This window comes from Hibiscus syriacus, unplaced genomic scaffold (assembly GCF_006381635.1).
Source record: "Hibiscus syriacus cultivar Baekdansim isolate YM2019G1 unplaced genomic scaffold, ASM638163v2 tig00113722_pilon, whole genome shotgun sequence".
NCBI classification, from domain to species: domain Eukaryota; kingdom Viridiplantae; phylum Streptophyta; class Magnoliopsida; order Malvales; family Malvaceae; genus Hibiscus; species Hibiscus syriacus.
The window spans coordinates 1,614,119-1,686,207 of NW_024063469.1; the positions used below are offsets into that span (position 1 = coordinate 1,614,119).

At 33.1% G+C, this 72,089-nt stretch overlaps 2 protein-coding genes and 1 pseudogene across 5 annotated transcripts in view; all 3 read left to right on the forward strand.

Moving 5' to 3' along the window:
• Positions 1-3,535, forward strand: part of LOC120187170 (lysine-specific demethylase JMJ706-like) — a 5,044-nt gene extending 1,509 nt beyond the window's left edge. The window contains exons 4-12 of one of the 4 annotated variants that reach the window (XM_039190952.1): positions 279-332; positions 426-505; positions 594-871; positions 939-1,334; positions 1,422-1,822; positions 1,936-2,038; positions 2,075-2,214; positions 2,900-3,234; positions 3,268-3,535. In XM_039190952.1, coding sequence (XP_039046883.1) covers positions 279-332; positions 426-505; positions 594-871; positions 939-1,334; positions 1,422-1,822; positions 1,936-2,038; positions 2,075-2,214; positions 2,900-3,234; positions 3,268-3,322 — 1,842 coding nt within the window. In that variant the 3' untranslated portion in view covers positions 3,323-3,535. Of the gene's footprint in view, positions 1-278; positions 333-425; positions 506-593; positions 872-938; positions 1,335-1,421; positions 1,823-1,935; positions 2,215-2,899 lie in introns of all 4 variants that reach the window. The other 3 variants (XM_039190949.1, XM_039190950.1, XM_039190951.1) reach the window with 3 other exon arrangements.
• Positions 3,536-35,247: 31,712 nt separating this feature from the next.
• Positions 35,248-38,438, forward strand: LOC120187069 (probable transcription factor KAN2). The gene is made up of 6 exons (XM_039190864.1): positions 35,248-36,058; positions 36,196-36,272; positions 36,929-36,974; positions 37,387-37,555; positions 38,116-38,173; positions 38,304-38,438. Exons 1-6 carry the CDS (start codon positions 35,476-35,478, stop codon positions 38,424-38,426), a joined length of 1,056 nt encoding a protein of 351 aa, XP_039046795.1. The 5' UTR covers positions 35,248-35,475; the 3' UTR covers positions 38,427-38,438.
• A 1,171-nt stretch (positions 38,439-39,609) lies between these two features.
• On the forward strand, positions 39,610-50,146 carry LOC120187135 (annotated as a pseudogene).
• The last annotated feature ends 21,943 nt before the right edge of the window (positions 50,147-72,089 follow it).

The following is a 72,089-nucleotide window of genomic DNA, read 5'->3' on the forward strand; positions in this document are numbered from 1 at the left end:
CCTTAAGAACTACTATGTTAGTTTGATAAATCTTCCCATCAGTATCTATTTGATGATATCTTAGATGTGTCCTTTTGCAAAAATGATTCTGTGAGGGTTCAACAGAGTTGATACCTCTCTATTTCATAACTGGTTGCCATGGTCTGTTTCAAGTGGGGAAGTTGTTTGTATTATTTATCAGTATCATTAAGACAAAGTAATGTTATGTAGTTCCCAGAATTCTGTCTCTGTTCTTACTTCGGGTTCAATTTTTTTTATGTACTTTTGTTTGATTTCAGCGGTTCTCACGGCTACCAAAGTCCACGTTGCGTCTTCTTGAAACAGCAATCCCGGTATCGAAATGATCCTAATCTTAATTTGGCACTATATCCATACAAATAATTGATCTGCTCACATTTATTTGATTGAACTGGTCTTTGTTTCAGGGAGTAACTGATCCTATGCTTTACATAGGAATGCTATTTAGTATGTTTGCCTGGCATGTAGAAGATCATTATTTGTATAGGTAAACGTTATCAAACATTAAATTCCTTTTCCGTTTTTTCTTTTCTAGTATTCTATAAATAATCCTTTTCTTATAAACTTTTTGGCAGCATTAACTATCATCACTGTGGGGCTTCAAAAACTTGGTACGGCGTACCTGGTCATGCTGCTTTAAAATTTGAGAAGGTTGTCAAAGAATATGTGTACACTAATGATATCCTATCTGTGGATGGCGAAGATGGAGCTTTTGATGCACTTTTGGGGAAAACAACGCTATTTCCTCCAAGTATTTTGTTGAAACATGATGTCCCTGTCTACAAGGCTGTGCAGAAGCCTGGAGAGTTCGTAATTACTTTTCCAAGGGCATATCATGCTGGATTCAGTCATGGTAAGTCATATTTACTTATTTTCTTGTTCAGAGTTAATGAATGTGTTTCTAACTAATAATCATTTAGGTTTCAACTGTGGTGAGGCTGTAAACTTTGCTATTGGTAATTGGTTTCCTTTGGGGGCTGTAGCTAGTTTGCGTTATGCACATCTCAGCAGGGTTCCTCTCCTTCCTCATGAGGAACTTCTCTGCAAAGAAGCTATGCTTCTCTATACAGGTTCAGAACTGGAAGATTTGGATTATTCACCGGCAGAATTGGCCTCTCATCATTGCATCAAGATTTCATTCGTAAAGCTGATGCGTTTCCTGCACCGGGCACGTTGGTCTGTCATGAAATCAAGGGCATGCGCCAGTATATCGCCAAATTATTATGGAACAATCGTCTGCACTTTATGCAAACGTGATTGTTATGTTGCTTTCATTAACTGCAGCTGTTACGCTCATCCTGTTTGCCTGCGACATGGTAGTGTATCCCGGATCCTGCTTTGTTTTGGTAGTTTCCCTTCGATGGATAATTTTGTCTTCTTATGAGCCTGTTTTTCTTCCGCAGATATCGAGTCACTAGACTTCCTCTGTGGGAGCTATTATGGTCTTTTCTTGAGGGATGATGTTGGAGAGATGGAAGCTGCTGCCAAGAAGTTTGAGCAAGATGATGCCATATCAAAAGAAATTGAGCAACAACCTGAAAATGGTGATGACTTGTATTTTTATCCAATGTCAACTAAGTTACAGACTGATGTAGAGGATTTATACTTCCCATACTGTGAGATTAATGTTGCATTGAGTCCTGCGATTGCTGCAATAAATACAAAGGGTGAACCACTAGGACATATATCTTCTATGAACCACGACTCCGGAGAAATTCGAACTGAGCTGACTGATGCTTTCTCTTCTTTTGCCACATCAACTCCTTGTACCATTTTGGAGCAAATTGGATCCTTACCAAAAAATGTAAGATCCATCTCTCTTCCTGCTGAGTCTCTTAGTCTGACACATGAATTATATGTTGGTCTCTGCTTGAGCTCCTGCTCCTGCATTAAGTGACAATAGGTATATGTTCAAAGCAGGTACAAAGGGTAGCTAACCAAGTAAGCGCTATTGGTAAAAGATTCCCAGAAAAATTCTCAGAAAATACACATGAATCGTCTGCTTCTTGTTTGTCTTGTGAAGATCGTCCAAGTATCCTTCTGGATAATGTTCATAAACCAGTTAATAGGTGTATAATGGACGAAGACAGTGATAGTTCTGATTCACCGATATTTAGGGTTAAACGGCCTTCCTTTTTGAAGTTTGAGAAAAGATTTTTGAATGACTCCATGTCATCAAAGAACTCAGAACAACAGGTATGAACCTTATTTTAGCTTTGACTTTTGACTTATCATTGGGCCCATGGACAATCTAGGTGCGATTTTAAGATGTTAGGGAAGTCAAGGGGTAATGCCATCCCTTTCATAGAAGAGATTTCACTTGCATTTTAAAGAACCTTTTGCTCCCTTGCTAAAAGGTGCACAAACTGATTCGTGCCACTGATAAACTGCTTATGTTCAATTCAAACCGCTGATAAGCTGCTTAATTTCTGACAAACCACCAACTGCTTGACAATAGTTTCAGGAATGGGAGAGTTGGACTTATATTGGATTTTGACAATGATTATCATTACTTCTATCTTTTTTGTTTTAGAGATAAATTGAAAGAGCAATTAAGCAAATTTCACATCATGTTGCTGTGCCTAAATTTCCCCTTTTTGTTGAATGGAAGACTGTATTCTTTACTTTTCCATTGGCCAGTTATCATTACGGGCGGTTGTTGTTCGTCAGTTGGCCCCTAGTATAGGTTTACTTTGCAATAAGCATAAACAAGCTTCTGATTGAGCATTAAATTAGTTACAGCCGTTGGTTATGTTTCCACATTTTTATATTGATCGTCTTCAATTTGATTATCGTGTTGTATTTTGCTTAGTCTGTTCATGGCGTCCTTCTCCACTTGCAATTTTTCATGGGATCCTGACTCCATCTATTCATATGGCAGGGGCTCAAACGATTAAAGAAGCTCCAACATGAAGGAAGATGTGAGCAGGCAGTGCCGTCTGAATCCGAATGCTGTAGAAATGACAAACCAAATCGCAATATGAATCACACTTCTAATTGTAAAGAAGCTCTAAATATTGATGTGAAAGACAGATTTGGAAGAGACACCCTTCCCATTCCTATTTCTATCAGGTATAAGAAGCTGGATGGTGAGGCAGAAATGAGCAGGCAGCAAGAGCACTACCGAAACGATGGGGTGCGGCAGGAGATAGGAAAAAGCAAGAGGGAACCTCCTTCAGAGATTGGTCCAAAGCGCCTTAAAGTGAGAGGCCCAGTTTATCTAGGTTCAGAAAGCAGACTGGTTTGAAGTTATAGATGTGCAGAAACCGACGGTTTGGGACCCTGTAACTCCCATTCCCTCTAAATGGAGTTCTAACAACACTGAAATTCCAGATTGATCAATTCAGCCCAGGGAGCAGCAGCGGAAGATTAACCAAGCTTAGGACATTAATATTTTTATTCTTAGTGCAGGCCTCCAAAACTGGGGCGAATTGAACGTCGTTGTAGCGATTCTTGCGTCTCTAACTCACGCAGGAGGTGTTTTCCGAGTATGGCAGGAGAACCAACCTTACGAAAATGTAGAATTTGGGTTAGTGAAATTTACTTTTTGTAAATTTATTCTTTTTAGACTTGTGCTGCTTCCTCTGCCAGCTTCTTTATTCTTTTCATGTAGCAAATGTTGTACACTGTTTAAATAAAATGCAGAGTAATGATTCCACTGACATTTTTCTTTCCGGCGAAGTCTTTTGTACCCAACCCAAAGGCAAAGAGTCTCATCATTGTTTACCTTGTGGAATCTGTACACATAATTTCATTTTCATTTCCAAGACCCCATTGTCTGAGAGTCAACAACGACGGAACATTACAAGAAATCACCTTTACATTTTTCTCTATTTTGTTTGTTTCTTGTATCATAGATGATACTGGACAGCAACCTTTAACCACAATGGGCCCTGCTGGCTACAATTTTGATATGAAAAAAAAAACTAATAATAACGTAGTCTCTTTGGGATCTCAAAACAGGTTAAAAAGACACTGCTTTAAATTTTTTCCATGGCTATTTAGTTGATCGTATTTATTGTCTAATAAATATGTCGTTAAAAAGTTGAATTTTCCTATGGATCAACTCATACCAATATCGTTATATCAACTAAATCTAAAAAAATCAAAATAAAGTTTATATATATCGTTTTTGTGTAAGCTCGCGTCCATCATCTTAAAATTTTAGGGATGCTCTAACACAAGTTTAATTTTATTGGAAATATATTGAAAGAATGATGGTAGAATCAAATGGCAATTTGTAATATCTCGAATTCCAGGATAGAAGTTTTGGTCAACCTGAAACCTGTCAGTAGAGCCCATTAGATTTTCCAAACCAATTTTAAAACAATTCTTGAGAGTATTGGGCTTAAGGTAGGCCCCAGAGTTCAATTAAGTGACAGTTTTAATTGAAGGTAAAAAGGAGAAAGACCAAGTTAGCAATTTAACCATAATTATTTCAAGGGCTATAAACCCCTTCTTCTCCAGAGAATTCCACGAAAACAATCACCATAACAATATCTCCTATTCTCTTGTTCCTTTCCTCTCCCACGGTTAAAAAAAGAGGTGAGAGCCCTTGAGATTTCAAGCCTAGATTGAAGAAACCAAGGTAAGAAACCTATTCTTCATCTCCTTAGCTTCCATTAGAGCCTTTAATCTTAATATTTGGTTTAGATTTTCAAAAATGAGTTTTTATGGGTTTTAAGAAATTAAGTGATTCAAGCAATTTTATGAAAGGATTTGAGTTATAGGGAATGTATTTAAGTTTTATTCAGCCTCTACTTGAGTAAATAACTCATTTTTCATATATTGATAGTTAAAGAGGTGGAAGAGAGTTCAAAGGCTAAGGGTAAAAGAAAGGTGGATTCCTAATTGTTTGAGAGATATTCTAGCATCCAAAGAATCCATGTAACACACTCATAACTTTCCCATACCAATTATAGGATCATTAGAAAGCAGTTTAGCTTGAAAGTTGAGTATAAGCATGTTTATTAGATTTCTATGGTATATTCATGGTTCTATATTTTTAGTATGTATTAAAGCCTTATGCTTCCTTAATATCACATAAGACTTTAAGAATGTTTGGGGATCTCACTAGGGTCTTTGGGATTGAAAAATAGAGTTTCTCGTGCTTGTTTTATGACTTATGTAGGTATAGTATCGATACTATAGGGTTAGTATCGATACTTGTTCTTCGTTTCTAGGTAAAATCGTGTTTTCCGGGCAAAAGAATTGAAACTCTTACAAGAGTATCAAAACTTTGGGTCATAGTTCCGAAACTCTCAGAAAGTATCGAAACTAGGCAAAACAAAATGTTTAAAAGAGTCGGTACTTATATAAAGTATCCAAACCTTTGCAGGAGTATCGATACTTTTGGCTAGTATCTATACTTTCAGTCTGTTTTGGGTCAAAAAGTCCATTTTGGAGAGATTTAAACTTGAGGTACCCCAACACGTCTTTATATCACCAAATAAGACTACAAGTGAGAAAATAACTGATGTTTAATTCAAATTTAGAGACTAAATAATTAGGGACAAATAAGACTAGCCTTGTTTAATGCTTTAGAAATGATTCAGACACCCGAATTCCTTTATAAGCTAGTGGAGTTGAAAGTATAGATGCAATCAGATATATATTTAGGGAAGATGCGAGGCCCTTAAAACCGACTAACTAAGGTTGATGCCTAACACTTACAAGGGGTGGGTTAGTCAGGGATATGGTGTTTGATGAGAATTATGGGGGCCATATCCCAATAGACTAGAGGGGTGTGTAAGCTCCGAGATGCAGTAATCCCTAAGTCGCACCACGATGTCTACAATAGCATAGAGAGTGAATATCTCAAGGATATTCACTAAGCAAATCAAATCAGTAGACTTGATAGCCAACCTTTCAGTTGTATGCAATTAGTATGTTTTAGCTATTAGTGTATCACTGAGCTAGTTAACTCATCCTTCAGATTGTTTTCGTGGGCAAGTTAGTAGAGCCAGTAGGAGAGGAGTAATAGATAGACCAAAACCCAGACCAGTTCAAATTCAGAGTACGTCTCATCATTTTTGAAGGGGCATGTATATTTGTAAACTTTATTGTCCAGTTGAGTCTAGTTTCAGTAGATCGGTATGTATTATTTTTGTAAAGTGTACATATTTTAATTTGGAGCTTCTCAGTGTAAAGATTTTGTTTATTCTTCAGTTTATTTTATAATTGTTTTATATTTAAAGAAAGTAAGAAAAAGTTGGTTAGCCACTTTGGTGGTTCTGTGTAGCACATTAAATCGGTTGTCTGTGAGTCGTACTGGTCTAGGGTGTTACATTTAGTGGTATCAGATCGTCAGGATTGACATTTATAGGACCCGTGGGTCAGTGGTGGTCAGCGATAGTCGATGTCAGTCAATGTCGATCAGTGTCAGTAAAGAGTTTATAAGTATACATACCCTTAAAGAGTTATGTTGTACTTCTGTAGCAGAGAGGGTATATATGAGAGTAAAGCTTCCCTATCATAAGATTCAGGAGATGAATTCATTTCAGACTCCAAGCATGGAGAGCCTAGAGACGCAGGAGTTGATGAGGCTGCATTCTTTAGGAATCTAACCTCTACCTTAGAGCGGATTGTTAGAGCTATTCCTCAGCCACCTACTACTCCATCTGTCCAACCAGTCCAACTTGTTCCTCCAGTTGTAGCACATCAGGAAACCACATTAGAGAGGCTCTAGATGTATGAGACCACTGAATTCTTTAGGTCTGGGGACGCTGATCCAATCGTAGCCGACCAATGGTTAAAGAAAACCCTTAGAACCCTTCGTCACCTGCATCTTATTCTCGAGGCAATGTTGGAGCCCAAGCAACCCACATGGGATCGATTTTTAGAGGAGTTTCACCAGAAGTATATAGAGGAAGCCTACATGGATGTAATGAGGGATCGGTTTGCTCAGTTGACTCAAGGGGATATATCAGTATTTGAGTACGAGGTGGAGTTCCTCATGCTAAGTAGATATGCCCCATAATTGGTTTCGTCTAAGTATCATCATTGTCGAAAGTTCAGAGAAGGTCTTCGTCTGGATATCTTGACTCACTTAGCTGCCAATCCACCACGAGTCTTTACCTAGCTAGTTCGTCAGGCAAAGGCAGTAGAATGAGTTCTGACCATGAGAGTAGCAGAAGAAGATACCACCTCAGGTCAAGGTAGAGAAGTGGCAGAGTCAATGGAACCAGTCCAGCTATCCAAGAGGCCGAGAGAATCTCAAGAGCCCAAGAGAGTCTTGGTAGGTCAGTCTAGTCGACCAACGCAGAGTGCTAGCAGAGGAGAGATTATGACCAATCAGCACATGAGACCATTGTTTACTGCACTAGTAGGAAGTGTTGAATGATCATCAAGAGTGCATTCTCATCCTATCTGTTCTCGCTGTGGTAGAAGACACCTATGAGTTTATAGGTTTGGGGCTCAAGATTGTTACCACTATGGGTCTTTAGATAATTTTCTCAGAGATTACCCAGAGGCTCAGAGTGTAGTTCCAACTTCGTCAGCTCCAATAGTTCAGAGGGGTAGAGGATTTTAGAGAGGAGGTAATTCACCTGGTCAGGCTGGTAGATATGCAGTTCAGTTCGAAGCTGGTGGAGAACCGAGAGTAATAACCCATCAGTTTGTGATTAGAGCTCAGGAGGAGGAAGAGGTAGATGAGAAAGCAACTGATGAGATCTTAGGTAACCTTACCCTATTTCATATTTCAGTAACAACCATAGTTGACTTAGTGACCAACCCTTAGAATTAAATGTTCTAGTAGTTGAGATTAGTAGTAGATGTCTGTCGGAATTTTGGGGATGAAATTTCCTATTAGGAGGGGAGAGCTGTAATACCCCAAATCCCGAGATAGAAGTTTCGGTCAACCTGAAACTCATCAGTAGAGCACATTAAGTTTTCCTATACAATTTTAGACCAATTATTAAGAGTATTATGCTTAATGTAGGCCCATGAGTTCAATTAAGTGGTAGTTTTAATTTGAGGTAAAAAGGGGAAAGACCAAGTTAAAATTTTACCCATAGTTGTTTCAAGGGTTATAAACCCATTCTTCTCCAGAAAATTCCATGAAAATAATTAGCCTAAAAATATCTCATATTCTCTTCTTCCTTTCCTCTCCCACGGTTAAACAAAGAGGTGAGAGCCCTTAAGATGTCAAGCCTAAATTGAAGAAACCAAGGTAAGAAACCTATTCTTCATCTCCTAATCTTCCATTAAAGCCTTTAATCTTAAGATTTGGTTTAGATTTTAAAAAATGGGTTTTTATGGGTTTTAAGAAACTAAGTGATTCTGACCATTTTAAGAAAGGATTTGAGTTATAGGGAATGTTTTTTAAGTTTTATTCATCCTCTAGTTGAGTAAATAACTCATTTTTCATACCTTGATAGTTAAAGAGGTTGAAGAGAGTTCAAAGGCTAAGGGTAAAAGAAAAGTGGATTACTAGTTGTTTGAGAGAGATTCTAGCACCAAAGAATCCAGGTAACATACTCATAGCTTTCCTATACCAATTGTAGTATCATTAGAAAGAAGTTTAGCTTGAAAATTGAGTATAAGCATGTTTATTAGATTTCCATGGTAGATTTATCGTTCTATGTTTTTAGTATGCATTAAAGCCTTATTTATGTCCCCTTAATATCACATAAGACTATAAGAATGTTTGAGGACCTCACTAGGGTCTTTCGGATTGAAAAATAGAGTTTTTCGTGATTGTTTTATGACTTCTGCAGGTAGAGTATCGATACTATATAGTTATTATTGATAATTATTCTTCGTTTCTGGGTAAAATCGTGTTTTCTGTGCAAGAGTATTGAAACTTTGGGTCATAGTTTCGAAACTCCCAAAAAATATCGAAACCAGGCATAACAAAATGTTTAAAGGTATCGATACTTATATAAACTATCGAAACCTTTGCAAGAGTATCGATGCTCTTGGCTAGCATCGATACTTTCAGTCTGTTTTGGGTCAAAAAGAACATTTTCGAGGGATTTAGACTCGAGGTAACCCAACGCGTCTTTATATCACCAAATAAGACTACAAGTGAGATCATAATTGATGTTTAATTCAAACGTAGAAACCAAATAATTAGGGACAAATAAAACTAGCCTTGTTTGATGCTCGAGAAATGATTTGGACACCTGAGTTCCTTAAGCTAATGAAGTCAAAAGTATAAATGCAATCCAAATATATCCTTAGGGAGGGCGCAATGCCCTTAAAAACTTCTAACTAAGGCCGAGGCCTGGCACTCGCAAGGGGTGGGTTAGTCAAGGATATGATGTCCAATGTAGAATTTTGGGGCTCATATCCCTGTAGACTAGAGGGGTGCGTGAGCTCTGAGATGCAAACCACGATGTCTACAGTAGTGTAGAGAATGAATATCGCAAGGATATTCACTAAGAATATCAAATTAGTAGACTTGATAGCTACCATTTCATTGATATGAAGTTAGTATGTTTTAGCTAATAGTGTGTCGCTGAGCCGGATTGTTTCCGTGGGCAGGTTAGAAGAGCCAGCAGGTGAGGAGCAATAAATACCAAAACCCAGTTCAGACTAGTGCGGGTTCAGAGTACGTCTCAACATTTTTGAAAGGGCATGTATATTTGTAAACTTTATTGTCCAGTTGAGTTGTAGTTTAATTAGAGCAATCTGTATTATTTTTGTAAAGTGTAAATATTTTAATTTGGAGCTCCTCAGTGTAAAGATTTTATTTATTATTCAATTTATTTTACAGTTGTTTTATATTTAAAGAAAGTAAGAAAAAATTGGTCAGCCACTTCGGTAGTTCCGTATAGCACCTTAAATTAGTTGATTGTGTGTCTTATTGGTCTAGGGTGTTACACAATTAATTCTAGAGTGATTGGATTTGAGGTTGGTGGGACCAATGCCCATATTAATCATTCCCACCTTTATTTGAAGAGAATAAAAGTTGTGGAGTGCAAGGCGAAACCAAGGAAACTTTCATATGGAATGAGAATGAAAAGAAAAGGAACAAAATCAAAACAAATAAGATTATGTTAATAAATAAGTTGTCAAAATCAACAAATTTCACATTGGGTTTGTACACTTTTGCTCCAAGTCGTTGGAAAAGATTCAAAATGCTTCCACTTTTCCTTTAAATTATTATGTTGATTTGCAAATATGATCCTTCTAACTCATTCAGAAAAAAAGAGTCCCTTACTACTTTTAAGTGGGTTTGATTGAAGGGATAGTCATCTTTTTAAAGTGTGGTCAAGTTCCTTAAGAGTATTGGTGTGTTTCTCATGATGGAAAAAGAATCCACCATCATGTCTCTCCTTCAAAAGTCATTTTTATTAGGATAGGCTATATTAATTATTCAAGTCTCCCACTAATTATACTTTCAAATGTATATTATCCCATACCTTTCTCAAAAAAAATTGCCACCTACACTTCATTATTTTCTATAACATATTAAGGGAATTAATACAAAATCATTTACTCCTATATATATCAGGATATGTAAACAAAAATTATATACATATCTATATGGAGAAATTGGATTCAAACTCCCTTCTTTCATTGTTCAGCGCAGATTGATAATGCCCTCGCACGCGTCGTTGTCGATTCCAAGCTGTACGAATTCTTAAAGCAATTGTACTAATCTTAGGAGTATTATTCAATGCAATTACATTAACCAGAATGAATTTACTTCTAAGACAATGATTTGTTATAATGTCAATGTTAATACCACATTTTGCAGTAATTTTACCAACAATCTCTACTGTATATATGCAAGAAGCCGGCCATGATTCTTCATGGGAACACTAGTGGTCTCTTCTTTCTATGAATCATGGTGAGTTGTATCGGCCTTCCTTAAACTCTTTGGAATTATGCAACTTTGTAGCCTTAATCTTTGGTGATGATAACATTCTTCAAACTTCGGTTCGTTTTCCACTTCTATACTTGGCAATGATCGAATGACAAATCGCGTAATAAACTTGGAACATCATGGGTTTATCATAGGCATAAAGATCCACATATACATGAAATGTGAACACCAAAGAGATCAAATAACCATATTTAGCATGGAGGGCAGTGAAAAAAAATCTTAAAAAAATAATAGAGGTATTAATGTAAGATTCCATGGCCTTGACCTCAATGTCCTTGGAAAACTAAGATCAAAGATAGATGCTTCCAGATTTTTTTAAAAAATATTCCTCAAAACACGTATGTACTTTTTTAAAACCCTATTTCTCATTCCCAAGGAATAGGTTTGACATTCACCCCATTACTTTAATCCCGTCCTTAATGATTTCTTTATCATGATTTCATCTGCTACAGAAACAAACAAAAACTGTCAGTCTTCCATTTCTGTTCTCGGTGTCGGTAGCTGTAACATACATGTAAAATATGTGTGTTTAGAACATTGTTTCCAATGCTGTCGGGAACCCCTAGGGTTTAATTTTACATGCAAGAAAATTTAAGTTAACCACGAATCTGTTCGATCCAGTTGCACTGCCAGTGTTATTTCTCGAGTTTCAATGGATAAGGATTTTAATACAGAAATGTCATTTTCCATGGAAATCCAATATGGTATCTTGTTGATCTCAAGGTCGGATTTTAATGAGAATGCATGGCTTGAGACAAGGAGATGCCTCAATAAAGACACCAACCCAATTCCTCACATTATTTATGTAATCATTTCAAATATTTTAGTTTTGTTTGTGACCATTGAAATTAAATATTCAATGTTTATGTGTGTAAGTACAAAATTTATATGATTAACAAATACTTTGTATGAGAATCTACAACAAAAAAAGGATTAAAATTTATGATAATTGAATGTAGTGTTGTAAACCCCAAAGACTGTTCGATAGACTTGAGCTTCGTGGTGGGATGTGATAACAACATAATGGCAAGAGTAAGATGTACTCACATTTTTGAAGCAATTTAAAGGAGTTTTTTTGACAATCCTGTGATTGTGCTTTGAGTATTACGTGGAATCAAGATTGAATCGAGGGATAAATTCTAAGTTATTTGAGTTAATGAATTTTATTTTTCAATCTTAATTTAATTTGAATCGATTCAAATAAAATATCTTCGAAAAAATTTATAAAAAATATACTTGTATACGTGAACCCCAAAGACATATATGCATATCTTATACACTACATTTGGTTGATGTTAGTTCAATATTAGGGTTTGATTTTTAGAAAGGGGATTTGATTTTTTCCCCATAATTTTGCAATTTTTTTTAAAAAACATAGAAACTCAATGATGAACAAAACAAAAGAGGGAAGATGAAATTAAAACATAAAAACGAAGACTTTTCATTTAATGAAAGATAATAAAATAAAATATAATATACAAACTGATGTTCTGGGAATGTGAAAGGGAGCGTTAATCTACGTAGAGATTCTCTTGAAATAGTTGTGGATGAGTGTATTGTTACGGTTAACAAAAATTCTGAACATATATTATATTATAATTATTTTATATTATTTAAAAAAAATTAAAATTTTAATTTGATTTAAACTTTAAAAATTAATTATTAGTTTGAATTGAATTGAATCAAATAATTCAAAACTAAAAGAAAAATCAAAATTTCAAATGGGATGAAATATTACTCCCCTATAGTTTTTGTTGATTGAATGTTTCTTACCGTGTCCGTATGTAATATAATGAATACCTTTGAGTTTCCAGGGAGCCGAGTTTGTTTCACAATTACCCGTATTAGTACCTTTAGTTAGAAAATTGAAGTTTTGAATGAGTAATTGGGTGGATTTTTCTAACAATGAAAATTAGATTTCATTAATAAAAATAATTAAAAAAATTCAGAATTATTAATTCATCAAAGAGAAAAATGAGGATAATAGTTATTAAAAATTCTTACATAAAATAAAAGTATTATCCCTAAAGATACGAAGAAAAACGAAACATTCTATTGAGAATGACGTCCAACGTAAAAAAAAACCCAATAACCTTCATAAAACTCATTGTCGTGAGCTAACTAAATAATTTGACAGACTACTTTCATTACGCAATTCTGATTATATCGGTAAATAACCTTTTATCAAAGAGAAAATCTAACAATACGAGACCACCGACAAACTAAACAAAAAATAAATGTCGTGAGGATATTTGTGCGAGCACCAACACGACCACAAAGGTATGCGGAAAACATACCAAAAGGCATAAGAAACGTGCAACAAGAGTAGAGAAAAAGCGTGCAACAAGAGAAGAAAAAACGTGTAACAATGATAGATATTCTTATTTAAAATTTAAAAACTCAAGAAAAAGAAAAACAAATGGCACAGTATGAAAAATGACAATAAAAATAACAATTTTCTATAGTCGACAATCAATATTAAAATTGGAGTTGTTGTTGGCTAAACAAAAATTAAGAGAAAATATAAAGACAACACAAAAATATTACAAGAAAATTTAAGTAGGAGAAAAAGAAAGAAAACCTTATATGCCTAAAGGTCTTTGGGATATAAATTATAAAGATTTTCAAAATAAAGTGAAAAGTTAATATCTACAAGTCACAATGCAAAAATTAACCTCTAATATTTTTAAAATAATAATTTTGGCTCTTATTTTATTTTTAGAGTATTTTGTCCCATAATATTTTAATTTAGAGCAAAAAAGTCTCTATCATTTGACAAAATAATAATTTTGTCTCTTATTCTTATTTTGGGGTATTTTAACCCCCAACATTTCATTTTATATTAAAAAAAATCCCTTTTTAGAGCGTTAATAGTGTGTTAATAGAAAGTTTTTTGCTCCAAATTGAAACATTTGAGGTTAAAATGCTCTAAAAGAAAGAATAAAAGCTAAAATAATCATTGTAATAAACGTTGGGGGTAATTTTCGACGTTGTCTATTTAAAATTCGAAAGCATATGAACCTAATTAATGTTATTCACTTTTCTAAAAGACAAAAGGGTAACTTTTACCCTTGTGGTAGACCCAATTTATCACTTTTGACTCTATTATATTTCACATCAACTTAACCCTCGAAATTGCACGATTGCATCATTTTATATCACACCCTAACTTAAAATCCTAAACCTAAACCACAATCTCATATCTTTTAAATCCTAAATCCTAAACCCTAAACCCTAAACCCTAAACCTTAAACCAAACTTAAGATTTATAATTTAAGGTTTTAAGTTAGAGGTAGAATATAAAACAATACAATTAAACAACTTTAAGAATTAAATCGATGAAAAAATATAATGAAAATGAAAATAAAAATGATAAATTAGATCTAATACGAAGATGATAATGACCTTTACTTTCTTAAAACATTTTACTTTACTGGATTAAAAATTGACAGTCGATTTTGGCGTAATCAAAAGTATAACATAAAAATTGGTGAAACTCGATAAATTTTTTTAAAAAAAACCAACAACCAGTTGGTTTAGTGGGATGATGCACTAGATTCCTTAAGCAAGGTCAGGGGTTCGAATACTAGCATTTGTGAATGGAGCAAATTGGGTTGGGAGGGTCGCCCTCGCCTCTGTAGTATCCGATCTGGATTAGACGGTTAATAGATCGGATACAAGTGATTAATTCAAAAAAAAAATTGAAACTTTGGAAATAACGGTTCAATCTATTATGATCTTTTACTTTTTATTTATTTATTTATTTACTTTTAAATGTTATATCTATTGTGAATCTTCTCCTTAAATATCTATATTTTCATTTTTTAGTCTATCAAATTTTAAAGTATTAAAAATTCTTTGAAAGTCTCGGAATTTCATATATTTTAAATAGTTATAACTTCTTGACATGATTGTTGATAAGCCCACGTAATTTATCATTTAAATATAATATAATATATTTTATTTAATATAATAAATTAATCCTCATTTTGAATTTTATAATATTTATAGAGATTAATAAATTGAGATGGCAAGGTAAGTAATTTACCGATAAAGAGGACCAACTAATAGCCATTGCCTCAAATCAAATCAACTCATTATGAATTACTTAACAAATTATATACCACTCTTTTCAGCTTCATTCAACTTGCACTCTTAATTTGCCTAATTATATACCTCTCTGTAAGCATATAGTTGATATATATATTCCCCTAATTGAATAATGTTATACTATTAATGTTGAATTCAAGAAGTGATTTTAATGGTAAAAGATATTATTTTTCTTAAAGGTACACTACAAGAAAATATACCTTTAATGACACACGAACGATGACACACGCTAATTTATAATTTGCAAAACATGTGTGTCATAAAAAAATGTCATGTTTTTTAAAATCTGAACGATTTATGACTTACAATGATGTGTGTCATATTTAATAGTCATAATCCAAAAAAATTACAAAAACATGGAGTATAGATAATTTTGTGTGTCATCTTTAGGAGTCGTATTCTAATTCCCCCCTTATTTTTCATCATTTTCCGCGCGCTTGATCTTCCCCCCTAGTTAACAAAAGTTCACGCCGTGCTTCCCCCTTTTTTCTCTATTTTCCCTTTTTATCTTTGCATCCTCCCACAGGTTTGGCCATTCACCACAACGCAGTCGAGGGAGTCAAAAATCAAGGGTTTCCACATGTAATCCTCGTTCTCTATTCCAACATTTGTGGGTTTGTTGATTTCTATTTTGTCTGATTTAATGGGTTTGATGCTTTTACTTCATATATGTTTTTTGAATCGAGATTTGTTGCATGCATGCTGGTTTTATTTTCTATTATTTGTTTAATCACTACTGATTTGTTCATTTCATTCTTCGTTTAAGTGGGTTATTTCAGTTTTTTTACTTCAGTGGACTCTTATGCTAGTTCTTGATCTCTTTTTGATTTTTGGGTTTTGATGGATTATGTATTTTGGTTCAAAAATGTTGAACTTTGATTGTCTTGTGATATATGTTTTGTTATGCTTGTTGAAATGTTTACAAACATATCTTGTTTCACTTGACTTGAAGTATCGTTGTCCGACATAAGGAGGGTATGGTGATATGACTCTCCAAGTATATGGACAAACCTCAAAAAAAATCCTGTATCCGTTACTCACTTCCGAGTTCAAGCGATATATGTCTGAATGACCCTATAATAGTATATATTTTGAGGATTTTTGGAAGGTTATATTATGTTTGGGATTCTTTTGTTTAAAAAAAAATGAGTGAGGGAGGTGCCTCTGCTTCCCAGTTCCCATATATGTATTTCATTCGCTAACTAGAATGGTTCCAAGTTTTTACCTAATTGTCATGTTTCAGATAGATTTACTTTTGGTTGCTTATGGCTGCTGGTTGTTGACTTTTCATTAGTGAAGAGGCTTTAAATATCTGGTTCTGTCCTTTGCATTGGTACTTAATGTTTCACTAACACAACTTTTCCTGCCTTTTTCTGCTTTCTATGTTGTTTGGATTCTTCTTTTCATTTGAAGTATCAGTATCTGACATTTTGTGTCGAACATATAGATATGTGGATATGACCTCCAAAGATCTTTTAAATGCATAGAAATAACTTTAAAATATCTAATAATACATGTATTCGACACTCATACTTACGTTCGAGTAGCATAGTTTCCTTTTTATTGTTTTGCTAGTTTAACTAAACACTCCCTCTTGAAATTTAATTTTTGTTTTTGATAAATGTAGGTTGGCATAACTTTGGCACGGATGCTATCATTGGATGGAACATGACATTCCTTTGCTGAGTCTCTCTCAAGAAATGCCCTATACATAATATCCACAGTTCTCTGGGTATATTGGTTAGTGGCATCTTATCTTATTATTTATTTTAGTCGAATTTTGTAATTATATGTTGCTCTGACTTTTCATTCTTTTCTTGAAGTGTTTATTTCTAACATTTTTGTCTTTCATATGGGTACTAGCATATGACTTTTAAGAATCTTATGTCTAATATAATCGTTTCAGACATGTACTCATATATATCGTAAAATAAGATTATTAACTTAGATTTAGGCAACATTCTTTGAATGATGATTACAAATATAGGCAATGAGGCTTTCTCATGTTACAACCATGTGCTTCAACTTAAATTACAACAAGCACAAGACGGAGATTTTGAGGCTAACACCAAGAACGTTAGAAGATATCGAATAGGCTAACACCAATAATTTATCTAATATTGTTAGGGTTTGTTCCAGTTTCAAATGGGTTTTTTAGATTTTATGAATGGGTCATAACCCTTGAACATTGTTCTATAGCATAATACAAAATGAATTTGTTAGGGTTACTTTGTACTCGGTAATTTGGGGTAAACATTTTGTTCTTCATATCTTACATAAATAATTCATCAATCATCAGTTATAAAGTTGTAGTTTTGCTAATACTTTATAATTATTTAGGTTGGTAAGTAATGGTCGATGGATAAAGCATGGATTTCGTCTGATAGGTTATCTGATGCATATGAAGTGGGTGTAAACATCTTTCTAGACTTTGCACAAAGTAATGATCCAAATTCAGATCTTATTCGATGTCCTTGTATACATTGTATTAATTTGTGGCACCACTCAATTCAGACCGTGCGCTATCATCTGCTTGCCTATGGATTCAATAAAAGTTATAAGGTTTGGTCTTTCCATGGAGAAAGACAGCCCAAGCTTGATTCTAGATGCCGTAACAAATCTATTTCTCCCGACTTTGATTATACAAGAGATATGCTACATGATGCCTTCAGAGATGTAGAAAAAGAACCCGATTCATTGAAGTCACTTCTTGAAGAATGTGAGAAGCCACTTTACGTAGGGTCAAAGTATAATGTACTTAGTGGATTATTGAAATTCCAACATATCAAGGGTTAATTTGGGTTGTCTGAGGCTAGTTTTGAAGTATTGTTAGGTGCCCTAAAAGATGTCTTACCATTAAACAATAGAATACCTAACTCCCTATATGATGCCAAGAATTACTAAAAGGAGTAGGTCTACAATATGAAAATATTCATGCATGTGAAAACAATTGTGTTCTATTCTGGAAAGAACATAAGGATGCTTCTCAATGTCCAACTTGTGGCACATCTCGTTGGAAGAAGAATACAAAAAACATACATTCGAAAGTTTGTGGTATTTTCCTCCCATCCCCAGATTTAGGAGAATGTTTTCGTCACCAGAAATGGCACAAAACGTAACTTGGCATGCACAAGGTCGGGCTAATAACGGTATGCTAAGTCACCTCATGATTCCCCCTCTTAGAAGCTTGTTGATAGAACGTGGAAAGAATTCGGAGAAGAAAAATGAAATCTTAGATTAGCCTTGTCCGCTGATGGTATCAATCCTCACAAGTCATTAAGTTCCAAGCATAGTTGTTGGTCGGTTATCTTAATAACTTATAGTCTACCCTCTTATTTGTGCATGATAAGAAAATTCATGATGTTGACTCTATTGATATCAGGTCCAAAACAACATGGTAACAATATTGATGTCTACTTGGCACCATTGATAGCAGATCTAAAACTCTTTTGGGAAACTGGCGTGAAGACATATGATGCTTATAAGAAAGAATACTGCAATCTAAGAGCAATATTACTTTGGACTATAAATTACTTTCATGCATATGGTAATCTTTCGGGGTGTGTTACCAAAGGTTATTATATGTGTCCAATATGTTCAGAGAATACTTGTTCACAGTGGTTGCCAAATTCGAAAAAAGTATGCTTTCTTGGTCATAGAATATTCCTACCACTTCAACATCCTCTTCGTAAAAGAAAAAAAGATTTCAATAATCAACAAGAGGATGGTGTTATAAAACAACCATTATCAGGTGAAGAGATTTACGACTATCTGACGGGGTTTGAGACTTCATGGGGTAAGAAGACAACGTCTAAGAAGAAAACGTCAAAGAAGAAAACGTCAAAGAAGGAAAAAGAAAGCATCGATGAGAGAGCTAAATTTTGGCACAATAAATCGATTTTTTTTGAACTTGAATATTGGAAGAAGTTGCTCGTTCGTCATCAGTTAGATGTTATGCACATAGAGAAAAATGTGTGAGAGTGTTTATGGGACATTGTTGAATTTGCATGGCAAGACAAAGGATGGGTTAAGAGCATGACAAGATCTTGAGGCGATGGACATTAAGCCTGAATTACAAACTCAACCAAGAGGGAATCGTACTTGGCTTCCGCCTGCGTGCTACACATTGAATACAAAAAAAAAACAACGATTTTATGAGACCCTGTCTACCATAAAAGTGCCTGATGGGTACTGTTCAAATTTCAAGAATCTCGTGTCTGATGATGTATCAAAGATGAATGGTTTGAAGTCTAATGATTATCATGTACTGATGCAACAACTTCTCCCTTTTGCAATAAAGGGGTGTTACATGTGAAAGTGAGGAAAACAATAATAGGTTTGTGTCATTTTTTTCAACGTGTTGTGTAGTAAAGTCGTTGATGTTAATAAGCTAGGCAAGTTGCAAAGTGATATCGTATTAACTTTGTGTTTGTTAGAGAAGTATTTTCCTCCTTCGTTTTTCGATGTCATGATCCACTTGATGGTGCATTTAGTTAGAGATGTGAGGTTATGTGGCCCGGTTCATTTTAGGTGGATGTATCCATTTGAGAGATACATGAAAACACTCAAAGGCTATGTAGGAATCATCATCGAACCAAATGATGTATTGCAGAATGTTATTTGGCAGAGGAAGCCTTGGAATTTTGCTCAGACTACTTAAAAATATGAAATCAATTGGCAATCCTCATGAACGTGTTGATGAAAGAATTCGCACCGGCAAACCTTTATCACGGGGTACAATCAAGGTTGTAGATGCTAAGCTACTTGATGAAGCTCATCTTTATGTATTACGAAATACTGCTGATGTGGACCCGTATATAAAGTAAGAACCATTGTGTCTTCTTTGTACTCTATGTAATGCATTAAACTTTTTCTAACTTCTAATATGATTCTATCTTCAAATATTATTTAGGCAACATATGTTGAAATTGAAGGATCATAACCCCCGTGCCTCTCGAAATAGTAAATGGTTGCAGACTCAGCACAGTCGAACATTTATTAGTTGGCTTAAGACCAAGGTTGATACACATTTCGCTAACGAGGAAGACATTTGTGAGAGTGTTCGTTGGTTAGCTAAAGGGCCAAGTTTTGCTGTGAAGAAATATATCAGTTTTGCCATAAATGAGTATCAGTTCCATACAACATCTCGAGATGAATCAAGAACAACTCAATGTAGTGGAGTATCTCTAGTTGCACATGCTATGCAGATTGCTAGTGCAAAAGACTCCAATCCCGTGTATGGAGTTATTACTTACTATGGTCGTATACAGGAGATATGAGATCTTGATTATCGCATATTCACTATTCCTGTTTTCCTGTGTGATTGGGTTGATAGTTGTGGAATAAAAAAAGATGACTTTGGATTTACAGTGGTTAACTTTGCTAGGCTTGATCACTAATCTGAACGCTTCATATTAGCTAGTCAAGCCAAAAAAGTTTTTTATGTTCAAGATCAACAAGATGTGAATTTGTCTGTTGTCGGCTTCACACCATATAAGATGTACAAGTATGGAGCAAATGGTGAAACTGATGATATGTTGGAATACCATGTTACTTTTGATTTTTCACAAGACTCCCCTTTAGTAGAACTTGATGATGATTTTTTGTGTACACGCCCGGATGGCGAGGGTATATTAGTTTAAAATATTTTTTGCAAAATAAAATCTTTACTTTTTGGTATGTTTTTATTTCAACATCTGTATGTTATTAATTCTGTCCCAACTGCAAGAAATAGCAGTGTACTAACTTTTTTTATTTCAATCATGTTGAAACAGGTTGTACTTGGTACCATGGAATCGGATCAGTCTTCGAGTCATGATGAAGACTCTAAACAAAGAGGTCTGACAATAAAGGGAAAAACTACTAAAGGAAAAGTTATCGTTACTTACAATAAAAAGGGTGTTCCGATTGGCATTGAAGTAACAAAACTTGCTTCCTTTGAGGGCATGGTAGCAAGATCAATGGTGCCTATCACTTATGCCACTTGGCGAGATGTTGAACAGGAACAAAAAGAAGACTTATGGCAAAACATTTTGGTAAGTCTAACATCTGATCTTAACTTCCAATTAATCTTTTTTTTGTTAAAAATGATATTTTTTTTAATTAATACTTTTTGTTTCAAATTAATTTTGAACTTGATCCAAGGAGTCGAAAGAACACCCTTCAATCCATTGGGACAAAGTGGAAGAACTTTAAGCATTATCTGTATAAGAAATTCATTGAGAAGTTTAAGAATGAACCTAATGCAAATATGCTCAACCCTCCAGAGATGTATCCTTATTTGAAGATAGATGAGTGAAAGGTTTTTGTATCGCAAAGACTTTCAAAGAAGTGGGAGGTTAGAAACCAATATGTATTTGTTATATATATTAGTTTTAGAAACCAGTCTTGACTGTTTTAATGTTTCTAATGCAGGAAATAAGTCAGAAAGCTAAAAAAATGCGTGGACAACATAGATACAATCATCGGTTGAGTAGAAAAGGATATGCTGGACTAACTCTTTAGATTGTATGTAGTAAATTAATTGAATAGTTTAGATATGCATTTGTTTATGTTAATTCATTGTTGTTATTATTTTTAATTTAGTTGCAAGAAACGGGAAAGGAGGAAGACGAGATTGATAGAGCATTGTTGTGGAAAAAGGCAATATAAATGAAAAAAAGAGGTTATGACCCGAATGTCCAGATTGTTGTTGATAAAATGGTAAGTTCCTGTAAACATTCCTACTTTATTTATTTTCATCTTATTGTTATAACACCATATGATCTTTAATCCTTTGAATATTTTGAATATGAATATTTGCTTTCACTACAAGAAGAGATGCATAAGTCAGAAACTTTAGGAGAGGTCAGTTGTGGAACAAATGACATGCTTACCCAAGCCCTAGGTACCTAGGAACAACGTGGGCGTGTACGAGGGATGGGCAAATTTGTAAGGCCACACCAATACTTTGTCTTACCCAATACCGTGAAGAACTACTTAGATGGTGAGAAGAAAAATATTGAAAACAGGTTCAACCAAATTGAAGGTGCAATAGAGAAACCACAAAAAGGGATGAATCATGCTTATGAAGGCGCAAGTTGCCAAGGGTGGGGCAAAGCAGATTTTGAAGACAACCCACCCGAGGAATTACTTGTAAGTCTTATTAAATTATAGTATGAATTAAATGTAAGTCTTGACTACAACTAATATATATAATTTGTAGATACTTCCTGTTATCTGCGATTGATATTGCCTCCAATATAGTTGCCAAAGGAACAATAGTGAAGCACAATGATCTATCATGTATTACAAAAAATATCAGTTTTCTTTTTGACTTTTTAGAATATTGTATCTTAGTAATAACTTTATATAACAGGTGAAAACATTGAAGTAATGATGGAAATGAGTGTGCAATGAGACATTTTACTACCGGTTCCACTAGATGAGGAGTTGATTTACAAGGTTAAAGATGCAGTAGGGTTCCTAGTGAAGTGGCCTAGACATCTAGTCATTCGATGCTCTGATTTGGTAATATTTTCATTTATTTAAAGAAATTATATATGTCTAATTTAAATGATATCTTTATAGTTTTTTGTAGGAAAAAGTGTTGGCGTTTATGGGAAAAAACGTGTGAACGGAGATGAAGTAAAAAGTAATAAAGGAAAAAAAGACAAAGATAACTTGTTGAAAAAGAAGAGGAGAAAGGAGAAGAGACACCAAAGACGGAAAAAGAGAAAGAAAAGGAAGAGGGTAAAGGAGAAGGGACACTGCAAAGGAAAAAGGAAAAGGAGAAAGAAGAAGGGACACCGAAGAGGGAAAGAAAGAAAGAAAAGGAGGAATGAACACCGCAAAGGAGGAGGACGAGAGCACAAATGAGGACAAGGCTAAGAGTTGAAAGCAACCGTGTTTTGAAAGTGTTTTCACGTATGGTTGATATACAACTTAAAAATGCGGAGTCCGTGAAAGTGCAATGTGAGGACAATATGTTTGGGTACGAGAGTTTCACGTATATAACTTGGGAAGATTTTGAAGTGGTTTTTACTGTGGATGAGATGATTCTGGGATTACTTGTTATATGATGTAAGTGCATAATTTTAATTTTATTAAAACATAATATATTTAATCATCGTACTTGTCTAATGTTAATATATAGGTACTTGTTTGAGGAAATCAAGAATGGGCCAAAAAGAGATCATGGAATTTATTTTATGAGCCCGTCTGCAATCTCGCCATCAGGACTTAAGGCAAAATTCAAAACTAGCTATGAGGCAATTCGAAGCATTGCAGATCGATTGTCTCTAAGAAAGGACAATGACATCATCCTAGTGCCATTTAATCTCGGGTTTGTTTTTTCATTTGATTATCAATATATTTTAGTAACTTAATTTGGTTTTTCGTTTTTATAGAAGACATTGGGTGTTGGCGGTGATAGATATGAAAGCAACAAGTTGTTATTATCTTGATTCCTTAGGGCCCACCAATGTCCATCAGCAGTTGAAACAAGTTATTGATGCGTAAGTAACATAAATTATCGAAACATTATAGTATATTCTTTGATATATTTCATCAATTTTTATGGGGCAATGAAATTGTACAATGCTTAAAGTGGATCTAACAAAAGGGTTAGCCTCAATTGGATCAATGTTTTGGTGAGGACTTCGAACGATCATTCCTTGTTTAAATTACAGCTTTCATTTTGACTAATCGTTTATTGTAAACTGTTTGTAGTTTCCCCGTCAGTCGGGAGGTACCGAGTGTGGATATTATGTTTGTAAGTTCATGAAAGAGATAGTCGAGAACGGACTTCAAGTGCTGGTCAATAAGAATGTAAGCAAACTTTTCCGATATACATCTGTCATATCATACATACACATTAGTCATACAACTATCATATGGACTTGAAGTATGATGAAATTATTGGAAATTCATCTACGATAACATCTGTCTATTCATATTAATAGAATTGTCATGCTATTTTATTTCTGTATGAAAGGAGGTTATCGTTTAATTTGAAACAACTTAAAAATCTTGAATTTAACTTAGTGAAGATTACATTGATGGTAAACTTCTGTTATTTGCTTCTATATATTGATAGATTTTGTTGTAAGTAATGAGTGAATTCTGAATCTAATACACGTTTTAAGCATGTGGCAATCGATATATTTTCGATATATGAATCAATGTCTAAGGAACAATTTGAAATGTTCGGTGGAGTTGTGAAAGCATTTGACACGTACTAGAACTTAAAATCCAAATTTGATTTGTCAAGTACTATAGACGTAACAGGGACTCTCTTGTGGGTATTATTTGTGTGATATTGTTGTGAACAAAGTTGGAATTTTTTATAATGCTATAGATTTTATGACTTTGCATAATGTTATTGCTTCAAAGAATGCATATGTAAAATTGGTCATTTTAGTACTCTTTAATAGTTCATTATATACTTCACTTTAAATAGTATAAATTATATACTTATTTCATATTTTTTATTTAGGTTGGCGATGAGAAAGAAGAACACGGATGATGCATTGATGATATTCGCAAAGAATGAGTATCTTATGTGGAAAACTTATTATGCCTTGATATTTTGTATCGACATATGATTAATACAATATTTTTGATAACTTAATGTGAATATTTATGCAAATGGATTGCTTATATATAATATGGTACATAGATTTAGTATTATGAGGCATTCAATGTGATTTAGTTTGATTATTTGTCAATCTACAATATAATATATATATATAATATATATATATATATATATATTATATATATATATATATATATATAAAAATTTCCGAAATACAATCATGACACAAGAACGTTTGTGGTCTTTTTAAATGACGTGTGCATCAATGACATGCAATGTAAGTCATATATGCGTGTCATAAATTTATGACACGCATATATGTATGTCAAGCAGATTTATGACGGGGGCTTTAATGACGCGCAATGTAAGTCATACATACGTGTCATAAATTTATGACGCACAAATATGTGTCATCTTAATTTATGACGGGGGCTTCAATGACGCGCAATGTAAGTCATACATGCGTGTCATCTTAATTTATGATGGGGGCTTCAATGACACTCAAAGAACGTCATTAATGCGCGTCATAAATTTATGACACACAATTGCACGTCATCAAAAATGGTTTCAACGACAGGCATTTGTGTGTCATCCGCACCCATAGATAACGCGCAATGCGCGTCATTAAAGGGTATTTTTCTTGTAGTGGTATTAGATTCAAGTAACTATGTCTGTAAGGTATGCATAGGTTGTCAATTGACAACAACGAAACTTAATATTATCCGTTGACGAGGCTATTTAATTTTTTTTGTATATAATAATTAAAACGTTTTAGTACTTTTATCCATGTAAATTTTATATCAAAATATCATATTAATATATTAATATGATTTTATGAAAATTTCCATAATATAAAATTTTAATAGATAAATTTTAAACTTTATATAATACTTTAATTTTATATTAAATTCACACAATATCAAATTTAATCAATGCATTTTAAAATTTATATTTACATGATCAAGATATTTTGATACATACATACATGCATACATACATGCATGCATACATACATGCATACACACGCGCACACACACACGTACACGCACGCGTACGCGCACACACGCACACACGCGCACACACACACATACAACTAGTCTTTATTTTTAGAGTTAAAAATTCTTGAACTGACATATTAAATATGGATATTTGATAATAGTTAAAAAAATTACCTTCTACCGAAATAAAATATTTGATAATTTGATTGAAGTCTTTATCTCAAAAAAGATAAATAATCAAATTGAGGAAAATACAAGAAACGTTTTTGTATCTTAAAATCATGACTAACAAAAAAATGATTTTTCATTTATTTAAAAATAAAATAATAATATCAAAATTAGATGTTAACTCTTTTTAATAAATGATATTAAAGTGATTTCTAAATTTTTAAGTAGTATACAGTTTTTTTAGAATAATCAAATTTAGTAATTTATTACACACATTTTTTTGAAGGGGTTAAACTTAATAATTTAAGGGTAAACTATAGGTTTAGTACCCAACCTAAAATATTTTATTTCGTTTTAACGACGAGTATCAAATTAAAACTTAAACTAAATGTTAAGTATAGTTAAAACAAATTAAGTACTGAAACAAAACAAAAGTGATAGTTTATGCACTATATGTGTAATTTACACATAATATAATATTATATATATATATATATATATATATATATATATATATAATTTTACGGGGCCATGACCTTTACTAGTATTCATTAGTTTCCGTCATTATCAATTGGTTAAAAAAATCTACACTACACCTATTTTATAATTACTTAAAACTTTGTTGGTTGTACTTAAGAACACTTATCCCACATTGGAATGGTACATCCCTTGTGAAAGGTATTTCAAGAGACTCATTCTCCCTTCTTTGTCGAATGTGGTTAAGATATTCCCTCGCACGCACGTGTCGTCATGGGTCGATTCGTGGTCGTGTTCGCGTTCTATCATTTTGGGGAACGATTTCTTTGAAATCGAAAAGAGAATTTTCAAACTGGTGGAATTAACTGGTTGATTGCTAAAAATACAAAATTAATCTATTGTCCTTAACAATTGTGCTAGCTGTTAATTCTGATTTTGACTTTCATACATTGAACCTAGACGCTTTTGGGGCTAGGTTCGAGTCTTTATTACAATAAACAAATTATAATTTTTAGAGTTTGATTTCAGCGATATGTCTGTTGAATTAATAATTGTCTCAACAACTATTTTTACGATTTTACTGCTTGTGTAAGCCTATAAATAGATATGGTTTTTCTTATTTCCAAATCATTCAACAATTCAAGGTGTACGAATTTTCTGAGAGCCATGTTAACCTCGGGGGACGACTGCCTATAGCAACGATTACATACATTATCGGAGATAATCCCAGAGGATAATCATTTTCTTCGAACAACACGACCTTGACTACGTATTGCTAAAGTCAATACTTTGGCCCATTTTATCCTTAGACGCTGCATTTAATATTGTCGGAGGTGACTCAACTCTTTCTCCTTCAAGTAAAGTTCTTACATTCGTTGTTGTTGTTGTTCCTTCCCAGATATCATTGGAGAAATACGAGAAGGATAATAAGAAAGTTTGTGGTTTTCTTCTAAGTCACATGTCGAACAAACTCTTTGACATGTTTCTTGAGGAGAAAAGTGTCAAGACGATATGAGACACATTGGAGAAGAAGTACAGAGCTGACGATGTTGGGATAAAAAAGTACGTGGTAGGAGAATGACTCAAGTTCCACATGTCTGATGACAAGCCAATCATGGATAAAGTCCATGACTATGAGAAGCTTGTTTCTAACATTTTAACCGAGGGCATAAAGATGTGGGAAGTCTTACAAGCAAATATCCTCATCAAAAGTTGTCTAAGTCCTGGTTAGACTACTGAAACTCTCTAAGGAATAGGAAGAGGGTTTTCACTATTGAAGAGTTAGTGAGCCACATAAATATAGAAGAAGCTAACCGACTTAAAGATAAGTTGACTACTTCTAATCATCTTTCTTTTAAGGCTAATCTGGTTGAATTTGGGTCTGCCTCAGGGTCTAGGTTAATAAACCCAAAAGACAAAGTGACTAAAAGAATAAGGTCAAAGCCCAGAAAGCTGTCAACTTTAAGAAGCCCCACCAAAACCCTTCAACTGCTACATGTACGGATGGGCCAAACACAAAGTCTACCAATACCAACAACGATCAGATCGTCATAAAGAGAACAAACTACAATTGAACATTGTTGAGAACGCTGATGAAGTCATAGCAACAGTGGTTTCTGAAGTCAACATAGTGGAGATCAATGTCAAATAGATCGTTGACATCGACGCTTCCATACATTTCTATGCTAAATGGAAACTTTTCATCAAGTTTAAAGATATGAAGAATGGTGAACAAGTGTACATGGGGAACTCTAGCAGCTTTGAAGTGCTAGGCAAAGGGAAGGTTTACTAAAACTGACTTTTGGTAAAACTTTAGCCTTAAATAATGTTTTGTGTGTACCTGCCCTGCGTATAAATCTGATCAGTGGTGGATTACTGAATAAGAGAGGCATTAAACTAGTTTTCGAAGTAGATAAACTCATACTTACACGGAATGGTGATTATGTAGAGAAAGGTAATTTGAATAGATGATTATTTGTAATCGAAACCCAGTTTAATGAAAGTAATAAAACCACCACTTCTGTTTATACTGTTGAGACACTTGATATGTGGCATACTAGATTATGACATGTGAACATTCACTCTCTAAAGAAACTCATTAAAATGAATTTACTTCTTAATCTAGAAGAGAATAGATTTAACAAATGTGAAATTTGTGTAGAAGCCAAGCATGCTAGACCTTGTAAAACTGTTCATAGTAAAAAGACTGAAATGTTAGAATCTATTCATAATAATATAGAAGGCTTTAGAAACTATGAAAGTAAAGGAGGTAAACACTATTATATAACTTTTTTAGATGACTTTTCAAGATATACAAAGGTATATATCCTTAGAATTAAATATGAAACTCAGAACTTCTTTTTTATTTATAAGGCAGAAGTTGAAAACCAACTTGATAGGAGAATAAAACGGCTTAGGTTTAATTGTTGTGAATACGAATCTAATTTTCTTAAGAAGATGTGTGAAAAGAATGACATTATCCATGAAAACTCTACCCCATACTTCCTTCAACAAAATGGGATAGTTGAGAGGAAAAATAGAACTTTAGAGGAGATGATGAACTCTTTACTTTTAAGTTCAAGGTTATCTGATAATATGTGGGGGTAAGCCATTATGTTTGTAAATCATATTTTAATTCGAGTACCTCATAAAAAATATATTGTACCTCACACGAGTTGTGAAAAAGGTTATGCACCTAATTTGCAATACCTAAAAGTGTGGGGGTGTTTGGTAAAAGTTAGATTGCCTGACTTCATAAAATCCACCATCAGTCCTAAAACCGTTGATGTATTGTTTATCAGGTAGACTTCAAACAATGTCACATACAGATTTATGTATATGCATGATTTCTCTATTTGTGAATTTAGGGATTGTGTGTTCTTTGAAGATACATTCTTTTTTAAGAAACCTAGATTAGGTGTTGAAACTTAAATAGGAAATCGTGCATGAACTTCTTCTATTCCTATTGAGGATACTCTAGAGAAAGAATTAGAGCTTAGAAGAAGTAAAAGAAAAAGAGTAACCACTACCTTTGGCCCAAATTTCTTAACTTCTTTTATTTCTAAATTAAGTGATGTAGACATTATTTCTATTCCTATAGCTTAGGTTTTCCTATTATATGAGGACCCAAAATCGTATGATGAAGTTATAAGTTCTATTGATACTAGTTTCTGGAGAACTGCAATAAATGAAGAACTCAAGTCAATAATGTTTAATCACACATGAGACTTGGTAGATTTTTCTAGAGGGTTTAGACCGATAAACTCTAAGTGGGTTTTCAGAAATAAACTTAGGTCAGATAGGTAAATCCAGAGATATAAGGTAAGACTCGTAGTTAAAGGATTCACTTAGAAATTTGGTATAAATATATTCTATACGTACTTTCCTATCACGAAAATCTCAACGATCCGTTTCTTGTTTTCAATAGCGTCTATTCATAAGTTGTATGTACATCAGATGGATGTAAATAATGTATTTTTAAATGGATATCTAGATAAGGAGATCTATATGGAGCAACCATCAGGTTTCGAAGCACCTGGCTCAGAAGGCAAAGTGTGTAGACTTAAAAAGTCACTTTATGGCCTTAAACAAGCTCCAAAGCAGTAGTACGAGAAATTTCACAAACCATCTTGAGCTTTTGTTTATTATTAATGAAGCGAATGCATGCGTGTATTTGAAAATGTTCGAGACTGATTGTATCTTGATAACATGTTGCTATTCACTACTAATATTGAATGCATTAACAAAACTAAAAGTTTCTTGTCTACTAAATTTGAAATGACAAACTTATGAGAGGTTGATATCATCTTAGGAGTTAAGGTTACCAAAAATAATAAGGGATTTTCTTTAAAATTAAAAGAAGTAGTGTTTCCCAACAAAAGTATACTAAAATCATCTGGAGCCTTATCTTTTTAATGAAATATACTCAGTCAAATATTGCTTATGTTGTGAGTAGGTTGAGTAGATATACTCATAATTGTAATGGTGAACATCAAACTACACTATGACACTTACTTAAGTATCTTAAAAGTATTATGGATTGAAAACTCAATTTTTTTGGCTATCCTTCGGTACTAGAAGGATATTGTGATGCCAACTGGGTAGCTAATAATGATGAAGTAAGTTCTACGAGGGGGTATGTTTTCACCTTAGGTGGTACAACGATATGTGTTGTAAGATGAGACATATTCACATTAGACATGAATTAGAGAGACATTTAATAAGGAACAAAGTACTCTCCTTATAATATGTGAAGTCGAAGAGGAACCTAGCTAATCCGCTTACTAAAGGGTTAAGTCAGAAATTGGTTTTGGATTCGTCGAGGGGGATGGGTTTAAAGCCCATTAGTTGAGAAATTAATGGTAGATACCCAAATTAGTTATCTAAGTTCAATGTGGTCAAATGAACCATGAAAAGACTCATAATGTGCATTCTCTTATCTATCCCTATGATGAATAATGTACATGTACATGATGAGCTTAATTGCTCTTAATAAATTCATAGTCCATGTTTTGGGTGGTCTTAGTAAGAAAGACTTGATGAATTTACCAATTTTTTGGCTGAATATATATTCTTAATAAGTTCACAACCCAGTGTTGAGTGGGTAGTCTTAATCGTGAAAGACTATGTGAACTTTCCGCTTGTAAGGTTGAAGTTCTTTAAAAACTCTTAATGAATTCACCAATTATTGATGTTGAATATTTATTCTTAATGATTTCTTATCCCTGAGTTTGGGTGGTTCATTTAAATGAACCTGAAGAAATTCACCTTACTTATATGTGAGGATGAGTTGTCGTAAAAGCTCTTAATTATTTGATAGCTCGATTTTGGGTGGTTTATGTAGAGATAAACTTAATGAAATAACCTACGTAAGTGAGAAGGATTAGTCATATTCTATGAAAAACGTTGGGTTGTTTTTCTAATATGCTTATCATAATTCTAAGGAAATAAGGCTACTTGTATATTCATTTGTATATAATCTTTGTTGACACATCGAGGACTTTTGTGGATGAAGAGGTTAATTGTGTGGTATGAGTTAACCTTAATCTTAGAAAGTTCAAGATTCATTCACTTATATAAGAGAAGAATTACTAACCATCACTATGTACTAGTTCCAGATACGTTTACTAGTGCTTTTCTCTCATTTTATAAATTTAAAACATTTTTTTCTTTTAAAAAGAATTCTTTCATATTTTGTGGGGGAATGTTGGTTGTACTTAAGAACACTTATCCCACATTGGAATGGTATATCCCTTGTGAAGGGTATTTAAAGAGACCTATTCTCCCCTCCTTGTTGAATGTAGTTAAGATACTCCCTCGCACCCGCCCGCCACCCTCGCTGCTGTTCGGTCGGGCTGGGTCGGGTCGTGGTTAGGTCGTGTCGTGGTCATGGTCGGGCCAAGCCGAGTCGTGATTGTGGTCGTGGTAACACGTGTCTTCGACACGTCTGCGCGCGTTCTATCTTTTTGAAGAAAACACGAAAAATTTCTTTGAAACTAAAATTGAAATGAGAATTTTCAAAATATATTTATAGGCAAAGTAAATTTCAAACCGGTCAAATTATTTGTTAGAATTAACTGGTTGATTGTTGAAAATTTGAAACTAATTTGTTGTGTTAGTTGTTAATTTTGATTTTGACTTTCACATATTGAACTAGATTCGAGTCTTTATTACAACAAACAAATTATAATTTTTTGAGCTTGATTTCAGCAGTTTGTCTATTGAATTAATAGTTGTCTCAACAACTATTTTTATGAATGAACCTGGACGGTTTTGAGGCCATGTTTATCATGTTATAGAATTTTTACAACATTTAATTTCTGGAATTAAATCAATAATTTATTACTTGATTCAATTTTTACTATTTTACCCCTTGTGCAAGCCTATAAATAGATATGATTTTTCTCACTTTCAGATCATCCAACAACTCAAGCTTTTCCTCTCTTTTACAAACTCTCTCAAAAGCTTACATATTTTCCGGTGAGAATAGCAATTCCACCATTGTCCACTCTGAAAATTTGGGTGTACGAATTTTTTGAGAGTCGTGTTAACCTCGGGGGACTACCACCTATAGCAACAATTACACACATCGAGGAAAAATTCATTTTCTTATTTTATTTATTTCCGGTCAATACTAACAATCTTGTTTTGCAGTTTCTATTTCCAACATTTTTTTTCAAAAAAAAAACTATTAATGTTGGTCCATAAGAAAAGAATATTAAACTTGAAAGTATATTGGGTAACAGTGAATTTTGAATGTTGCATGGCATGCATTTTTCATTAAATAATCACACGGCATTTGGGGCATCACACATTCAAATTTCAAAGCACATCAATTCTGACATAAATAAAATCCATAAATTAAATCACCATTATGTTCCCATCTTTTATGTCCATGCAAAAGGTTTGTAAATTAACTTTGTTAGAATTTAGGGCCTTTTTTGTATTATTTATTTATTTATTTGCTGTTGTAAACGGGTCGGGTAATATATTTATTACTGAAATTCAACTTTTTACAGTATTAATCTAAGATTTTCAGTTTCATTAATGAAAATAAGTGCAACTCAAGGGTGCCTTTCATTAAAAAGTTAGGCACCGTCAATGGTGTCAATGGAATACAAATGCTGCAATACAACAACAACAATAAAACCTTATTCTCATATGCAATGGAGTAAGGGGAGGTAGGTTAGTAGGCTGCCCCCAACACCAGGTTGAGAGTAGATTCCGTGGAAGACCTCCGGCAGTCAGAAAATTAAAAAAAAGATAAAATACAATACATGTATAAATAAATACATAGTTGAACAGTCTTCATATGCAGTCATTCATATGTGGGTCTGTAATGGGAAGTAATCTCTGTAAATAAATCCATGCCTAAAAATCTCTGCATGAATTGAATTCAATCCACACCATTTCAATCTTTTAAAAGAACTAAACATGTAATTTGCTTGTTAATTAAATTGATTAAACGCTTGGGACAAGTTGGGAAGCAATTAAATCTTGCACATGAAAAGATCAAGAATCCAGGTGTCCTTATAATATGATATACATATATGTTAGGACTAAAGTAGACTTGTCCTTAATTTGAAGATTATCTAATCCACTAAACTAACATTTTGTCCAAAGAACATTTGGGCAGCGACACCCTACTTTGTTTTTATAGGGAAAGGGATTAATTTGACTTTTCAGTCCTTGCATCTGCCCTCAATTTGGAGGGCCATATAATATATGTGTGACTATCAAGTATTTAAGATTATAGGCATGTCCTATTAAAATATCACGAGATCATATATGATAAGATATAAAGGAAAGAGAAAATGATTGAAAATTTTGATACATATTAGAAAAGAGAACTGTGGGGATTAGGGTTTCATTTTGTCCAAATGAGTGGTTGGAATCTGGGTATTGGTTTTGGACAATAGTGTGCAATATCATGTTTACGTGTAGTACATTCATAAAATTATAGGAAAGGGGTACAATATATACATATTAATTTTATTTTCTATTACTAATAATTCATCCAATTTTATTATATATTTTGAAATATCATTAAAAAAAAATTAGTTGACCCTATTCTCATATATAATAGAGTGAGGGGAGGTAAGGTAGTAGGTTGCCCTTAACACCAGGTTGAGAGGAACTTCCGTGGAAGACCTCCGACAGTCAGAATTATGAATTGCCCACCGTGGGACTCGATCCCACGACCACAAGGTTAAGAGCCTTGCGCTCTACCATTAAATATCATTAAAAACATTATATATAAAGCAACGAAAGTCACCTTTAAATTCAATCTAAATTTAATTTAGACAAAAAAAATATTGATTCAAATCTTATTATATTTAAAACTAATGATCAAAATATTGATTATATTTTATCAAAATTTGAGGTTTAATATATGTAATTAAAAAATTATTTAAAATTTTCATTTTCTATTTTAAACTAATCATGATCACTATTAACATTTAAAAATTTATTCCAAAGCGACGAGCATCCGAAACTAACAAATACATATTATATCTCTACAATCATTAATTGACATAACTATTTTTTTTTGAATTAATCACTGACATCCGATCTATTGACCAACTAATCCAGATCGGATAATGCAGAGGCGAGGGCGACCCTCCCAACCCAGTTTGCTCCATTCACGAACGCCAGGATTCAAACCCCTTGACCTTGCTTAAGGGACCTAGTGCCTCATCCCACTAGACCAACTAATCCAGTTTACTTAAGGGGATAACTATTAACATACAAGATAACTTGACAAAAATAATAATTTCATCATTAAACGACTACTAGACTAATAAAACAAGCCCATTATAAACTGAATTATGCTAGTTAAAGGAGAACAATTTTCTCTTATCTCGTTCCACCACATGACATATAGGATAAAATGTGTAAAAATGATCTTTTCTCTTCAGTTCAGGAAACTCACTCTCTTCTTCTCTCTTCCTTTTTCACAACATTCTTTCAACATTAGTGAGGGTAAAAATGAAGAATTCAAGGTTGACCGCTCTTCGTTCAAATTAAAATGAATAAATCACAAACGATCATACCAAATCCTTCGTCCCGACCCATTAAATATGCATAAGTGATCATCTCATCCGTTGTAAAAAAAGAATGTATTTATTTGTTATATTGTATATTACAAGTAGCATCAACAATATCGATAGAACTAATCTATAATTACAACTTTTAATTAGTAAAATAAAAAACTAATAGAATGTTAATTTATTGAGATTTAGGAATAAGCAAATAGCTAGAAGAATGGCAGGGCTTATAGGAAAGGGTTGGGAAGGCAAGTATGAATTATTGAGTTGATGGGCAAATTGAGAGGTTAAAGTATTATATATCATAAAAGAGAAGGAAAAGAAAGAAAGGAAAAAGAGTAGCAGTAAAAAGGAATCGATCAAAGTTGTTTAGTTCTTTGTCACCCAAAATGACATTTTAACATCACATCCACAAAAGCAAAGCAAAGAGAAAAACTAGGAGTAGGCCTTCTTTTCTATATATTACTTTTGTTTATTAATTTTCCTGTAATGTATGTTTAGTAATCATCAAGTGTCATTTTCAACACCTTCCATCTCTCTTTCTCCTCCTCCCCCTCAAAACCCTTTGATCAAACACCAAATCTGAAGAAAAAGAGAAAACCCCAGGATTTTTCACCTGCAAAAACTGTCTGCAACCCCTTTTTTAACCTCTTCTTCTTCTTCTTCTTCTTCACATATAAACATAAAACCTAATCCTTTATCTGATATATAAACTTACTGTGAAGAGTAGGAGGAGGAAGGAGTAATATGGAGCTTTTCCCAGATTTATCCTTGCAAATCAGCCCACCGAACAGCAAACCGACATCGACCTGTCGGACGACAACGGAGGAAGACATGGATTTGGGTTTTTGGAAGAGATCCCTCGACTCGAGGAACTCCATAGCTTCTTCAATGGCGAAACCTGATAACTTTTTCGACCTATCTTTGTCCAGTAAGAGGATTTCAGAGCCCAACTTCAATGGTAATCTTTTCCATGCTTATAATCAAAACCAGTTCACAGCTTACCCTAACAAGCATCTGCAACACCCGCTACTGTATCAGCAGCAGCAGCAGCAAGAGCTTGGTTTCTTGAGACCCATAAGGGGAATTCCCGTCTACCAAAACCCTCCTTTTCCATTTGCTCAAAAGCCTTTGGATTCATCGTTAGTTAGTAATAACATTAACACTAGTAGCACGAGCTTCAACCCCTTCCAGTCTCAAGGGTTGATGAGATCGAGATTCGTGTCGAGGTTTCCGGCCAAACGAAGCATAAGAGCTCCGAGGATGCGGTGGACTAGTACACTCCATGCTCGCTTTGTTCATGCTGTCGAGTTATTGGGTGGTCACGAAAGTATGTTCCATTTATCTCTCTTTTAATCTTCTTCTTTTTCTTCCTCTACTGTTCACTTTTCAGCCCACCTTTTTCCCTTCTTCTTTCACCATTGCTTCGTTTGATTTTATTCTGTATTCTTTGTGGGGGTGTCTTAGGAGCTACACCCAAGTCAGTTCTTGAGCTAATGGATGTCAAAGATCTTACCTTAGCACATGTTAAATCCCATCTTCAGGTAAATAATTTTATTAACCCTTTATCCTCATATAATCTCACCGGGGTTTCTGGTTTTTCACTTGCAGGCTTTCATCTATTCATAATATTCAAATCTTCACTTTTAAGTTATCTTCAACCGTGGGTTTCTCCTTTTCTTACTAACTTCGAGACCAATTTCCATTTCAATTTTTTTCTCTAAATACTCAGAGAAAGAGGAGAGAGAGAGAGAGAAAAGGAAATATAAAGAAACCCAAGTACAACAGCACAATCATTTCACAATGATAAAATTTCTTCTAGCCTCTATATATCTTCTTAAGCACAGTTAAACCCTCATTTTTGACATTTCTCATCTCCAAAGTTTATGTAAAATTAAACTTCATAAAAAAAATTAAAAAGAATTTTAAGCCTTTGGAGAAAACTATATATATACATATGTAAGTATATCCCTTTAGTTTTAACAATCAGTGCTTGCATGTACTGTGTTGCACACAAAGAAAAGTTTTTTATTGGTCTACTTTCTGTTTTTTTTTTACTTATTAATCCTTTTAATATATAAGCTACAAAAAAGGGATATAAATGATGCTAATCTTATTTTGTTTGATTACCTTACTCTTCTTCAGCCTACTCTAATGGATTAATCTTGTTTACTCCTTAACAAAGTTAACTATCTTGCAGATGTATCGAACTGTGAAGACTACAGACAGAGCAGCTGCAACTTCTGGTAAGTATGCAATGTTTCTTCATCATGTTGATTATATAGATATAACCGATAATCATTATCTATTCTGAAAACAACTAATTACCACTCATTTCCCCTCTAACTAAATTTTTGTAATTGCACTTCGCCAGTTTCTTTCATCTTCAAGAAGCATACAATTTCCATTCTCGACACCGGTTGATTAATGCAACTTTTTTTGGCCATATTCAATGAACAAAAAACCATTGACACTTTGGCTTTTTATTTCCTGACACACTTCCAAAGCTGTTCTAATAGCCATCATTTTTCAGCAGCCTTTTTGGAGTCCATTGTTCCCACTGGTCTCGAGAATAATGCTTAAACTTCTCTCTTTTTTGAATCTCATTAACTCAATCTAGGGGGTTTAAAATAAAGTTGATTCTTTTAATTTAAACAGGACAATCAGATGCATTTGAGAATGGATCCTCTGGGGATACTTCCGAAGATTTGATGATCGATATTCAAAACCCAAGGAGATCGGAGATATCAGTTCAGCAAGGAAGATCATCATCATCGAGTGCTCACCAAGACAAGGAATACCATGGTCTGTGGAGCAACTCATCAAGGTTAGTCTTTATATGTGTATTATTTCCCTTCCTATATATTGGTTAAGCATTCCACTGTTTGGTTAGTCAGAAAATTTTCTCTTTTCCCCCCCTGAGATCGTAGTTCGAGTTTAGTTTAGCATATTGTTTCCCTTTGTCAACAGAGTTGGTTTTTGCTTTGTGTTGTTTTGATTCGATAAATCTTAGAAACATGTCAGTCCCTTTGTTTGACAAGAAGAGACAAACAGCTTATCTCTCTTTCCTTGGACCTTTTGTTTGTAGTTCATGAATGTTAATAATATTTGTAATAAAAATCAATACTAGAAATAACCTACTAATATTCTTTCCCTCTCTCAGTCCACCATCACATGCATGCAAATACAAACATGGTTACATTACATGCAAGCTTTTTTTAAGTTGTTCACACGATTCGATCAATTCGGTCGAATTGTGTGGAGCAACAATATCGTTACTATTAACATAACCAAGACAGTAAAAGATAGACTCACTGCCTCAGTTTGCTTTTATGTTCTCTCAGTGTATTAGTCTTTAAAGTTTTCCTTTTTGTTTTCTGTCTGCAGGGAAGCATGGCTGCATGGGAAACATAAGGATTCTGCAGGAAACGTACCATCTCTCCAGGTACTAATCCCAAACCCTTTCTTCTTTCTTATATATATATATATATAGCAATGAACCAAATAACTTTCTTTTGCTCTCCTTTCTTCATTCAGTGATATCCATTGCTTTTCTTCATGTTTTTTTGTTTCAGAATGAAATGGATCTAAAGTGCTTAAGCCATGAGAGACTATCAGATGGAAGCTCATCAAGCCTACCAGGGACAAGCCCCAAGAAGCCTAATTTGGAATTCACCTTGGGGGTACTTCCACATTGATATAAAAAAAAAGTGGGGAGAAAAATGGATTTATATTAAAAAAAAGATATTTTTTATATCTTTGTGTGTGTACACTACTACTCATTTTGAAATGATTATAATCTCTGACGCTGGTGAACAGAATCTGGTACCCTTTCAGGAAGAAAAAAATTCCGAGAGCAAAAGCTAGAGGAGACAAGAAAATGACAGAAAGCAACAAAAGGAGAAATGGGGGACTGGGGTGAAAATTATCCCTAAAATTATGTTACTAAGTAAATATGAAGAGAAGGAAACTAGAAGGGAAAAGTAAGTGACTGACCCTTTAAATATCTTTTCAATTATGAAGTGATCCCTTGGTAATTGTAATGGACCACTTTACATTCTTTTTTTTCCTCATAATTCCTAGGCATCACATGCTTTACACTTTGGGATTAAAAGGGAAAACAAAGGAGAACACTAAAAAGCTTTGAAGAAGATGAGCTATGAAATCTTTGTATATAGTTATTACTCCCCATTAAAATTATTGGGGATAAAATACAAAAAGAAAAGAGTGTTTTAAAAGTTAAAGCTTTCAATTGCCTTTCTCAAAAGAACACATATCCATCAAAGCTTATAAAAAGTTGAGTCAAAAGCAAAACGTAAAGAAATCAATTTTCAATTAGTTCTTCTATATCGCATGATAGGAGTGATTAGCCCTCTTTAATTTGGTTTTTGTTAGCTTCCATGCGTTCTCCATGAAGAAGGGAATTTTCAATTTGTGAACATTGCATTTTGCGTGGCTCATGTTTCTAATGTTAGCTAGGTTTATCAAGTCATGATTACCAGGTAGGAGACGAATGGGTCCAAATATTTGTTGTTTGGTCAAAATCGTGGATCAGGGACCTCAAATTCGAAACATTAAGAAAAGACTAAAATACCCCTGATCGTTCTTTGTTAAGTTAGTCTTATAGTGAGGAATAAAGGGTTTTCCTTTCTTCTTTTGTCTCTCTTCGGGAAGGAGAAATTATTTGATTGACTCGATTCACCATGTTATCCATGGGCTCAGTGAATGAGAAAACTAATTTTTGTCTCCCTACTTTTTATTTAGGCTTAAATATACAAAAGGTGCCTAATGTATGTTCGTTTTTCTAGTTCAGTGCCAAATGTTTTTTCGTTTCAGTTTGGTGGCTAACGTTTCATTACATAACTCAAAATGGATCACGCCATGACGGACCGTTAAGTTTGACCGTTAATCCATTAAAAATGCCACGTGGCATATTTTTTAATATTAAAAAAACAATTTTTGCAAATAAAAAATAAATTAAAATGAAAAAATAAATGGTCCGTAACTCAGCTTGTTTACATTGTTCAAGGTATATTATATTCAAACTACAAACTTAAATAACGTTGCTAAAAATAAGATAATCCGTCACTATTGTTCTGGAATTTGTTTTCAGGAAGTGATATTCAGGGCACTGTAATGCCTGGATGTGCAGAAACATTCCAGGAATCACAGCAAGGGAAAAGGCAACAAAGCCAGAGAAGGTTCCAGGACCAGCATCAAAAGATCTGGAGGTTCCGTAAAGGTGATATCATCGCATTGCTGGCGGGCGTCGTTCACTGGTTCTACAACGATGGCAATGAGCGCCTTGTTACTGTCAACCTCCTTCACATTGCCAACATTGCTAATCAACTCGATAACAATAAGTGTATATGTCTACTTTTACTCATTCTTAGTAGCAAAATAGAAAATTTTCAATTTTCTAACATTTTTTATGATTGATTTCTGTTGTGTTGTAGAAATTCAATCTTGCTGGTAACCCAGAAGAGGAACAGGGAAGACTAAGGAGATTTGCACAACAGAACTTCAGGGAAGCGGAAGTGAACGCGAGGAGGAGGAAGAAGAAGAGAAAGAGAAAGTCTATAACCGCAGCCGTCGCCACGAGCAGCAAAGCTCTTCATGCTGCAACCTTCTCTGCACCTTCGAAAGTGAGTTCCTGGCTCAAGCTTTCAACGTCGACACCAACATTATTAGGAAGCTGCAAGAGGTCCGAGGACACATATACAACATCATTAGAGTCAAGAACAGACTCAACGTAGTATCACCCCACAGAATGGAGGAGGAAGAACGCGAAGAACTCCAGTAGGAGGAAAGACGTCGGGAACATCGCCGCGAAGGAAGAGATAACGACCTCGAGGAAATATTATGTGCCATGAGAATCAAGGAGAACATTTTCGGCCCTGAGCGAGTCGATATATTCAACGTTCAAGTCGGTCGTCTTTCCACTCTTAATAGGTTTAACCTCCCCATCCTCAACGCACTCGGCCTCAACGTCGAAATGGGTGTTATCCACAGCGTAAGCTCCACAAAATCTCTTCACATTTCATCAAATATCGAATCACGTAACATTAAAACTGATGAGTTAATCGATCGACGAATCGACCAAGAGGGGGGTGAATTGATAATAAAAATTTTTGTGGAAGCTTTTGCAGAAAATTAAAAATAATTGCATAACGACTTAGAGTGGTTCGACTTTCTCAACCAAAGTCTACGTTCACTACCTTAGCTATCCACACTAAGCATTTTCTAACAAATTCACTAATTTGTTCTTTCTTTTGATGACAAAGAGTAACCTTAAAACTCCCTCAAGAATTATACCCCAAATTCTTGAGAACACTCTCTCCCAAAGAGAACTACACAAATTTACAAACTTACAAGAAAACCTCACAAGGTAAGATGTTTGAACAATTCTAGAACAAAGGAATAACACTAAAAAATAAATACAATTGAGCACAATAAGTGTTCTTGAAAGCAAAATGAATATTGAATGAAAAATAGGCTTGAAATGCTCAAACTTGAGGTTTGATGCTTTCTCTTTGATTCTCTAGCTTCTCTTCTTGATTGTTTTTGATCAATGGCTCCTAAGCTTGTTTAAATACACATTAGATCACTTCTGAACGTTGGGGGATCATTGGTGAAGTCAATAGAGTCGTTATTGTGTAATTATCATTTAAAAATCTAGTGGGAGTGTGGGGTGCATCGATGCATAGCCAAGGTGCATCGGTACACTATGTGTAAAATTCAAATATTTCAACCGTTATAAGACTTAGTGCATCGATACACTAGGGATGAATCAGTGCACTAATTACATTCAATGTTTCAAACAAGCCTGGAGTGCATCGATGTATGGTCTGTGCGTCGGTACACAAAATACATTCGATGTTTCAATAAACCCTGAGTGTATCGATGCATGGTGTGTGCGTCGGTACACTAAATGCATTAGAAATGGGGTGTGCATCGATGCATCAAATGAGTGCATCGGTACATCCCTTTATAAAATTGATTTTTAGCTTGTTTTTTGTTCGAAATACTTTGTGAAAATTGTTTCAAAAATATTTTAATTTTAAAACACAATTTTATACTTTAGTAAGGATTGAAATTGAACTTTGAAAAACTTGGAGTAATATTTTGATATTCGAATAATTGAATCGAATATACTTTGAAAATGATGTAAAATCTTAAAATCCAATAACACTTAATTTGTTATATCGAAACATCAAAATGTTTTCAACAATCTCTCCCTTTTTGATATAACAAAACATTTGAGTAATTTTAAGATTTTCTTTGAAGAAAATATTTTGAAATCAATTTTGTAAAATTACTTCCCTTAATTTGTAAAATTACTCCCCCTTACTAAAACACATCTTTCTCCCATTTTTGTTAAATCAAAAAGACTCTATAACGTTCTAAACAAGGTTTTGAAAATTTTGCCAATTGATAATAAATAAATATAGCTTAAGCTGCTAAGATCAAAATCAAGAGAAAGGTTAGCCATTAGTTTCATAATTTAATATTCATAAACAAATGTGCAATGGTAATTGGTCATAATGCAACTAATATGTAAATGATGCAAAACTAATAAACATTAAGCTCAAAATGAAAATTCAAACCACACCAAATATATATAAGCATTAAAGTTTAAGCATCCATAACATCCACATCATCAAATTCAAACATAACAATCCAAAAAAATATCAATCCAACAACATCAAAGTGGTTTAACCTAAGTTCAATCTATGCAAAACAAAACAGAGCAAGGCAAGGTTTAATCCATATAAGGATCAGGAGGATGAGAAGGATAACGTGCTCGCATCTCGAGTGTGAGTGCATCTAAACGTTCTTTCATCTCCCGTTGTTAAGCCCCCATAGCAGTTAAATGAGACTCAATGGATGCAAACCTCAGATCAAATGACTCTAAGAATGGTCGAAAATATGGAGGCGTTTGATCCTTTTGTTGTGTCGGTGTCGGCTCGTCCTCAGGTACATGTTCATCAATGTCGCGCATAAGAGCTTCAAGCTCTGGATCATCATCTATTGCCGGTGCCGGTGGAGGTGGAGCTCGTGAAGAACTAGCTCCCGGAGTTTGCTCAGTTGGTCGATAAACCCATTGACCAGTTTCCTTATCATTTTTCCATCCTGTTTTCTTTAATGAAGTGAGATTGTGTTGGTTCTAAATAGGGATGGGAATATCAAGACTGACCCTAAGACTGAGTTTGATAAACAAATTACTCAGAAGACAGCCGTAAACTAAAGTTTCTATATTCTTAGAAGGGACAGTGTTTACGGTATCTACTAATTCACTAAAAATGATATGTGGCAAATTTATTTTCTTATTATGTTGGATACAATGTATCCACCATATATTTATGATCCTGAGATAGGAGTACGTACCTCTGGATGGTCTAAACCACCAAGAGATCATCAAATGTAGGAATCGATCGTGATGAGAGCGTAAGGTACTAACACTATCCTTAGACTTATAGGGTGATTCCACAGTCTCTTTTTCATTATATAAACCTAAGTTATCTAGTCCAAAATGGGTATTGATCGTGTCAGAGTCAATAAAAACGAATTGACCTAAAAGATAGGATCGAATTCCCATGGTTTCGGTTCGACGCTCGTTTTGGACACATGCCGCATTTGAATAGAAGATGCGGACTAATTGATGATAAACAATAGGTTTGAGTTTAAAGAGTTTATCAAACTTCCAGGATTTAAGAGTATGAAGATATTGAAAATTCATATCTTCCATAGCTTGGATCGAAGGGATACACTCTTCCCAGATTTTGTATGACTCAAAGTAAGTACGGTACCTATGATAAAGATCTTGTCTACGACTAGGTACATTGAAACAAGAGTTAAGAATAGTCATATTTGGGTCATTTGGATTTGGATTTGGATTTGGATTAGGTGGAGGAATAGGAGGTTGGTTTTGACTCGAATGACTAGACGATGTCCTAGGTCGTTTAGGATTTGACATGGTTTAAGAAATCAGAATAGGATGGATACCTGCAATTTTAAAACACATGTATGCAATTTCAATCAATCTCAAAACTCAATTGAGTTCTCAATAGTTCAAGGTTCTCTAAATCGAATCCTAATGGGCAAAGTTTTGAAAACTATTTGAAAAACAATGTTTTAAAATCATAATATGTATAGTTTTCATGAAAACAACATAATTGAACCAAAAACATCAATTAAAACAACAATTTTTGAAAAATAGGAAAAATTTTATATTTCGAAAATTTTGAAAAATCTTGTGTTTTTTTTTATGAAATTAGTTGCAGAAAATAGTTTCTAATCACTAAACAATCAATGCCTGATATTTAGTTCAACCTAGAACTAATCAAAACTAGTCCTAAGTTTATAAATCAATAAAACAGAGGTTTTTGAAATATTACCTTGAAAATTCAGATTTTGTGAGAATGAGATGTTGTTTGCACTTGATTAATGATAGTAGCTGGATTTGGAGATAAAATGCAAGAGAATTCTGACTTAAAATAGTTGATTTGAAGCAATAGAGAGATTTGGGTGTGAGAGAGGGGTGAAGGGTGTGAGAGAGTGTGTTTAGGTTTGGGGTTTTAAAATAAGGAAGAAATCAAGCATTTAAACCCAAAAACCCGATGGGTGCATCGATGCACATTCAAGGAATGTATCAGTGCACCTTCATGGTGTATCGAAGCACATTCAAGGGATGCATCGATGCACTATCTAGTGTATCGATGCATTATGCACTAAAATGTCAAAAATTCATTTTAAACATTCAAAATGCTAAATTAATTAGCTCTAGTGGTATTGGTAACTCATATATTGAAAATTAACTATGTTCAATCAATCAAATCTTTCTTTAAACATAACTAGAACATATAATTAATTTTCACTAAGAATCATAAACTCCCTCTCAACTCTCTCCCTATCTCCATTCTTACCTCAAATCATCGATTTTAATCGGAATTCACTTCAAATATCATCTCCTAAACTTTCAATCATCATTAAAATCGTGCAAACAACATTAAAATCCACTCAATCTCATCCTTCAAGGTAAAATTTTCTAAACTCCCTATTTTATTGATTTTAAACATAGGACTTGTTTTAATTAGTTCTAGGATGAACTTTAGATCGGGCATTGATTGTTTAGTGATTAGAAACTAGATATTACAACCAATTTCATCAAAAACACAAGAATTTTCCAATTTTTTTTTAAATTTTCGAAATTAAAAAAAATAAATTTCAAATTATTGTGTTTTGATTAAATTATGTTGTTGTTATGAAAACTATACATATATTGTTTCTCAAAACCATATTTTTCAAAAGTTTTTCAAAAAACTTTGCCCATTAGGATTGATTTAGAGAACCTTGAAATATTGAGGACTCAATTGAGTTTTGGGATTGATTGAATTGCATACATGTGTTTTTTAAATTGCAGGTTATCAATTCTATTCCGATTTCCTAAACCATGTCCAATCCTAAACGTGCTAGGTCATCATCTAGTCGCTCACACCGTCAACCAAATCCACCTCCAAATCCTCCTCCTATTCCAATTTCTAATCCTAATCCCATTGATCTTAACTTGACTATCCAAAATTCGTGTTTCAATCATCCTGGTCCTAAAAATCATCGTTTTTGGTATTATCAATATTTTGACTCTTACAAAATCCGGGAAGAACGTATTCCTTCTCGTCAAGCTATGTTAGCTATCAATTTTAAATATATTCCTCTTTTAAAAGAGTGGAAATTTGATAAACTCTTTGACCTTGAACCCATCGTTTACCATCAACTTGTTCATATTTTCTATTGTAATGCCGTTTGTGTTAAAAACCAAACTGAAACTGAAACCATAGGAATTTGTTCCTACCTCCTAGGACAATTCTTATATATTGACTCGGCTTACATAGCCAATACATTCGGATTAGATAATGATGGTATTTCAAATGAAAAACAGGTTTTAGGATCTCGTTATAAAAGAAGGGATAGTGCAAGTGTCTTAGACCTTCATGAACGTTTTCTTCATCTAATGATTTCTTGGTGGTTTCGACCATCCGGAGGTTGTTATTCTACTCTTAGAGCCTTAGATCTTTGGTGGTTACATTATTTCTAAAACAATATTAAAATTAACCTACCTCAGATTATTTTTGTTGAAATTGTTAAAACCGTAAATCTTGTTCCTAACAAGAAACTATGTTCATCTCTTGTTTACGGTTGCATTTTGAGTAATCTGTTTTCCAAAGCTGGGCTTAGAGTCGGTCTAGATGCCGTTTTTCCCCTTAAGAAACAAATTAACCTTCTTTCCTTAACGAGAACGGGATGGATTAAGGATAAGGAAACCGGTGAATGGGTTCGATCTTCTACAAAATACTCCGGGAGCTAGTTCTTCACAAGCTCCACCCGAAGTTGACGAAGGTCTCGAGCTTGAGCAATTAATGCGAGACATCGATGAAGCCGAAGATGAGCCTGTAACACCCCCAACCCGTATCCGACCCGGATACGAGTCCGAAGTGTCACATTGACTTTTCAAACATTTATTCGTATAAAATAATGAGTAGTTTAAAAACTTTGATAACACTTAACTTATTCAAAACGTTTACAAAATATATCAGAGTTCATACAATTTATATCTTTAGACTACATGCCAACTACACTCTATAACCAGTACATATATTTTCTGATCTGACATTTGGTAAGGAGAACTGACCTGTCTTGCTCCGCATTACTCTTTACTCTTCTCGAAACCTACGTGTGAAACAATCACACACTAAGTCTGTAACATCCTCAATACCGGGTTAGTGATTAAATTGTAAGGTTTCAAAATTTGGTGATTTAAATTAGAATAATTGAGTAGTTTAAAGACTTATATGAGAAATGAGGTGTAAGATCAAATTGAAAAGAATGAGGAATGAAAGGATAGTATGGTCATTTGTAAAGAAAAGAAAAATATAATAATAATATATGGTATATATAGATACACATGGAAGGAAGGAAAAAAAGTTTAGAGGTTTCCAGAGTTCCCTTCTTTTTCTTCTTCTTCTTCACGTGTGAAGCCAAGCAAAGGTGAGTTTTCTCTTGAGTTGATTATGTGCTGAAATTTAAGTTTAGTTTTGATTATTAGATGCTAAGTAAGATTAAGGAAAGATTAATTTGCTTTAAAACAACAAAATGAAGAGTTTATGAGGATTTAAAGATTTGAAGTTTTTGAATGAAATATCGAAATAAAGTTTATATTGAGAATTGGAAGTTGAATTTGACTTGTCATCAAGTTAATTAAGGGATAGGAAGTGTTAGAATAGGAATTTGAACATGTTGCAAAACTAGTATAATTTTTGCAATTACATAGGAATGACTAGATTTGAAGTTAAAGAAGTGATTATGGAATCGAAATAAGTTTAAGTATGTGTATTAAAGTTAGGAGTATTAAAGGAAGTGAAATATGAAGGTTTGAGCTGAAATAAGGTGATTTTCGAGCTCAAAATGGGATTTCTGGGCTAGGGGAATCGGTACCCATTCAAGGGGAATCGATCCCCCCTCAAACGAATATGAATTTCCAGAATGCTAGAGGGGAATCGATACCCCCAGGGGGGGAACCGATTCCCCCATAATGAAAAAAAAAAGAAGAAGAAAGAAGAGAAACTAAACTATTAATTCCTTAAATTGGTAGGCTATTAGAGGTTAATTTCAAGACTTAGGCATCTGATAATCATCTTGAAAATTATGCTTATGTAGATATTGAACGTGACTTTGCTTCAAAGTAATCGAAGGGTTAGAATTGATTCAATTCAAACAAGGCTAAGGTGAGTGCATGTGCATAACATGATTATGTTAGTATATTCAGTTTTAGAATTGCGATAAGTCTAGATTTAATATCTTGATACATGATTCATTCAATATTATTAAATATGATATGAATTCATACCATATACATTATGGGATATACTATGCAGATTGTGGTAAGTCTATTTTCCAGATTAGAGCTTATATATGAATGAGTTACGAGATATCTATATTAGGTATATGAAGTGTGTGTGCTGTGTTTGTTATGGTTTATATGTATGAATGAGCATATGTATTGACATGTTACAGTATATATATATATATATATATATATAGATATGAGTTGTGTAAATATGTAGATAAATGTGTTAAATATGTGAAATAGTTAAAATGATCAATATGATTTCATAAGAATATGAAATAAGAAGTATGAAAAGGACATAAGAAAGAATATGAAATATATAGAATATGAATATGAAATCATATGAGGGGTGACATGAATTATATGAAAATATGCTAGTGTGATGGGAACTAGGAACTAGTATACGTGATAAATATACATTTATATAAGTTATTGGATGAAAAATGAACAAGAGATGAAGGATAATACTATAGGAGTATGATAAAAACATAAATGATGACATGTATGTATGTATGTATGTAATGGTTATATGAAAAGGTATAGGTAATAAGATGATCATATGAACATGTGATAAAGAGCTATAGAAAAAGAAAAATGTGATATGATGTATGAATATGTAATAAGGTAAAAGACAATGCCATGATATGAGTTATGAGAACTGTAAGTATAGTTGGTATGCCAAGAGTCGAAGAACTACCTATGTCTTTCGAGACATATGGACAGTATACCTATGTTCTAAGGAACATATGGATAGTTTACCTAGGTTCTTCGGGACCTATGGATAGTTACCGAGGATCTTTATGACCTCTGGATAGTTACCGAGGATCTTTATGACCTCTGGATAGTTACCGAGGATCTTTATGACCTCTGGATAGTTACCGAGGATCTTTATGACCTCTGGATAGTTACCGAGGATCTTTATGACCTCTGGATAGTTACCGAGGATCTTTATGACCTCTGGATAGTTACCGAGGATCTTTATGACCTCTGGATAGTTACTGAGGATCTTTATGACCTTTGGATAGGTCTTTCGGAATATTCATTGAGCTGTGGTGACAGAATACGTGTGCACAACCTCATAATACTCGTATACCTTGGGTTCTCAATAGTGTGTATTGGCTTAAATAAGACATAACGAGGATGTATATAATTGTATCTTAATATGGTATTATTATGATTTATATTGGCTCATATGTGGTATAATACATGATGGGATGATAGTATAATTGTGTTTGGATAGTAGACGACCTGTTTATATTTTAGTAATTCTTTATTATGTAATTATGCCTCACTAAGTCTATGACTTAGCGTGTAAGTGTTTTTACACGTAGGTTTCGAAGAGCAGGAGAATCAAGAATAGGAATTTGCAGATCAACCTATCTCTACTCAGCGGTCAGATCAGAAGTAAAGTCACAGTAGGTATTTTGTTGTATGTAGTGTGTTGGCATGTAAGAAAAGTGGTAGTTACAAATGCTCTGATTAGTTTTGTCTTGTTTTGGTTAACTCGTGTACAGTGACAATGTTATTTTAATAAAAGTTTTAAATTTCATTGGTTTTCGTTAAAATATTAAAGTTTGAAAAGTCAATGTGACACCTCAGACTTGTATTCGGGTCGGATACGGGTTGAGGGTGTTACATTTAATGGTATCAGAGCTATGGTTTAGTCGATTCTCGACATGAACAGGAGTCCAGAGTGTCTTAAAAAGTGTTCATGCCAACATAGTAGTAAGAACTTCTGATCTGATACGAGTAATGAGTATGTTGTTTAGCTAATAGAAATATTTGGTTATCTCTTATTAGATGTCAGGACAAGATAGCTCTCGGGGTGAAGCGAGAGATGATATATTAGCTGAAAGTAGTAATTCACCTGCCCTGGCCAGGCAAAGTGAAGGACATGCACCCTTTGGAGTGCCTGTACAAGATCAAAATGTATTCTTCAGGACGTTGGGCACTATTTTGACACGTTTCCAAACTCATGCATCCTCAACGCAGAGGATTAATATAGCCAAAGAGTTAAAGGGATTAGGAGCTCCAGAGTTCAAAGGTGAAGCCGAAGAAGGTCCTGTTGTTGCGGACCTTTGGCTTAATGATGTAAAGATCATGTTAGAGGGACTCCACTGCTCTGATATGGAGAAACTAGATGGGATGGTCTCTTTGCTCCGTGGGCAAGCGAGAATCTGGTGGACAAATGTTATTCATAGGATGCCAAATGATCAGAAAACATGGTATTTGTTTTTAGAAGAGTTTAAGCACAAGTATATAGGAGATCAGTTCATCAGGGAAATGAAGCAAGAATTCTTGAATTTGAAACAGCTGAATCGCACTGTGTATGAATATGAGTGTGAATTCAACAAGTTAAGTCGATTCGCGGCCGAATTGATTCGGACAGAGAAATAAGCATGTGAGTGGTTTGTTGAAGGACTACGACCAAGGCTAAAAGAGATGTTGATTGTTTTGAACTTGTCATCGTTTCAGGAAGTAGTAAATCGTGCTAAAGCTCTAGAAAGAGCTTAGAATGAGCAGTTTGGGGATCAGAAAGCTCAATCTTCCAAAAGAACGGGGGCTTCGTCGAGCTCTGTACCACCCAAGAGAGGTAGAGATTCTGGGTTCCAATACCAAGTAAGGTCTGAATCAGTGGTATCCTCTGCTAGAGGATCAAATCAGATGAGAGCTAGACAGACTCAATTAGGAAAGTCTGGTGATGGAAGAGCACAACAGAGACACTGTCAGATTTGTGAGAGATATCATGGTGGGGCATGTAGAGTTGAATCTGGAGACTGTTTTCGATGTGGGGAAATAGGACATTTCATGAGAGATTGTCCATTGGGGACAGGAAAGCCTGTGCAGTCAGAGCGATCTGCTTCGATATTCCAGAGAGGACGGGGTAGAGGTAGAGGAAGAAGTCAGACAGAATTTTCTACTCAACAGGAAATGCGCTCTACGGCTAGAGTATATAATCTCAATATCAGTGAAGACAATGAGGATCCAGAGATAATAGCAGGTATCTTCTATTGTACAGTAAATGCTTTATGATATTAGTTGATATGAGCTTGTATAACCATATAAGAGTAGAGAATGGGTAAGAGAATTGCGAATTTAGTTAGAAGTCATTTTTTTTAAATAGTGTAGTGACAATTCCATTAAGGTACAGTGCTAAAGTAAACAAGATATGTTAGAAGTGTTACATTCGAATTCAGGGAATTTAATTCTCTGTTAATCTAATGGAGATAGTTCTCAAGGGATAAGTAAGGAGATAGTGATTTATAAAGGAGTATATATATAGGGAATTAAATGAAAAAGGGGTGTAAAGTGTGAATTATAAGTTGATAGGGGGTAAGGAAATGGTAGATAATGTTATGAAAAGATTGATTGATTTCATAAAGTATACGTTTAATAACATTTGAAGAGGTTTAGGGTTGTGTTCTGAGTTATAGAATGATGGAATAAGAGATTGGGTATGGTTATAAGGTAATTAGAAATGGATTGGGTTCTTTGGGAAGTGAAAGCAAATCATTCATTACAAATTGCAATGGAATAAAGTAGAGAAAGGAGCATGAGAACATTGAAAGATATGTTCTTATCGATATGTGTAATGGAAATTCGAGGACGAATTTTCTTAAAAGGATGAGAGATTTGTAACATCCTCAATACCGGGTTAGTGATTAAATTGTAAGGTTTCAAAATTTGGTGATTTAAATTAGAATAATTGAGTGGTTTAAAGACTTATATGAGAAATGAGGGGTAAGATCAAATTGAAAAGAATGAGGAATGAAAGGATAGTATGGTCATTTGTAAAGAAAAGAAAAATATAATAATAATATATGGTATATATAGATACACATGGAAGGAAGGAAAAAAAAGTTTAGAGGTTTCCAGAGTTCCCTTCTTTTTCTTCTTCTTCTTCACGTGTGAAGCCAAGCAAAGGTGAGTTTTCTCTTGAGTTGATTATGTGCTGAAATTTAAGTTTAGTTTTGATTATTAGATGCTAAGTAAGATTAAGGAAAGATTAATTTGCTTTAAAACAACAAAATGAAGAGTTTATGAGGATTTAAAGATTTGAATTTTTTGAATAAAATATCGAAATAAAGTTTATATTGAGAATTGGAAGTTGAATTTGACTTGTCATCAAGTTAATTAAGGGATAGGAAGTGTTAGAATAGGAATTTGAACATGTTGCAAAACTAGTATAATTTTTGCAATTACATATGAATGACTAGATTTGAAGTTAAAGAAGTGATTATGGAATCGAAATAAGTTTAAGTATGTGTATTAAAGTTAGGAGTATTAAAGGAAGTGAAATAGGAAGGTTTGAGCTGAAATAAGGTGATTTTCGAGCTCAAAATGGGATTTCTGGGCTAGGGGAATCGGTACCCATTCAAGGGGAATCGATCCCCCCTCAAACGAATATGAATTTCCAGAATGCTAGAGGGGAATCGATACCCCTAGGGGGGAACCGATTCCCCCATAATGAAAAAAAAAGAAGAAGAAAGAAGAGAAACTAAACTATTAATTCCTTAAATTGGTAGGCTATTAGAGGTTAATTTCAAGACTTAGGCATCTGATAATCATCTTGAAAATTATGCTTATGTAGATATTGAACGTGACTTTGCTTCAAAGTAATCGAAGGGTTAGAATTGATTCAATTCAAACAAGGCTAAGGTGAGTGCATGTGCATAACATGATTATGTTAGTATATTCAGTTTTAGAATTGCGATAAGTCTAGATTTAATATCTTGATACATGATTCATTCAATATTATTAAATATGATATGAATTCATACCATATACATTATGGGATATACTATGCAGATTGTGGTAAGTCTATTTTCCAGATTAGAGCTTATATATGAATGAGTTACGAGATATCTATATTAGGTATATGAAGTGTGTGTGCTGTGTTTGTTATGGTTTATATGTATGAATGAGCATATGTATTGACATGTTACAGTATATATATATATATATGATATGAGTTGTGTAAATAGGTAGATAAATGTGTTAAATATGTGAAATAGTTAAAATGATCAATATGATTTCATAAGAATATGAAATAAGAAGTATGAAAAACACATAAGAAAGAATATGAAATATATAGAATATGAATATGAAATCATATGAGGGGTGACATGAATTATATGAAAATATGCTAGTGTGATGGGAACTAGGAACTAGTATACGTGATAAATATACATTTATATAAGTTATTGGATGAAAAATGAACAAGAGATAAAAGAGATGAAGGATAATACTATAGGAGTATGATAAAAACATAAATGATGACATGTATGTATGTATGTATGTAATGGTTATATGAAAAGGTATAGGTAATAAGATGATCATATGAACATGTGATAAAGAGCTATAGAAAAAGAAAAATGTGATATGATGTATGAATATGTAATAAGGTAAAAGACAATGCCATGATATGAGTTATGAGAACTGTAAGTATAGTTGGTATGCCAAGAGTCGAAGAACTACCTATGTCTTTTGAGACATATGGACAGTATACCTATGTTCTAAGGAACATATGGATAGTTTACCTAGGTTCTTCGGGACCTATGGATAGTTACCGAGGATCTTTATGACCTCTGGATAGTTACCGAGGATCTTTATGACCTCTGGATAGTTACCGAGGATCTTTATGACCTCTGGATAGTTACCGAGGATCTTTATGACCTCTGGATAGTTACCGAGGATCTTTATGACCTCTGGATAGTTACCGAGGATCTTTATGACCTCTGGATAGTTACCGATGATCTTTATGACCTCTGGATAGTTACTGAGGATCTTTATGACCTTTGGATAGGTCTTTCAGAATATTCATTGAGTTGTGGTGACAGCATACGTGTGCACAACCTCATGATACTCGTATACCTTGGGTTCTCAATAGTGTGTATGGGCTTAAATAAGACACAACGAGGATGTATATAATTGTATCTTAATATGGTATTATTATGATTTATATTGGCTCATATGTGGTATAATACATGATGGGATGACAGTATAATTGTGTTTGGATAGTAGACGACCTGTTTATATTTTAGTAATTCTTTATTATGTAATTATGCCTCACTAAGTCTATGACTTAGCGTGTAAGTGTTTTTACACGTAGGTTTCGAAGAGCAGGAGAATCAAGAATAGGAATTTGCAGATCAACCTATCTCTACTCAGCGGTCAGATCAGAAGTAAAGTCACAGTAGGTATTTTGTTGTATGTAGTGTGTTGGCATGTAAGAAAAGTGGTAGTTACAAATGCTCTGATTAGTTTTGTCTTGTTTTGGTTAACTCGTGTACAATGACAATGTTATTTTAATAAAAGTTTTAAATTTCATTGGTTTTCGTTAAAAGATTAAAGTTTGAAAAGTCAATGTGACACCTCAGACTTGTATCCGGGTCGGATACGGGTTGAGGGTGTTACAAAGTCGAAGACTTAGTGAGGCATAAAAACTTATAATGCACTTTATAACATATATCAATATATGCATGTTCTGTTCTATCATGCTATACCAAATTACATGACTTCCTCATATCATGTAAAATTATATCAGATTAATTAACAATAAATACATACATACACATAAATCATCATTAGCAGTTATCATGTAATCACTACTTTTATGCTTAACCTTTTCAATCAAACACTATACACACACAACATCATATCATTTGTAATACATTTATCATATCACTAACATATATTTGTTTATATCTCTTGATTAGCCCATGTACACCTGTGAGAACTGTAGATATGTGAGTCTATTGAGGTTGTGCACCACTATGATGTCATCACAGCTCATATAAATGTCCCGAAGGACCTATCCAGAGGTCATAATGATCCTCGGTAACTGTCCATAGGTCCCGAAGAACCTAGGTAAACTGTCCATATGTTCCTTAGAACATAGGTATACTGTCCATATGTCTCGAAAGACATAGGTAAAATTATCCATATGTTCCGTAGAACATAGGTAAACCCTCGACTCTTGGCATGCCAACTATATCCCTAGCTCTCAAGACACATAACATGGGCATTTTTTTTATACTTATCATTTCACATAACACATAGTTCAATACTCATAGAACATTTTCATATGAGTCACATTTACATGTCACATAGCTTATATACTTTCTCGCGTAGTTACATAGATCATATAACATATCATATAGCTTAGATCATTTCTCAGATATTCATATAAACATACATATCATATCTTGTTCACATATGATCATATATGCTTCATATAACACAAGAAACACCTATACACTTTCTCATAGCTTATATCAATTTTCAGAGTCCTTTCATATTACCTGATGGCATATATCATATAGATATATAAAACTGATATCATATTATCTACCTGATGCTCCATTTCTTTGTATTCCCTTTTTCATATCATCATACATTTAAATATTCTTATATGTCCTATCAATATCCTATAAACTTACTCATATCTCATATATCATATTAATATGATTTGTATAGTAATACTCTATAATTGTATCATATAATGATTTTACCCAAGTACTCCTTTATAAAGTTTATATTACATGTTCAATTAGTCTCATCCTATCTTATAAATAATTTCCATTTATTTTATATCATTTTCCTTTTCCACTCACATAAACCATCTATTTATTTAGTTCAATTTCTCATGACTTCCACAATACTCTTTAATAAAACTTTGTAGCTCTTCACTTTAATACATAAACCATAGTTTCCTTTAATTTATCAATCTTCCCTATATAACTTATGTATCCTTATTTATGCCCTCGAATTCATACTATTCTCTTAGAGTCTCCTAACATTTCTCGTATAATTACTTATACCATATCATATAACTTATTCCATGTTCTTCCATTATTACATAATAAAGTCTTACATAAATCATATAGCTTATACAAAGCATGTCATTATCTTTAGTCATGCATACATACAATCAATGTAATACAGATAATCGCATATAATTATAACCACACATAATCATGTCCATGACTTCATGCATATTACTCTAGGAAATAGACTCATCGCAAGTCTTATTTCCATTAAACACTACATATCACTAGTATGCACTCACCTTGGCCTCACTAGTCAATTCCAATCTCTTATCTTTCCCTTGATCGATCTTACTTGCCAAATGTTCCGGAATTGCTTTATGCGTAGAATCTACAAATGTACATTTTGAGGCAATCATTATATACCTACACCTTGTAGTTGGATACTAGCAACTTAAACGAACTTATTAAACCAATATTTACAATTTTCCTTTAGGGGGAATCGGTTCCCTCCTGTGGGGGTATCGGTTCCCCCATGACATTCTGGAAATTTTATTCGCTTGAAGGGGTATCGGTTCCCCTTGAATGGGTACTGATTCCCCTTGCCCAGAAATCATATTTGAGCTCGAAATTCACTCATTCAGCTTAAACCTTCATATTTTACTTCCTTTAATATTCCTAACTTCCATACACATATTTAAACTCATTTCTATTCCATAATCACTTCTTTAAACCCAAATTTCCATCATTTACATGGCATTCAAGAATCACACTAAATTTTCAATGTGTTCTAATTCCAATTCTAACACTTCATACTTCTTAATTAGATTGATGACAAGTCAAATTCATCCATAAAACTTCAACAACCATACCATATCAAAATTTCATCTTAAAACTCATATTACAAATTCCTTCTTAATTCATTTATCTTATTGTTTAAATCCCATATAAGCTTTCCTTAAGCTTATTCAATACCCAAAGAATCAAAACTAAGCTTAAAACTCAAGAATTAACCAACTGAAATTAAACTTACCTATTGTAGCTAAGCCCCACGTGAAGAAGAGAAAGCAAGAAGAAGAAAGCTTTCAGATAGCTCTCTTCCCACGTTTTCACTCTTAAAAAAGGGGAAAAATATCTTTTAAAGGAAAAGACCATAATACCCTTAATTTCCTTTAATAATTACTAAATAACCTTCATTATATATTTCAATAATCATGGAATTATTTCATTCTTCTACTTTAGTCATCAAATTCTGAAACATTTCAATTTAGTCACTAACTCGTTATTGCGGATGTTACAGAGCCTGAGCAGCCCGAGGAGCAAGCACAACAAACACATCAAATGCCTCCATATTTTTAATCCTTTATGGAGACATTCGATTTCCGATATGCTACCATGGATTCGCGCTTTACTTCTATAGAATCCCACTTATCCACAATGGGAGCTCAACAATTAGAAATTCTTCGGGAGATGGGTGCAAACAATGAAGCAACCAACGCACGTATTAATGACCTCACTCACGAAATGGCCGCTATGCGAGCTCGTTTTCCTCCTCCTGATCCTGATATGTGATTCTATGTTTTGCTTTGAACTCCAAACTTATTGTTTTAACATTTTGAATATCTTGGAATGTTTGAATTTGTGGATTGATTAACTTTGAATTTGTTTGGATTTATGAATGGTTAGAAATTATCTATTTGGTGTGATTAAATTTATTCATTATTGCATCATTTACTTCATGATTAGATATATGACCAATTTTGCCATTTCACATTAACTATAAATATTGATTATGAAACTAATGGCTAACGTTTCTCTTGCTTGTGATCTTAGCAGCTTAAAATATAATCAATTGGCTAAATGATTTCAGAACCTTGTTTAATTCTTTAAAAGGTCTTTTTGATTTAACAAAAAGGGGAGAAGTGTTAAATGTGATAAATGGGAGAAGTGTTAAAGTAAGGGGGAGTAATTTCAAAAAAATGGGAGAAGTGTTAAAGTAAGGGGGAGTAATTTCAAAACTTGATTTCAAAATCTCAAAATCTTAAAATTACTAAAATGTTTTGTTATATCAAAAAGGGGGAGATTGTTGAAAACATTTTTATATTTCGATATAACAAATTAAGTTAAATGAATTTTAAGATTTTCCAAATGATTTTCTAAGTATATTCGATAGAATTATTCGAATATCAAAACATTACTCCAAATCTTTCAAAGATCATTTTTAATCCTTACTCAAGTGTAAAATTAAGTTTTAATCTTAAAACAATTTCAAAATAATTTTACAAAGTATTTCGAACCATTTCAAAGCCAAAAATTCCAGATTGCTCAGAGGGAACCGATTTCCCCCCAAGGGGGTACCGATTCCCCCTGAATGGTTTGGCTCCGAGAAATCCAGAATGCTCGGAGGGAACCGATTCCCCCCCCCCAGGGGGTACCGATTCCACCCTTGTATAACGGTCGAAATATTTGAATTTTACACTTAGGGAACTGATTCCCCATATGGGGTACCGATTCCCCCCACGCTCCAAACTGTTTTATTAATTGTTTTCACACTAAAACGGCTATATTATTTTCTCTAATCATCCCCAATGTTCAGAAGTGATTCAAGGTGCATTTAAGCAAGCTTAGAAGCCATTGATCAATAACAAGAAACATCAAGCAATTAGAATCAAGAGAGAATCAAAGAGAAAGCATCAAACCTCAAGTTTGAGCATTTCAAGCCTATTTTTCATTCAATATTCATTTTGCTTGAACTTATTGTGCTCAATTGTATTTATCTTGAGTGTTCTTTCTTTGTTCTAGAATTGTGCAAACATATTTGCCTTGTGAGGTTTTTCTTGTAAGATTGCAAATTTGTATTTCTCTTTGAGAAAAGAGTGTTCTCAAGAATTGGGGTATATTCTTGAGGGAGTTGTAAGGTTATCTCTTTGGACTCAAAAGAAAGAATAAATTAGTGAATTTGTTGGAAAATCCTTAGTGTGGATAGCTAAGGTAGTAGACGTAGACTTTGGTTGATAAAGTCGAACCACTCTAAATCGCTGTGCAATTTCTTTCAATTTTCTGCAAAAGCTTCCACCAAAATTTTTATTTCCAATTCACCCCCCTCTTGGTTGATTCAGTCAATCGATTAACTCAACAAAATACAAGTTCAAGACACTTGAAGAAGGGTTAGAACACCTATCCAAGCAATCAAACACAAGAGAAAAGATTTTTTACTCTTTATTTCTATTATCTTGTAAATATTTTTTTTCTTGTGAGCTTAATTCTTTATAAACACCTACCTTAGAGAGGTTTTCTTGTTTACATTTCTTTTCATTTGTGTAAAGGGGATTGGTTCTAGCTAAGTCATTGAAAAATAAGGGAGTTTGTAAAGGTTGCTCTTGATCCTTGAAAAAGAAAGAACAAATTAGTGGATTTGTTGGAAAATCCTTAGTGGGGAGCTAAAGTAGTAGAGGTAGACTTAGTTGAGAAGTCGAACCAGTATAAATCGCTATGCAAAATTGTATATTTTTCTTTCTCCTTACTCCATAAACAAATTCTACCAATTCACCCCTTGTACATTTTCGGTTGTCCAAATTGAGCTTCACCGAAACCCAACACCTTTTGAAAACCTGATTCTCCCTGTTTAAAACCACTGGCGATGCCCTCTTTATAATGTAGCCTTTTTATGTTGAGTGTTTGTTTCCCTTTTAAGGTTTCTTTTCCTGCTTCTTTAGAAGGACCTTCTCTTCGTTTGGACTGAAGATGATTGGACATACACCAATACGCTGATATCACCTTATATTTCGTTAATGACACTGTAAGTCGAAAGACGTATAGACTGAAACTGTTCAGCCTCTTTATTGCTCTGAACACATCTTGCCTGTTGGAGAAACGACCGAAACTGAATATCTTCTCAGTTTTGTCCAACTTCCTTGCAATGAAGAAGTCCACACCATCTCATTGCCTCCCAAATATTTGTATCAACCCACTCTAATGAAACGCCAATGGTATATTTTAAACAAAGAGTGTCACCGGTTGTCTTCTCATCGTTACGTCCATCATCGTTCCTTCAACATTAAATATGCCCAGCAAAGAAAGCCAACTATCGCCGGAAAACAGATCATCACTTAGAAATGAAGGTAAAAACTAAACCTTTATTGATAGATTTGTCATATCGTGGTTGTTTGGATATTATAGTATAATTTTAAGGACTAAATTGATTAAACATGAAATTACAAAATATAATTTAAATAAATTAAACAATGTGAAAGGATCAAATTAAAACAACTATAATATATATTATATAATATATGTATGATGAATGTTATTATACATGTATATATAAATATGTATGTATGTATGTATGTATGTATGTATGTATGTAGGTATGTATTGTATGTATGTATGGTATGTATGTAGGTATGTATGTATGTATGTATGTATGTATGTATGTATGTATGTATGTATGTATGTATGTATGTATATGTATGTATGTATGTATGTATGTATGTATGTATGTTATGTATGTATATGTATGTATGTATGATGTATGTATGTATGTATGTATGTATGTATGTATGTATGTATGTGTATGTATGTATGTAATGTATGTATGTATGTATGTATGTATGTATGTATGTAGTATGTATGTATGTAGTATGTATGTATGTATGTATGTATGTATGTATGTATGTATGTATGTATGTATGTATGTATGTATGTATGTATGTATGTATGTATGTAGTATGTATGTATGTATGTATGTATGTATGTATGTATGTATGTATGTATGTATGTATGTATGTATGTATGTATGTATGTATGTATGTATGTATGTATGTATGTATGTATGTATGTATGTATGTATGTATGTATGTATGTATGTATGTATGTATGTATGTATGTATGTATGTATGTATGTATGTATGTATGTAGTATGTATGTATGTATGTATGTATGTATGTATGTATGTATGTACGTATGTATATAAGTATATATGTATGTATATACTTATGTGTGTGTATATATATATATAAGTAAACATGAGTGACTAAAATAAAAGATTCTAAAATTAACATTCTCCTTTAATAATTATGCATATTAACCAATGTTTTTAAAACCGGACTGGACCTTGAACTGATAAAGGTACTGGTTCACTGGTTCAACAGTGGTTCATCCGGTTTGAACCGGATTTTATATAAAATAATATATTTTTTAAAATTTTACATAATATTCAAAGTAATATTAATATATATATAACACTTTTTAAAGTTTACAATATTAAAAGGTATAAAAATATCACAAGTCATAACATATATAATTTAAAAAATCATAAAATCAAGTGAAACAAAATGATTCAAATCAACTACAACATAATATTTAAGGTAAAACATATTAAATAATAAATATAATTATATAACTATAATAAAAAAATAAATTTGGGACTGAAAAAATCATAACAAAAGATATCGTTTGGTTTAATTTTTTTTATAAAAAAATAATCCCACATGGCTAAGAAATATAGAAGATCATCCCAAAAGTCTAAAGAGTAAAAATACGAGAACAAAACAATCTCACATGGCTAAGAAACATAGAAGAGCATCCCAACTGACTTCTATAAATAATAGAGGTAATTTGGCATTCAAAATCATGGAGACTTTTAGTGAGCACAGAGCGAACTATTATTATTCTTCAATCGAGCTCGAATTTCAGGCATCAATCGAGCTTCGAAAATATTTTTGAGTTCGAGCCTTTTCGAGTTCAAGTTTCAATATTATATTTCGAGTTCGAGTTGAACTTGATAATTTTTAGCTCATGAGTTTTTGAGTCGAGTTGAGCTTACTTTTAAAGTTTTCGAGTTCGAGTCGAGCTTAGCAATACTTGAGTTCGACTCGGCTCGTTTAACAAACGATGTCGTTTGGTTTAGTTTTTTTTAAAAGAAAAAAATAGAACTGGTGGTTCACACCGGTTTTCAGCCGGTTCACCCCGGTTTTATCGGTTTTCAGCCGATTCATTGCAAAACTGGTTTTGGAAGTTAACCGGACCGGACAAGCCACCGGTTCACGGTTCAACCGGTTGAACCGGTCGGTTCGGTCCGGTTTGATAATCATGATATTAACATTCATATAAGTTTATAATTAAACATGAGTGACTAAAATTAAGATTCTAAATTACATTGAATTGAAAATTCAAGAAGATATTTGCAATTAAACCATGACTAAAATGAAAGAAATCAAAAACCAAATTACAAAGTTAAAAAACAATGATTGTTAAGGAGTACAGGCCTAATCAATCCAAAAAATCTTATTGGACACCCATCTCGCTCAGTGTCAACTTCTAAATTTGTCAAAATATAAAATAATGAATTTGACACCAGAATTTCTCTATTTACCGCGTCTAAATTCCCAAAAAAATCAAAATTTCTAAAAAAAATAATATTTCTTTTAAAAAACTTTCTCCCACCACTCATTTTTGAATATATATATATATATATATATATATTAAAATTTCCAATCTCAAGTAAATCATCTTATATGTATATTTTAAATTTTTCAATCTCAAGTAAATTCTTTTTATGTGTATATTTTAAATTTTAATAATTATAATTAAGATTAATAATATAATGATTACAATTAATATAGAAAGTAAAATTATCAATTTAATTATCGTAACTAAAAATTTGTTTTAACTTTTAAAAAAGTAATCATATTAATTATTATAGTTTATTATAAACTCAATCTCACAACTTCATCAATTGTAACTTATAAGTCAGGTAAATAACAAGTCGGATTATTTACAGATTGAGTCAATTACGGGTTAGGTTGATAACAGGTCAAGTAATACCAATTATTTACCAAGTTATCGGGTTCGGGTTCATATTAGTCGGATGCATGTCGAGTTCGATTATCATATTATCGATTCAATTCGGGTTCAGGTCGTTCTCATATCGAGTGCATGTCAGGTTCAAATCCACAATTTTAAGGTCTAATTCGGGTTTAGGTCAACACCAGTTCAGAGTCAAATCGATTTAGGATCATCACCACTCAAGTCACAAACAATTTTAACTCAAATCAATTTCTATCAGTTTTACAGGTAGTGTAAATTTTTTACATCCTTAGCTTAAAGCTTGTCCCATTAACACACGTATGTTATTGGTAACATACATTAAATATCTATTTTAATTAAAAAAAATATTTTAAACACTTATTTTTAAAATAAACCTTTTGCATGGAGGTCATTCCGATAACATGGAATTTAGCTTTAACTTTTGGTTTTTGCATGAACGTGTGAATATTGGGGAAATAATTTTGGTTAAAAATAAGAAATTTGTGGGCCTTTCTTTTTCAAAGTCACAAGGAAACAACATATAAACCGGAGAAATGGACCACTCACCGGAGGCGCGTGAAACATTAGAAATTGACAGGAAGGAAGAGCCGGCTGTCTTCATTAGGAACATGATGATTGTGATGCTGCCACGTTGCCTTTTTTATGGACTCTCCTCTCTGCATGGTAGCTTTTTAGCAATTATTGCACCTCTCTGCCTTCACCTTCCTTTTTTATTATTTTTAAACCTTTGGGTTTCTTTTTCTTAATGTGTTAAAAAGGATAATTGTAATTGGTCCACGTCATATTGATTATTACAATAACAAGTATACCCACTGACTTAGAGTCTGCCCACAATATAAATAAAATTTGAAGACATAAAGTGAAGCATAATTAAGATTAGTCATTGGAGACACAAAACTCGTGCTTTAGAACGATTCTCTCATGTTTAGCTGCTTCCACTTTCTGAGAAATGAATCTTATTCTTTAAGCCCTCCCCCACTTAGTAGTACCAGAGTATTCAAAGTGTCAAATTGACAAAAGACATTCACCACTACTACATATAGGACAGTAGATAAGCATTACCCAATGCCCTAGACAAATGAAAGCTTCGAAAATACAGGAAACTAAATAAAGAAAGAAAAGAAAATAAATGATATATCAAAATCAAATTGCTTATTGAGGAGGAATAGTACAAACACAGAGAAGTAAGCAAAAAAGAAAAGCAGTGCAGCAGCGGAGCAAGTAAACGACGATAGACAGAGACTGAGGCTAAAAAGCCTTGAGCTACTACAAAAAAAACAACCCCACACAGCGGTAGGGGTCAAGAGACTCAGTGAATTCATTTCATTCATAAAAGAAAGCCTGCAACTCACAGGACACAGCACTGTCGTATTATGCACATATATAATCAGAGGTGTACAGAATGTCAAAATAATAATTTTATCATCATTACACCTATCATTCATTATTCTTTGTTTACACGTATCGAACGTCAAGTTGGGGTTGATGTCGACCACTGGAGAGCCTGCCTTCCCATCGGATTCATTGGATGTGACCCTTCGTCGACGCCATGTTTGACGCTCATCTCTCTCTTGGAAGAAAGAAAGGTTTTTTGTTTCATAAATGAAAACTGGTTGCAGTGATTGAGTAGCTCGAGATGTTTTTTTGAATGAAAATGTGGTAGGGAAGGGAAGGGCGTCCCATTGTTAAGTCATTTTTTCACAACAGGATGGTATATTCATGCAATTTAACTCCTTTCCTTTCGTTTTGTACCAGTTGCTATTTATAATTATTTCATTATTATTCCTACCCACTTTCAACCCCCTTCCCCTTGTTTCATATTTTTTGGCATAATATCAAATTTAGCCCTTAATATTTATCAAAATATTCATTTTGGCCTTTCTTTTTTTAAAAAAAAAAAGATTTTGGTCCCAACATTTAATTTTATGATAAAAAGACTCATATCGTTTGACTAAAATAGTCACTCTAATCCTTATTAAATTTTTCTGAATTTTTTTGGTCCCAAACAAAAAGGCTCTTATTTTAGAGCATTAATGATTTCTATCTAGGAAGGGACCTTTTTGCCCTAAAAAGAAATATTGGGGGTCAAAATGCTCCCAAAAACAATAAAGGCTAAAATGACCAATTTAATAAATGTTGTGGGTTTATTTTGACATTATGCCTATACTTTTTAACTAGACTATTTTTAAGAAAGATTATGTATTCTTAACGTTTGGTGTTAATTTTGACATTATACCTATATTCTTAACATTTGAATCATTAATTGATTAAGAAGACCTAAATATTATTTGCTTATCAAAAACCCAAGAAATAAAGATTTTGTTATGCTTACTTGCTGTCAATCTACTTTCTTTATTTGTGAAAATGGTTTTCAATTAGTATAAACTCAATACTAGACATTGAATAAATCCATTATATACACTAATAATTATAACTTTAACTAAAGTTGGTGTTATTTATTAATCTGATATCAATTTAATTAAGAAATTAGTAAGTTATCCTCTTTCAAAATGAAGATTAACTACTATTATAATTTATAAGTGTAATTTTGTCTGACATATATTTATATAACTTTTTAATAGTATGGAGTGATTACAGTATAATATCTATTCAGAATTTTCTTAATCAATTCACAATATATCCACACCATGTAAATATAATTGCTCAAACTTAAAACTAAAAATTAAGAATAAAACACAAAACTAACATATTTATATATAAATTATTTCTGCTCTATGCTTAATCATTTTTTTCAGTTAATAATATCCACTAATTTCATTGAATAAAGAGAAAATATTATAAAATTAAGGGTGTATAAAATTATAATTTTCCCTGCAACCAATAAAGTATATAAACTTGTCACTAAAGAATAAGATACGACCATATATATAGAAAGAATTAAAAACTCAACTAAATAAATATATATATATATATATATACAAACAAATACAATTATCTATGGTGAAAAATATTATTAATAGTAACATGATAATGTGTACAAAATGACAGTATGTTGGCAAATTAATTTTATCAAACTCAATCGCAGTCTATCTTTGATGATTGGAAGGAACTATCAATAAAAGAGAATTAGCCTAAAGGTCTAAAGCACGAGAGATTAGTAAGATAATTAAGTAAACAACAATCGCAGAGACGATGTCAAATCTAACTATGAAAAAAGACAATATTATATTATAAGAGTAGAAAAATAATTTACTAGAAAAAAAAAATCCACCATTTTTATGTAAAAAAAATACTAATTAAACAATATAAAATAAAATAATTAAAATATAATAAAATTTAGGGTAAAGTATAGTAATGGTCACTGAACATTTTTGAAGCTTGCATTTAGGTCCCTCAACTTTTAAAACTTGCAATACAGTCCCCCAACATTTAATCTATTTGCAATATGGTCCCGCACTTATAAAAATAGGGTAAATTATATAAATGGTCACTAAACTTTTCAGGCACTTTAATTTAGGTCCCCTAACTTTTAAAACTTACAAAACATTCCTCAATTTCATTCTAAACCCCAAATTCCAAAGCAATTCAATTTCATTCTAAACACTAAATTCCAAAATAATTCAATTACATTCTAAAATCCAAATTCTAAAATATTTCAATTTAAGGAGGAATATACTAGATTATCTTTAAGAACGTGATAGCGTTTTGATTTTTTTACTTTTGTGAGGAAAAAATACACTCTCTCCTCGTAAATGTAAATTTAGTGAGCTTCAATAATTTAAATATAATAAATGATTATGGAAGAAATTGAATAAAAAACACAATCTATCAATGAAAAAATTAAGAATCAAAATCCCCAATTGACATCCTTATAATTTTTATTTATTTCAATTATAATTTAGTTTTTTAATAGTTCGATGTTATTATAAGATAGTATTTATTCAATTTTTTTTAATTTATTAATAATATAGATATACCCTACAAACACAATTGTTTGAATTTAAAACTTTTAAAGAAAATAACATTTTTTTTACCTATGAAATCACTTAACGAGTTATAATATACTTTTGTTAAGTGTATTAGAAAATTAAAAAATAGATCGTTCTAGAACTAAAAGAATACGTGACCATGAAATATAAAGTTTACGTACGTTACGAAAACATGGCACAAATCTCATCTCTTTTGAGTTAATTGTTATCATCAACTTAGGGTATATTATATTAAATTATTGATTTTTTATTTTATTTTTGAAGTAGTCAACTTCAGGGTTTATTTTTTTATTGTGTTTTTTATGATTTTATTAAATAATTTTTCTACAAAAAATATTATATGTAATAAGTAAATAAATATTTAATTATCATGGTAATATTTATATTTTAAATATAATATAAATATATAAAAATAAATATATTTACATCATTACTATAATTAACATAACTCATATATAAATTTTTGACTCTGCTATTTATGTACTCTTAATATTTATATGAAAGATATAAAATATATTAACACGTATGATTAGATATAAAAATATACACAAATAATCAGAAATATATTTATTTTTAAATAAATGAATTATTATCATATATTTTTACTATTGAAAAATTTTCATGTCTTTAAATTAATATTAAAAAATTATCATATGTTTTTAAATATAAAAAGTAAATTAATTAATAATTTAGTGACATTGGCGTCGTTTATAAAAAAGACAGAAATTGAAGTATTTTAGAATTTGGGTTTTAGAATGTAATTGAATTATTTTGAAATTTAGGGTTTAGAATGAAATTGAATTACTTTGGAATTTGTGGTTTAGAATAAAATTGAGGATTGTTTTGTAAGTTTTAAAAGTTTGGGGACCTAAATTCAAGTACCTAAAAAGTTCAGTGATCATTTATATAATTTACCCTAATTTTCATAGGTGCGGGACCATATTGCAAACGGATTAAATATTGGGGGACTGTATTGTAAGTTTTAAAAGTTGTGGGACCTAAATGCAAGCTTCAAAAATATTCAGTGACCATTACTATACTTTACCCTAAAATTTATGGTAAAACCTTGATAACTATTTGGAAATATTGTTTTATTAAAATATTATCTTATCTTGGAATTGAGATTCAAGTTACAAGTATGGTCAAAACTCATATTAATTAGCATACAGTTGTTGACTTTTCATAATACATTACATTTATTATACATAGAAAGACTAAAACAGCTATACTCTACCATACTATATATTACGTACAATGCAAGAGCATATAGTTCCACAAATAATTTTGTGTTGGATTTTTCATCACTAAATGATTTTGACTATTTCTATGGATGCCGGCAAATATATACATTTATGCTGTTTCTCAAACCCACATGATTAGATATTATCTTTGCTTTTTTTATTGCACAAAAATTCCAACGCCAATCTAAACATTTTTGGTGAAACCCTAATTTCTAGTGTTGTATGCCCATTTTGAGCTATTAATTCATTATGAAATCCAATTTAACCACTCAATCTAAAAGCTTTAGCTTTTCAAGTGAGTCCAATAATAGTACCCTGTTAATAGTTCACCTAAGACCACAACCAAAAATCTAAGAGTTCTTTTTCATATATTATTAAAGGTGTTGTGGGATCTTCTGATTGTACAGTACTATAGTTAATTATACTGTCTTCTTGAACCGATGTTTTTGACTATGTCCCTGTTAGAGGGGAAGGGGTCAAAGATCATGTAGGGTGTAGAATGCTTACGTGACTTATCTCCCGGCACCGCATACTGAGCCGATTAAGGGCTTGGCGATGGTGGGGATCTAATTGTGGAGTTGGCAAAGTTTGGAGGACCTGATGGTGCAATTAGAGAAAAGGAGACGTTAAATCGAATGAGGGTGGACAGTTATAATCTCTGACATCCTAATTCTGATTTCATTCTTGGGTTAAAGTTTGGGAACGAGACAACGGATAACAAGGCAAGAATCTCGCGAGAGCTACGGCTTAAGTGAAGGGGATATGGTCAACACACATACGGCCACTGTCGGGACCAATGGGAAGGGAAAAGGGCGCGAGAATTAAGGCAAAAAGAAAATATTTTGCAATCCATTGCTTCATGATTGATGCCTATATGACAGTCCTGTCAGCGTAGCAGCAGCAGCAGCCTGCAAAAAAAGTAAATAGTAAGAGATTAAAGAAAGAAACAGAAAACAGAAGGGGCTCGGGCAGCGAACACAGAGGTCTGTCGTTTCCTTGGACTGATACTGTAAGAACGGGCAGCACGGGCAATGTGATGGTGACCATACGGGCCTTCCCCTACTTCCCCCTTCTTAAGGGCACTCGTGTCTTTATCTGCCCGGCGCTTACTATGGGCTCTAATCTTATATTGTACAAACCAATTAAATCTAGAATAATTACCATTTACAATGCCAACAAACTTATCTTTCTTACCATCAAAAACCTCTCTTTATTCCCATGTCTAATGTGTAATATTTAAGTTAGCGTATGATTTATTGTCATGGTGATTATTTATAGACTAGTTTTTTATTAATATTTTGTAGATTGTAGTTTAAACAAATATGATTATTTGTAATATATTTAGTTATGTTAGATCAATGAACCTATCCGTACTCATGTCAAAAGTTTTCCCAACAAAAAATGAATGATTGAAAGATATGAGATCTTAGAATATGTGGTTGATAGATGAAAACTCTTTAGAGAATCTCTTATTCAATAAATTGTTTGTGAGAGACGTTCGAAGAAGGTATAACAATATTTTATGAATGAAAATAGAGATGATTCATTCATAAAATGAGTATAGGTTTTGATCCATGCAAACAACACAAACCTTTCTGGTGGTAGGATTAATCTTAGTTATGTGCACTAAACTCTTAATTAAGGTTGTTTTGATCTGTTCTTTCATTTATCATGTGTATCCTCCCAAGCTTATTCGAGCATATAATTTTTATATCAGACAGTAAAAGAATATTCCAAAGGAAAAATATATATAGTAACTGATATTTGTCGGTCTTGCTTTGCAGTTTACTCTGGACCAACAGAGGTATGTCTGTGGAAGTACTTGTAAGATTCTCTTATTCAAAAACAAAACTTCGGAGCTGTTCTTTTATGTGTCAATGGCTGCAACTTTGGTGAGAAACTAAACCCAATAGGTTATGTCTTGGCCTGGTTTTAACCCCAAAACTAGAAGTCCATGAACATCCAAGACATGTTTGGGTTGAAAATTATACCCATTTTTAGTAGGCCAAACCAACTTCAATCTGCTGGATTCAGCCCATTAGTATCTGAATTCTCATCCATTTTGTCTCTATCCCGGAGGACTGAAGCAGATGAAGTAAGCTATGGCTGCTGCAATTGCGAGCAGAAGCCGATCAAAACCCTTCATTTCTTTGCAAAAGCACACTCTTTTTACGTCTAGAAACCCAAAGCTGCTGAAGCAATAGGTTAGTGGCACTGAGTATGAAAGAACTTTATAATTTAAGATCATTGCACATCTAGGTTTATGTTCTTATCTTAAATAGGTATATAGAAGATGGTCAACTTGTTATTAGTTTAAAGAAGCAGGATCCGGATCTGAAATAGCAGGGTATTATGGAATCACGGGAGTCATTGTCAGCTGGTTCTATGCAACTCCTTAAAGGAACAACGATCTACAATTTTCGGTATTCCACTGAAATTAACCAAAATGTGGCTCGCGAACTCGCTGTTGCTCTTGGGTATTTGTTCTACGTGCCACTCGTCCTGTTACTGTCCTTATAGATGATTACGAACCAACATTTACAGTAACATCCGAGACAAAATGGAATTTGAGAAAAAATAAAAGAAAAAAATCAAATTCTTTAAAATAAAGAGAATTGAAAAGGAAATAAAAATATTATTTTATATTTGATATTGTGATCGGAATCAGTTGAGGTCACTACATAGTTTCCTTAAGATATATTTTCGGTCACTCATTTGTGTTCGAGATCTTTTGATCGTTTGTCTCTAAGATACAACAACTTAATCAACTACAGTGACACAACAACATATCACAAATTTTCTTTGCCTTCGACTATCATCGGAAAAATTAAGAGTGAAAAAAATATATTTTCTAAGAAGGAGAGAACATATTTTTTTCAAGTGAAGAATAATTTTCAATTCTGATATATGAAAAACTAAGAGGATTGCTCAGTATTTATAAGAGAATTTTAGAGTTTTTCTCCAACTAAAACTCTTTTAATATCTAAAAATATATAATAATATTTTTTAAATTTAAAATATTAAATCTGAGAGTTTTAATTTAACCAAAACTCTTTTGATATCTAAATTTAAACAAATTATAATATCTTTCAAATTTAAAATATTAAATCTGCGAGTTTTACTCTAAACAAAACTCTTTTAATATCTAAATTTAAAGAGATTATAATATCTTTTAAATTTATAATATTAAACCTTAAAGTTTTATTCCAACCAAAACTCTTTTAATATCTAAGTTTAAAAAGATTATAATATCTTTTAAATTTATAATATTAAATCTGAGAGTTTTACTACCAAAACTCTTTTAATATCTAAACTTAAATAGATAATAATATTGTTTAAATTTAAATATTAAACTTTTATTTCCTCTTGAATTTAATATAAATATTAAATCCATCGATGTAATTCACCTTTTTTTCCAACAATCCCTTACATGAATGAAATTCATGATTTAATCAAAAATATTTTAACTCGATGTGGTGATAGCATTTACAATCGATAGTTGCATAGGATATGTAGATTTCCTCCTTTGATCCTTCCCTTATGAAAGTATATGTACTTTACTGGTTAAACAGTAGCCGCGATGTCATTGAACTGTTCTGCCGTCTGTGTAAACGATGACATACTTCACACAACTACCACTGACAAGAATTTAATTCTCATGGTATGTCCCTAAAGCCATGGAAATCGCCTGGTTCTGCAAGAGTTTGAAAGAACTATGCCCGACAGTCTTCTTGAAGCGACCCACTTCACTCTCACATAGGTGACTTATGTTGTTGGACACACTGCGGCACACAATGGTCATTAAAAGCCTAGCTTAGCCTATATCACTTTGATCACTTTTTACATCATAGGAACAGACTAGGGATAAGAAATCCCCATAGTGACCGTACAAGGTTTATGTAAATAGGTTGTCCCTTTGAACCTAGATCTTAGAATCTCCAGTTAATAAGGTAGGGTTTTCCTTCACATAACGCCTTTAAATTTCATGGGCTTTAGATTCATTCCTTTAGATGTTTTCTCAACTTGATATTGATTTAACCTTTTGGTTAGAGGATCCATGATGTTATCTTTTGATTTTACATGATCAATAGAGATAACTTCATTTGAGATCAGTTGCCTAATGGTATTGTGTCAACGACACATATGTCTCGATTTACCATTACACATAAAATGATGTGCTCTAGCAATTGTTGCTTGGTTGTCACAGTATATACATACTGTGGACACAAATTTTGCCCATTATGAAATATCCTTAAGAAAGTTTCAAATTCAATTTGCTTCTTCTCCAGATTTATCTAGAGCAACAAACTCAAATTTCATTGTAGATCTAGTTATAATCGTTTGTTTTAAAGATTTCCAAGATACTCCTCCTCCTAAAGTGAATACATATACACTTGTACCTTTGGTATCTTGAATATCATATATCCAACTAGCATCAGAGTATCCTTATAAGATCGCAGAATCTTTGGAATAATACAACCCATAATCTTGAGCATTTCTAAGATATCTCAGTATCATTTTTATTACTTTCCAATGATTTTCACTTGGATTACTTGTGAATCTACTTAGAATGTTCACAGTAAAAGCGATGTCTGGTCTCGTACAACTCATGAGATATATTAAGCTACCTATGACCTTTGGATATTTCACATGGTGAACACTTTCACCT

Bases quoted from the DNA above. Each gene is read 5' to 3' on its own strand.
- LOC120187069 (XM_039190864.1), top strand. From the start codon at position 35,476: ATGGAGCTTTTCCCAGATTTATCCTTGCAAATCAGCCCACCGAACAGC. The intron at 36,059-36,195 runs GTATGTTCCATT...GGGGTGTCTTAG, and splicing joins GTTATTGGGTGGTCACGAAA to GAGCTACACCCAAGTCAGTT. The intron at 38,174-38,303 runs GTACTAATCCCA...TTTTTGTTTCAG, and splicing joins GAAACGTACCATCTCTCCAG to AATGAAATGGATCTAAAGTG.